Genomic DNA, 72,089 nt, shown 5'->3' on the forward strand with positions numbered 1-72,089 from the left:
AATGAACTTGGATGAGGAAGACGGGACACTTCCCACGTTTAAAGTGTCTTCGAGGGTGGTGATTGGACCTCGGGCATGGAAAGGAATTGGAATATTCCTGGCACATATTTTTAGAAAAATTTTTTTAGGGCTTTAAGGCTTATGTATGATGGGAAGGATGGACCAGGAGGGGCTAATTTCACTGAAGGATCTGTGACAGCTTTTCTCCTTGGTTTCTGGACATGATCATGTTGACCAGAGAGCCACTGGATTAATTCAATGAGCTTGTCTCTTCCCAGATTGGTGGGGATACAGCCTAAATCTGCAGAGCATCTAGGCCCTGCCCAGGCCCAGTGGCAGGGTTGGGCTGCCTTTCCGACCCTTCAGCTCAGATCTGGGCAGAATGGGGGTTAGAGCATTTGGTTAGCTTCTTCCTTGGGGCCACAAATTCAGATGTTAGAACATACCCACCCCCTCAACCACCTTGCAGACATAGTAGTGTCGGTTTCCTAGACCCCGATACATTTTGCCAAACAAGAGTGTTAATATCCCTGCCTTCCCCCACTCGGCATGAATTGGATTACTTAAAGCGTCTTTGCAGAGACGTCAGCAGTTTAATAGAGGCAATAAGTCAGGACTGCTCTTGTGTTTTATTTTTCTGCCAGTATTTAGTTAATTAAAGAATGCAAATTAAAACACCTTAATTTATATAATATCAATACCAACGCCTTAAGACATTTGGCATAACTGCTCTGGCACATCCCTTACATAAACTGTTCGGAGCCATGCTAATAAAAATGGAAAAGGTTGTAAATCAAATTTAATTTATTCATCTTCTGTTTGGTACAAAAGCATATGCCAAAATCAAGTTATTTATGAGCGCGTCATAACAATAGGCATTTTATGTTGGTTGCAAATGACAGAAAAGATTTTCCCCCATTTTTACTTTTGAAGTGTCTCTAGACGCATCTACTTTCTGGGCGTCTAGACGCTCCGGATCTCTAAAATTTATGTTTTTGCACCCATATCTCCAGAAAAATTTGATTCAGATATTGAAAAACATACTGAGCCCCCAAACATGGCAACATCTGCTCAAAAAGGCACCTGCAACCATCTCTATGTGGATGGACATATACACCATGCCTCCTATGGAATATAAATCTGCAGGTGACATAAACGATTGGTGACTTATATTTGATTTCTTATATATTCCATTAAGAGGATTATCTCTCGGGAGGCTGAGGAAGAGATTGGGTGTGCGGCTACTTCCTTGAAGCCTTGGAGATGAACTGCATGCACTGTGTGAATGAATAGCCGAACGCCTATTTTCATCTTTCCCCTCGTTCGCTGATACACCCTTGTTTGTCTGGTGCACAGGAGCCTAGAATACATTTTATCCAGTCCTGGCGGAGGGGCAGTGAGCTCTCTGCAGCGGGACTGAGGGATGGCGTGACCGCCCTGCTGCCCCCGCCCGTGTTAGACACCCGTCCTCACCCAGCGTGCAGCTCTACTCTCTGCTCAGACCGGTCTCAGGGCAGGTGGGAGAGGAGAGAGAAGTCTGGGAAAAATCTTCTCGCTCTGATTCTGTCCTGAAAAATCCAAGCAAATTCATTAAACACAATCCTCTAGCCAGTCCCTTGGCTTCCCTACTTAGGAAGAAAGCACCCAGTGCAATACTATGCCCTACTGTGTTCATTATCTTTTTAAAAAAATTATTGATTTGAGAGAGAGAGAGAGAGAGATTTACTGATGCATTCATTGGTTGAATCTTGTATGTCTCCTGACTGGGGATCAAACCCACAACCTTGGCATATCCGGATGATGCTCTAACTAATGGAACTACTGGGCTACAGTCATTGTCTTTTGACACGAGCACAGCGCACTTGGCAGAGAGGCAGACTGTTGGGATTTCCCACTTGGGAACTGATGCAGAGGTGACGAGTGGCATCTTCCTGTGGCCTCGAAAGCCGTGGGTCCTGGGCTGCCCCTGGGACTGTGGGGAGACTCCTGCCAAACCCGAAATAAAATACATCCCGGAAGTGCTTTTTCTGAGGTTAAAAACAGCCACACACCTTTACATTGGTTCCACTTGGAGCCAATGGGATACCCTCCCTTCCAGCAAGTTCATTGCAGTAGTGAGCTGGAAACTTACACTCTTTCCACTTTTTCGAGGGGGTGGACCATGCAGAGCCAGAGAAGGTCCTAGAAAAGTTAACTGCCCTACCCTCACCCTCCCAAACTCCCTTTTTACCCCATCCACCCTGTAGTGTCTCACTAGGTCATGGGCAAAGTCTGGCATGGCAGATAACTCAGCTTGAGAGGCAAGCTGAGATCTTTGCATTTTATCAGGACACCTAGCCAGCATCAGTCTTGGAGGGGGCGCTGTGGGTCATTCCTTGGAACGCCCACACAGAGTCTATACATCCCTATGCGTGATCATGAGCATATTCTCTCGCACTTTTCTTTACACTTGTCATCTTTAAAAGCTATCTATTTATACCCCTCAAAATGCAGATACAGTAAAACCTGAAGCCATTAACAGAAAAGTAACAAGATCAGAGCCAAGTACAAAGAAGGAGGGGGAGGAAGAAGCAGATTAATTATACCAGAAGAGAGACAAAAATCCCTGAGATTAAGGAAAGTTAATGTAACTGAGAACAAAACTCAGCTTCTAACTCTCTGGTAGCTTGGTAGGCACCTGCCAGTTTTTGCAATAACTAAGGATTATTGTACCTCAAAGGCAGGTTTAAATGTCTGCCTGCGGGCTCCCTGGCTCTGTGAACTTGGCCGAGCTATTTCATCTCTCCGAATCTCTGTTTCCTCATCTGTAAAACGAAGATGGACTCATTCATCGTAGGGTTTTTGTGGGAACGCAATTCAGCAACAGTGGCAGTAGCTCTTACTTAAAGGTAATGCGCTGTGTGCATCCGCTCTGCTAAGTGTTCGATGCAGATGTATTGCATCAATTTCAAGATGTACGTTTCCACATTTTTAATATCTCTGACATTGATTTAAAAAAAAGCATCATGTCACAGAGGATTTCTTCCTTTGTTGGACTTAAAATAATGGTGCATTGTAAATTAGATGAAATGTTATTAACTCATTCAGTCCTCACAATCACTTCATGAGGCTGCTACTTTTGTCCCATTTTACAGATGAGGAAACGGAGGCATAGAAAATTTAAATGACTTGTCCAAGGGCTTCGTATAGCAAGCAGTGGAGATGGTCATATGACCCCACCACTCCAGTGAACTGCCTTTCAACAAATATTTCAGCAACAATCATTTCAACAAATATTTCACTGTTGGGCATTGAAGATGTAAGATGAGCTGGGCACTGGGGTTTTGAAGATGGATGATGTGTACTCGCCCTAAAGCCCTGGATTCCAATGAGGGGAGCCACATGTACACAAACCATATTTTGTGCCATCAGCGTTAATATAGACAAGGCAGAGAGGCAGAGAAGGGAGACGAGATTAGTTTCCCCGAAGCCTCTGCCTGGGGCTTAGCTCTCTAGTAGAAATTACTCCACTACCAGGTCAAGAGAGACATCGGTTTTCTTGGCTCTGAGGGGAGTCTGTTGGGAGGGTCTTCCGATGCTGGCCAGGGAACAGCCTTAGTGGATGCATCCCGACAGCAGAGAACCCAAAGCACAGGTGCTTCACGAACAGCCGTTTCACGTGCAGACATGAGGTGAGGGCTGGGGCGGCAGGTCTTAAGGGAGTGTAATGCTCTCAGCAAAGGTTTGGATGTATCTTTTGGAACAGAGACGAAAGGAAGGGTTTGGTCTCCCAAGGCTAGGGCTCTGACCCTAGACGCCCAAACCAGGAGGGTGGGGAGCCAGGGGAGTATCTGAAAAGAAAACAAGGAAGGAAAACAGGATTGAACCACCTTTTGGAACAAGAAAATGCGGCTTCGTAAGGGATGGGCCAGCCCTGGCCAGTGTGTCTCAGTTGGGCGTGGTTCCAAAACGTGAAAGGTCGCCAGCTGGGTTCCTAATTTTGCCTCTTAGGAGCATGTTATCTTTTGAGTCTCAACTTTATCATCTGTCTAATGGGCATAATGACATCACACTTATTACCTCGCACAGTTCTTAAAAGATCAATTAAGCTCATATATGTGAAAGTAATTTCCAAACTAAACAATGCTATGCAAATATAAATTATTATTGTTGATCTAGCCCGGTACTTGATCTTTCATTACCTTCCTGGCTCTATGAGTTTGGACAAGTCACTACAGGAAGAAACATAGGGAACAGGGCTTGCCTATCATCTTGGGCAGTGACTATGGCTCCACTGGGCTGTGGGTCTCACGGACCTCTGACCTTAGTGAGGAAGCATGGGCACTCTGCCCCAGGGGCGGGGAGGGTCTGGGCCTTCATTACTCATCACCCCCACTCCTTTGACCCCAGCCCAGCCAGCAGCAAGTAAGCTGACAGCTCAAGAAAGCTTTAGGTGTATCTTCTTCCATGGATAAGGGAAGTTTAGCAGCCAGTAAGTCAGGGCTTCACAAAACAAAACAACCAAACAAAACCAAAGCAAATCCATCCTGGCACAACTTTCCCGATAAAAAATCTTTTCTAAAATTTCCAACAGACTAAACCTATATTGTTAGGGCCTCTTCTAGACCAAACAAAAAAGGGATGCAAACCCCACTGGCCTCAGTCACAGGGGTCTTATTTATTGTAGTGTGGCCTGCAGGAGGGAGGGGCCCGTGGAGGCCTGGCATCAAGTCCAAGGGTGCCCTGATCCGGAAGGCCTCACAGCTTGCAGCCTGAGTGGGGAAGGGCAGCCGTCCAGGAGGAGAAGACTGGTGTTCATAGGCCACTCCAGGGACAGCAGGAGCCGATTCCACCTTTTCTGGTCTTCCCTGAGAGGGAAGGAGGAAGTAGGAGGGGAAAGAGGAGGAGTAGGAAGAGGCCCGAGAGCTAGGAAGGGGAAAGCCAAAAGAAGGGTTTAAATAAAGTGAGAGAGGAAATGAGAAGAAGTGAGGTGGGTGAGAGCTCGACCAGCAAAGAGGCTAAGGGCCAAGTAGCCATTTGCCCACAGAAGGCCTGGACTCCCGGCCCGCGGCCCCTCCTCCGCATTGCCCACTCCTCTCCATTCCTCACCCTCTGGGAGAAGGGCCTTGCGAGCAGGGCCTGCCTTCCTTGGCAGCAGACAAAAGGCTATTTCTGAACTACACAGAAAATGTGTTACTTTGCCAGAGGGCCTGGTAGAGGCCGCCTGGTCCAATCCTGGGCCAAGGAGAGCCTTGGTGGAGGGGGGCTGTCAGTCACTGGGAACCCTCCGTGAAAGGGGCCCCTTGTCAACTTCCCCTGCCTTTGAAGTGACTGGGATGGAGGTGCTCAATTAAAAGCCCATCAGTCTGTAAGTAAATCAACGCCTATCAGGCTTGTCACATCAAACAAACGATTATTATCCCAGCCCGCCCACCCCATTAATCTGGCTGTTCCTTCTTGACGGCTCAGGGTCAGGGCACTGTAAATCCTGAACTGGATTCTAGCCACCTGGATCGGGATGAAAGTGCTGGCGCAGTGAGCAGGGGCTGCACTCAGGCCTTTCCCGGAGTCCTCGGGAGGATGCGGGAGGAGGCCCCCTGGGACAGAGACAGCAAGTGACACATGGAGACAAGGCCACGTGAAGAGGTCTGTGACCGGGCAGAGGCACAAGAGATAGAGACAGAGAAAAAAGAGGTGGAGAGAGCCTGAGAAAGAGACCAAAAGAGAAATAACCGGAAGAGGAGCCCCAAAGTGGCTGAGACAGGTGCCATAAAAAGCAGCCAGAATGTGAAGAATGAGTAGATGCTGCTAGAAGACAGCCAGGTGTCTGGGTGAAATTTCTTGGACTTTGGGTTCTGAGCCTGAGTCAGAGAGTGATCAAGGTTATGCTGCGGTTTCCTCAGCCCTCCTCACATCCCCACGGCAGCCCCCAAATGTCCCTTGACCAAGGGAATGGTGGTGGGGAGGGCCTAGAAACTCAGGACTTTGCTAAGTGATGCCCCGCGTTGGACACCGAAATGTGTGAGGGCTATACCTTCATTTTTTGCAATAAAAAAGGTTATGAACAGACAAACTGGGCTGGAATGTCAGGTTCTGATACTCTGCTGAGTGTATCCCTAATAAACACTTTGTTCCTGGTTGGTTCTCCTAGCCCTGTGGGTTGCTTTGTAGGTTCTTTCTGCTCTGGAGCTGAAGCTCTGGCTTTCATCTACTGCAGACCAGAAAGAAAGGCAGGGTAGGGAGAAAGCCATATTCTAGGCTTGAAGGAGGGCTCGGGTAGGAGGTGAAGGGTGGGGAGGAGGCAGGAAAAAGGTCCAGCATCCAGCTTGGAAGAACAAGGCATGCTTTTTGAGGGCAAGAAAGAATAGCTTTTTTCCCACATGGCTGTTCCAGAAGTGCCCCAGGGCATAGCTCATTCTGACTCATGCTGCTTCATTTTTAACAAGGGCCATCACATGTCTCCCTCATTGCTAGGGGACTAATTCTGGAAAGAAAACAAGAGACCGAAGTGGAGTAGGGGAAACTGAGGAAGGAAACTTCTCATTCTCACTTCCAGCCTGGAAGCTTGTGGTGACTTCTCACTAAATAAAGGGAGAAAATTCTAAAGAATGAAACTGGACCTTTATCTTATACCATACCCAGAAATCAACTCAAAACGGACGAAAGGCTTGAATGTGTGACTTGAAACAGTAAGTCTTCTAGGAAAAAAACATAGCTCCTTGACATCAGTCTTGGCAATGGATTTCTAGACCACACACACACACACACACACACACACACACACACACACACCAAGTGGGACTACTTCAAACTAAAAGTTTCTGCACAGCAAAGAAAAAGCACCAATAAAATGAAAAGGCAACCTGTAGAATAGGAGAAAATGTTAGCAAATCTTATATTGGACAAGGGGTTGATATCCAAATATATATGGAATTCACATAACTCAATAGCAAAAAAATCGAACTGATTAAAGAATGGGCAGAAGAACTGAATAGGCAGTTTCTCAAAGAAGACAGACGAATGACCAACAGGTTCAGGAAAAGTGCTCAACGTTACAAATCGTAAGGGAAGTGCAAATCAAAACTGCGGTGAGATATTATTACCTCACGCCCTTCGTTATAATGGTCATCATGAAAAAGACAAGAGGTAACAAGTGTTATCGACGATGTGGAGAAGGCAGAACCCTCGTACACTGTTGGTGGAAATGTAAATTGGTACAGCGACTGTGGAAAACAATATGGTTTCTCAACAATTAAAAATAGAACCACCGTATGATCCAGCAATTCCACTTCTGGGAATATGTCCAAGGGAAACGAAAACAGGATCTTGAAGAGATATCTCCGCACTGTTGTTCATTGCAGCCCTCTCCACAGCAGTCAAGATGAGAAAACAACCTAAGTGTCCACCAGCAGATGAATGGCTGAGAAGATGTTCTTTCTATCTATCTATCTATCTATCTATCTGTCTATCTATCTATCTATCTATCTACCTATCTATCCATCCATCCATCTATCTATCTATCTATCTATCTATCTATCTATCTATCTATCTATCTATCTATCTATCTATCTATCTATCTATCCTATTGAGCTGTGAGAAGGAGGGACATCCTGCCTCTTGTGAGAACATGAATGGAACTTGAGGGCATCATGCTAAGTGAAATGAGCGAGACAGAGAGAGATAAATATTTTACATTATCACTTATATGTGGAATCTAAAAAAGCTGAACTCAGAATGGTGGTTACCAGAAGTTGAGGAGAAGGGGGAAAGTGGGAGACATTGGTCAGAATATAAGCTTCTAGTTATAAGATGAATCAGTTCTGGGGTCATAATGTATAATAGGGTGATTATAGGTATCAATACTGTATTATATAGGAGTAGGGACTCTCTCAAAACCCAGAATTATCTTCTGGAGAGCATGTTCCTTGTAGTACAGGCTTTCCTGACTGGGTGAAAGTTCTAGGAACCCATCAGCAACTGTACCAGCTGGTGGTATTGTGAGAGGCTGTGTTCGGCTTCTGTGAATTTTTTTGAAGACTTAAGGCATTTGCCAGTTTCATGATGGGTGATTTACGAGCACACCTGCCCACACAACACTAGGTGTTCAGCAGATTTTGACCAAAGATGGCATGACCCTTGTACCCCACCCTCTCTGTTCACCTGATCTCACCCTTAGCAGCTTTTTTTGTTACCTTAGATGAGAAAAGCTCTCAAAGGAAAACATTCAGTTGATGTGGAAGAGGTGAAACAAAAACAGCCTAAGCACTAAAAGGCACCCAAATCAGCAAGTTCAAAAACTGTTTTGAGCAATGAAAAAATGGAGAGTACTTTGGAGGTGACTGAAGTTTAACCATGTAAGAATAAATACACAATTTTTTATAAATAAATTCGAGTTTTTTCTGGGCTCCCCCTTATATTTGAAAGTTGCTAAGATAGTAGATCTTAAAGTTTCTCACCACAAACACACACAAAGTGGTAATTATGTGACGAGGTAGAGGCTTTGGCTAACACTATCATGATACTCATTTTGCAATATATAAATGTATCACATTAACATATGCCTTATATTGTACAAGGTCAATGATATCTAAATAAAGCTGGACTAAAAAGAAAATTTTGAAGGTACGTGAGGCCTCCTCTACTGTGCGATAAGAACTGCTTGCTGCGACCTGGACACAGGCCACACCAGCACTGCCACCTGCACAGCCACCGCAGGGCATTTCCTCTGGCCAGCGGTCCCTTGCTCTGTTGTCCACTGCTCCACTCCATCTTCAAGAGCCAGAGTGCAGCAGGAGTCTCTCACTCCTCTGCTGGACGGACGTGTTGACTCAGCCCGTGCAGTGAGGCCGTGCACAGGGATGAATGGTACACAGACACTTCACACGGTAGGAGAATTATCTGTCTTCATACTTTCATTCATTCAACCAAATTTGGTGTTTAGGATGCACCGACTTACAGGTGTTTAGTGTTTACAACTTACAGGCCTTTTCTTAAGGCCTGGGGACACAGCAATGAATGTGATGGGCAAGGGTAAGGGGTATGTGGAAGCTTTTATGAAGAACTGGGGTGTTTGACCTCATCTGTGTTTTATGTGTCTTGTACGCACTCATCACCCAGATATTTGCTAAGTACCTACTATGTTCAAGTAATGTGCACCAGAGGGAGGCAAGGAAGAATCAGAAACAAAGCCTGTTCTCCTGGAGGGGAGGTGAGGTGAAGGTCATGGTAAATTGAATGCATCGTGTAAAGCAGTCAGTGCCATATACCAGGAAAGGACTGGGGACCGTGTAGAGAGAACAGATAATTTATTTATCCAGGTCGCTTCTTTCTTAGTGAATGTCTGGAATGAAGAAATGTGTTAACTGTTCAATCATGGCAACTTTTTAATCTTCTCTGTAATATAGCACAGTGTGGGCTTAATGTTTCTTGTTATTGTTACTGGCAGTAATGACAATGTGATTCATTGTCATTGTAATTACAGACACATCACGACATTCCTCTCTATGAGGCAGGTATTAGAAAACTCTGGAACTCCATTTCAGGCCTTGTCAGGAGTCTGGGATGGTTGAGAACTTCCAGAAATCATAGATGTGTCTCTTACCAGAGACAGAGTGGTGCAGAGGTTAAGTGAGTAGGCTCTGAAACCAGACTGTAATTCAAAACCAGCCTCAAATACTGCCTCTGCTGCTTGCCTGCTGGGAGGCCATGAAATCACTTTGGCTCCCTGCGTGCGCTTCCCCAGCTGTTAAATTGGGGCGATAACGGCACTAGCCTCATAGGGTTGTATGGCAATTAAATGCATGTAAGGTATGCACAACAGTGCCCCAAACACAGCATATCTGCCACAATGTCTGTCATTATTGTTGTTCTACCTCGTCTGAAGTGGCCTCTTGAAGGTACAATCAGCAGAATGCTAGGACACATTCAATTAGTGCGGTTGTCTTCCTGTATTTAAATATCACTGAAAGTCTTTTAAGTTAGTTTTACTTTAAAAATTCTTTCCAAGTTCAGCACATGGGTTTTAAGTATTTGAATAATTTGTTTTTATGAAAGTATTGTTTATCATCATTTATGGTTATAATGTAATATTTGATACATATAAGAGTGTAGGTACTCCACGGATCATGTATCAAATTTACAGCACCCCTGGGCTCTTTTCCCTTCTTCTGGCCTTCACTCCAGAAGTGACCACTATGCTGAATTTTGTATTTGTTACTCTTTTGCTTTCAAAAAACTTTTTTTAAAATTAAAGCGTACCATGCAAACCAGTAAAATGCACAAATTTTAAGTGTGCAACTTAACTGATTTTTACAAAGTATACATTTATGCAACCACACCTAAATCAAGATATGGAATACCATTTGTCCTCCAGAAGCTTCCCTCAGACCCCTGTCCAGCACATTCCTCCCCCACCCCCACTGCAGGGTAGCCACCGTTCTGACTTGGATCACCATCGGTCGCTTTGGGAGTTATTAAGTATGTATTCTCGTGTCTGCCTTCTTTCACTCAGCATTATATCTGCGAGGTTCATCTATGTTGTCATGTACATTAGCAGCCCTTTCTTCATGGTTGAGTGGTATTCCATTGTGTGCATCAGTCACACCATTTATTCATTCCTTCTACTGTCAATGGACATTTGTGTTGTGTCTGTATTTGGCTGTTGTAAGTAAAGCGTGAACTTGCCCGTACATGGTTTTTTGTGCACATACGCACTCTTATCCGTTGGGTGTAACGGGTGTAATTGTGTTACAGTGCATGCACGTGTTATGTGGACAATTCCCAATGATTTTCCAAAGCAGTTGTACTAACTGACTTACAGGTCCAGCAGTAGTGTGCGGAAGTTCTAGCTGCTCCACAGTCATACCAACACTTGATATTGTTTGTGTGTGTGTGTGTGTGTGTGTGTGTTTTCTTCTTCTTTTATTGTTGTTCAATGACAGGTGTCCCCATTTTCCTCCATTAGTCTCCCCTTTCCTACTCACCTCCATTTCCCACATTCAATCCTCCTTGCCATTGTCTTTGTCCACGGCAATATTGTCAATTAACTTCTTTTTAGGCATCCTAGCTATTTCTTTTTGTCTCTATTTTAGTTGCATACAGTAATTTTTCACATCATTCTCATTGCCATTCTATTCAAAACATTTCCTTATGTGTTGCAAATCCCTTCTTCCATTTTGTGACTTGTTTTTGTCTTTATTAACAGGGTTCGTGTTGTTGTCGGCTAGAAGCTTGATATTTACTCATTTTTTAATTCTCACCTGAGAATATGTTTATTGACTTTAGAGAGAGAAGGAGAGTGAGTGAGAGAGACAGGCAGAGAGAGAGACGGATGTGAGAGAGAAACACTGGTCAGTTGCCTCCTGCATGGTCCCCAACTGGCCACTGGACATGCAACCCTGGCATGTGCTCTGACAGTGAGTTGAACCCACAACCTTTCGGGGCACAGGACTAGGCTCCAGTCAATGGAGCCACCTGACCAAGGCTAGCAGGTTGATATTTCATGTAATTTTCTTTTTACTTTGATTTATGGGTGATTTAGAAAAGTATATTTCTTAATTTTCTGATTGTTTGGGGATTTCTCTCTTGCTCAATTTCACTATCTTCAGAGAATATACTCTGAATGATTACAGATTTAAAAAATATGCTCAGGGAGATAAGTTAAAAATCTCCAACTGTAATTATAGATCTGTGTTTTTCTCCCTTAGTTCTGTCAGCTTTTGCTTTATATATTTTGAAGCTATGTTATTGTGTGCATACAAATTTAGAATTGTTATATTTTTCGATTGAATCTACCCCTTTATCATTAGAAAATACCATTCAGTAAAACTGCTCACTTTAAAGTTTACTTTGTTTGATATTTGTCTAGATACATCACCTTTCTTTTGATTAATGTTTGCTTAGTATGCCTTTTTCCATTCATCCTCGTAGTCCCAACCTTTTCCAGTTATCTATTGCTTATACCAAACCAGCCTAAAACATAGTGGCATAAACCAAAAGCCATTTTGTCCCACTTATGTTTTGTGGGTCAGGAATTTGGACAGAGCATAAAAAGGATGGCTTCTCTCTGTTTGGTGTCTTGGCTGAAAATGTTTGAATGGTTGGGGTCTGGAATCATCTGACGACTTTTTCACTCGCATGCCTGGTACCTGGACCATGAGGTTGAGACTGGGCTCAGCCAGGACTCTTGGTTGGAGTGCGTGCCCATGGCTTTTCCAGGAAGCCTGGGCCTCCTCCCAGCATGGCTACCTCAAGGCCGTCACACTTCTTACAAAGTGGCTTAAACACCCAAGGTTGAATGTTTCACTGAACAAGGTAGTACCATCGTTTTATGCAGTAAGCATTAATTTATGCTTATCCATATAGTTTACTTTCGTGACAGTTTTTCTTCCTTTGCGTTACTGTGTTTCCATCTCAGATTATTTATTTTCTGCCTGAAAAATTCCTTTCAATGTTTCTTTTAGTGCAAATACACTGGTGATAAATTTGCTCAGTCTTTATTTGCTTGACAATGCCTTTATTATATTTTCAATTTTTAAGGATATTTTCACTGAGTATAAAATTTTAGGTTGACAATTATTTTCTTTCAGCACCTAAAAGTTACCTTTAACTGTCTTCTGGTTTCCATTTTTTCTACTGCTTAGCTGTCAGTTTTACTCTTGCTCTTTTGAAAACCATGTGGGTTCTCCCCTCTGGCTGCTTTTAATATTTTTTTCCTTGTCTTTGGTTTTCAGCAGGGTTTTTTTAATGGGATTAACTAGCTGTGGTCTTTTTGGTATTTATCTTGGACGAGGTTTGTAGAAATTCTGTATTCTGTGCCTCGTTGTCTTTCATAATGTTTGGAAAATTCTCAAGTAATATATTTCTTCAAAAATTACTTCTATCTGATTATCACTCTTTTCTCTATCAGGGACTCAAACTACAAGTATGTTGGGTGTTTTTACCATGTTTCTGAATCTCCTGTGCTCTTTTCCCTGCTGTTTTTTATTCTTTTGTGCTTTACTATCCTCTCTTTGGCTACTACTAATCTGTTTTTTTAACTTCTCTGTCTCATTCTTAACTTCAGTAATTTTGTGTTTTAGTTCTAAGATTTTCATTTGACTATTTTATTAACAGGTTCCAGTTCTTTGATAAAATCCTCTGTCATTTTCTTTATTTTCTTGAGCACAGTAATAATAGTTATTTGAAAGTCCCTGCTTGATATTTTCAATATTTGCATTACTTCTTTTTCTGTCATGGGTTTTTTCCTCTTAAGTTTGAATCATTTGATTCTATTTCTTGGCACGCCAGGTAATTATATTTCTAAGATTCATCTACATTATTGTAAGTTGCTGTAATTCATCTATTTTCATTAATTTATAATATTTCACAATGTCTTGTTGATGGTCAGGTGGTTTGTTCAATCTTGAAAAAAAATCACTTATTTTAAACTTCTTAAAATCATTTAAAGTAATTAATTCTGTGGTTATTCCGAGCCCGGAGGGCAAGCCAGTACAATGTGTTTGGACCACACTGACAAAGGGCCATTTAATGATGTAAGAACTAGAATGTGCTCTGAATACTATTAGAATTCAAAGTTATTTATTTGCAGTTGCTTCGGCCATGTGTGTGGGTAGGTGGCTTTCCACTGGGGACATAAAACTCGGGAGCTGGACTGAAACAGCTCATTCTCTGTGGAGTGAGAGATGGAGGCAGCATGTTTTATTTAGTCATTTTCTTGAAGAAGCCATGAATGAGATTAGAATAAAAACTCAGGAAGCTGGTGCTCATGCACGCTTCCGGTCTCCCGGGAAACAGTTCCACCTCCAAAACCTGTGCGCATCATCTGAAGTCCATGAGATGATGATTCAAAGTGGCTGAGCGTCCCTGGCTGTGGTGGGGGCACATGCAGGGGGAGTGTGTGGAGAAGTGAAGACAACACAAACGGCAGTCAGACCCACCTGGGTTTGAATCCTGGCTTTGACATCTACTAGATTTTTTCCAGGGATGACTTATTTAGTTTCTTTCTTCTTCAATTTTCTCACATGTAAAATGGGTGTGGTAAGACTTTTCTTACCAAATTCTGTGCCAAATTATATTAAAGTTGCCTAGCTTAATGCCTGGCAGTATTCAATGTTCAGTAACAGATATCATTATGTCACTGTCATCATTGTCATTATCATTACCATCATCATGTGGGAAGGCTATGGAGACGTGCATGGCTCTGGGCCTATCCAGTGGTCCCCAAATCTCTCTTCCATGCTATGTGGTGTGTCAAGTTTGTTTCCCTATGAAAATTCGTAAGTTACTGCTGTTTTTCAGGGCTTGGTCATTACACTTGGGTTTTTTCCTCCAAGAAGGAAGGGAAGGGTTCTAACTATGAGTGGGCTCGTCAGATTTAAGACTTGGCCTGCTCTAACATGCAGTCAAATGTCAATGAACTCACAATGAGGGTGAAGAGGAGGGCAGGGTACCTAGCAATCTACACCAGGGAAATCCACACAGAGCAAAGGTTTTCATCAGTGCTACAGGACTCAAAACTGCCACTGGATTCTGCTTACTTGTAAATGCATTGACAGGCGATGTACATGTGGACTAAGAAGAAGAGAACCAGATTAGGGTGCCCATCAGGTCCCAGGGAGATGCACTAACGACAGGCTGTCAGCTTGGTCAGCTGGGCGCTGTGCTCCCGTTCAAGTCGGAGGCCCACGGAGCAATGCTCTGGTCAGTTTCTTATATTGCTCTCGTTCCTTTGTTTGATTGCTTACGTATGAAACATCTATGGAGCCTCTCCCACGTGCCCAGCATGCTGTGGGGAGACAGAAAGAAGCATATGTGTACATATGTTGCTGACAGGAGCCCGGAAGTCAGCAAGTTCTTTCACATGCTTCCTATGTATGAAAGTAGCTATAAAACATGGAGTGACGTGGTGAGGTTGCAAGTCACAAGACATGTGCCAGTTAAATTTTGGGGGACTTCAGAGGAGGGGGAGAGCACTACCTGTAGGTACAGAGCATGAATGTGAAGCCTCTTAGGTATTCTTTGGCCTCCAATCTCTCCTTCTTCATTAAATTCTGCGTGTCATTGACATGCAGTCAATGCAGGCATTGCCATGCTATTCTATAACACCAGTTTCTGTCCAGCTTTTTCTTAAAATCCTAAAATGATTTTCTAGTTCCAACTGAACCAGTTTCGCAGTCCCTTTTGGATTTTTTATTATCTCTCGCTTTTCAGATTGGGTTGGGTCTTTTCTTTTTGGGTTGGGACTTGGTGGTGTGGTGTTTGTAGATTGTTTGCTATCATTTTGCCTTTCTTGCATTTCTTACAGTTTTTGGCCTGAGTGTTTCTTCCCTTGAGGATGTTGTCTCTGGGCATTGTTTTACTGTCGCATGTTAGGTTGTAGGGGCTTGGTCATGGGACAATTTCATGTTTGCCTCTGTCTGGGGCTTAAGAATATCTGTACTGATAGGTACCAAATTAGGGTTTTTACCTCAAGAGGCAAAGGACATCTACACATGACCTTTGAGCTGTATCCTGCACTGATGAATAGGCATCCTGATTTCTGCCTGGGGATAGTCTAAGCTCTACCAGTGCTTAGTGTTGTGTAAGGAGCCTGCTCATGCTTGTGAGGCCATGGGACCTCCGACCTTGACTTGGCATTAAAACCCTAGACCCTGGGGCTTGTACTTTTTTGAAGTTCTAGAGTCTTTATGCAGATAATTCCCTAAATCTGTACCTCTAGCCTTAACCTGACCCCTGACCAAATCCCAGAGCTGCAGGCTCCTATATCCAACTGCCCGTGTGTCATCTTTATTAGGCTATTTTATGGCCATCGTAGACTTAATATGGTTAAAACAGGACTACTGATTTGTTAGTATATATATATATGTGCGTGTGTGTATGTATATACATGTACACACATATATATATTTAACACACCACAATGGCACACATATGAATAAACACCTCCTGAGTGCCTATCACAGGCTGTCATTTTAATGGCTGTTATCTCAGTTATGCTGTTATCTATGTGTACATTATAGCTCTGTAGATCGATTTGCTGCTACACAGCACGAGTGTGTGGAGCCCAGTTATCTCAGTGAGTTCAGATATGCTTTGCTTTAGGTCGTCCAACAATCTCAAGATTTACAAAAAAGTGCTTTTTAGATAACAGCAGTCCTAACACTAAGTGTTCTTCCACAGTTCTGCTTTACTTACCACAAGAGGTAAGTAAACAGCTTTACAGCTTTCTCCCGGTGCCAGAGATTTTACAAAATGTGCCCCACTGATTCCCTGCATCAGGGTCACTCAGGGTTCGTGTTAAACAGACTGCTTTTTGGGACTCTCCCAAGCTGGACTCTCTGGGGATAGGACTCAGAACAGCAGATTTTTGAAAAAGTTCTTCAGGTTTTTCATAAGTACACTGTGGTTTGAGAACCACTGCCCAAACCCCTGTTCTCCTTTGGCAATTCATCTAAAATATTTATGGAAGAGACAGTTCTGGGGAGCTCAGAAAGGAGAGGGCCGACTCATAGACATCCTTTTCTACACTGAATGGCCGTGAAAGCCAGGGAGACCTGGTTTGGACACTCAGATACCCACGGACATCTTGCTGGGCTGTAGCATTGGACCGTACCTGAACTTTCCAGAACTACAACTGCTACTTAAATTTTTTTTAGTGCTTTTCATCTTGTTGCTATAGACACATAAATGTTAGCAGAGAGTGATGAAGCTCAGACATCATCAGAGTTTGACTAACTGTCCTGGTTTGCCTGAGAAGGGGGTTTTCAGGAAGCATGAGTTTCAGTGCCTAAGTCACACAAGTTCTGGGCAAACTAGGATGAGATGGTCACCCTAGCAAATGTGTCTCACAGATCAGTTTATGAGTTGAAATGAAATGCATCAGGAAAGACTATTTGAAATCTACATGGGCTGTAAAATAAGGAAGACCAGTGTGGGATGAAATATATTTGGGGGTGAGTCAGATGTGTGGTGCAGGACTGAACAGTTCATGGCATTGATGAGTGGGCAGTTTCTCTCCCCCTTTAATAAAGGCTTTGCATCCAGCACTTTATATGGGGTGGCGGCTCGATCTCTAGTTCATGTTGTGTTTGACAACAGTGGTGGAAACACAATTGGAGTGAGGAAGAGGCTGCCCTTTCTGACCAACTATGAGTTGTTTGGTGCCTTGTGGCACGTTCCCAGTTGTAGTGACAGCAGAGTGCAGTCTATTAGAGGGTGGGGAGATGTGAGGAGACATGGTGGAGGTACTTATTCTCAGAAGTCTGTGGTCAGAGCTGGTGACTGGGTGCTCTCTCTGCTGCCCCTTTCAGCATCCTCTCCAGCAGAGGCAAGTTACCATTAAACATGGAGGACAGTGCCTAATATCTATGGTACTTTTAAGGATGCATGAAAATGTTTTAATTTCTTTAAAATGATGAGAGAAAAATCTTTTAGGTTGAAGAAAATATTTTTTATATAATGTTAATGCATTCATCTTTATACCAAGGCAGTCATAAAATAGACTTTTTAATATGAACAGTTAAATTAAAATTTTAATAACTTTTAATAGAGAAAACGGGCCATGAAAGACAAAGTGTCCAGGCTCCAGAAAAGTCATATGTGGCCCTGCTCCCCAGGGTGGCAGCTGTCAGCCACTGGGAGCTGGGGCGGAAGGACTAGCGTTTGGGAGGAGCCACTTCCTGAAACTGTCAGAGCGTGGAGCGTGGGGGGCTTCCCCAGGTGCGGATCTGTGGCAGCAGGACAAATGGGACCTGCCTGGGAGATGAAGCGTCTGCAGAGGGGGAGTGTTGGCTGGGTTCACCCCTCCGCGGACTGGAGCAGGGGTGTGGGTTCTAGGGTAACAGTGTGTGCTCCCTGACACACTGTCCTGCCGTCCTGGGGCAGGGGTGCTATAGTTCACCAATATCCATTCTCCTCTTCTTCTGTGAGCCATAATCGAACCCCCTGTGGCAGGTTGAGTTGTGTCCTCCCAAGAAATATGTTCAGCTCTTAACCCCTCATACCTGTGAATGTGGTCCTAGTTCTTGGCAGTGCAATCTCAAGTTAAGATGACTGGTGTCTTTAACAGAGAAAATGATTGGATACAGGGACACACAGGCCACACGATAATGGCGTCAGAGATTGGAAAGAGGCAGTCATGAGCCCAAGGCACCAAGGATTGCCAACAACCATCAGAAGCTAGGACAGAGGCATGGATGGTTTGTCCCTCAGCCACCAGAAGGAACCAACTCTGCCAACACCTTGATTTCGGACTTCGGCTTCTTGAACTTGAGAACATAAATCTGTGTTGTTTTAAGTCACCAAGTTTGTGGTACTTTGTTATGGCAGTCCTGGAAAATCAATATCCCCTTCCTCCCACTGTTCTAGGCGCGCAGCCACTCCGCATAAGACTGCATTGCCCAGTTTCCCTTGCCACTGGGCATCTCGGTGCCCTGTTACTAGGCTCTGGGCATTGGGATGTGAACTCGAGTGACGTGCACAACTTTCTAGTTGTGCCTTTTAACAGAAGCGTAGGATGCCTTCCCTTGGCTCTCTCCTCTCTCTTCAGGCTGGAACGTGGACAGAATGGTGGAGTCACAGGCTCCATCTTGGGTCACAATGGGGGAGCCACACATGGAGGCTGTTGGAGCCATATTTGGAAGGAATCTGGGTTCCTGATATTGTGGAACTGCCTTATTGCCCTGGATTATTTCTGCTACAATTCTTATGTATGAGAGGAAGCAACTACTCTAGTTAAGTCACTAGTATTTTGACTTCTGTTATAGCAGCTGAATGTTTTATGGAAGTAATGTGGTTCTCTATATGCCAGAGCTCTGCTGGTTTGCCATGCCCCTCAGGTACTGATATTTGAAAAGAACCCATATACTCACTCTTAAAAAGATCAATATTTTGAGTTTTTTTGGCATTAAAAAATTTTAATCATTGTTTGTTTTATAATTACAGTTCACATACAGTATTATACTAGTTTCATTTGTATGTCTCAGTGATTAGACAGTATATAACTTACTAAGTGATCTTCCCGATAAATCTCATAACTATCTGACAGCATACATAGTTACTAGAATATTTTTGACTATATTCTCTATGCTATACTTTACATCCTTGTACCTATTCTGTAACTACCAATTTGTACCTCTTAATCCCTTCACCTTTCTCACTCATCCTCCCAAACCCCCCTCCTCCCATCTAGCAACCGTCAAAATGTTCTCTGTATCTACGAATCAGTTTTTGTTCTGCTTGTTTGCTTATTTCATTCTTTTGAGATTCAGTTGTTGACGGATATGTATTTATTGCTATTTTATTGTTTATATTTCTTCTTCTCTTCCTCTTCCTCCTCCTCCTCCTCCTTCTTCTTCTTCTTCCTTCTTTCTTCTTCTCCCTTTAACATTTCATATAATACTGACTTGATGGTGATGAACTCATTTAGCTTTTTCTTGTCTGGGAAGTTCATTATCTGCCCTTCAATTCTAAATGATAGTTTTGCTGGGCAGAGTGATCTTGACATAGGTCCTTGTTTTTCATCACTTTGAATATTTCTTGCCAATCCCTTCTGGCCTGCAAAGTTTCTATTGAGAAATCAGCTGACAGTCTTATTATGGGAGTTCCTGTGTAGGTAACTAATTTCTTTTTTCCTGCTTCTTTTATGTATCTCTCTTTGTCTTTAACCTTTGACATTTTCATTATGATGTGTTTGGTATGGGCCTCTTTGGGCTCATCTTGTTTGACACTCTCCGTGCTTCCTGAACTTTCATGTCTATTTCCCTTACCAGGTTAGGGAAGAATACTGTCATTATTTTTTCAAATAAGTTTTCAGTGTCTTGCTCTCTTTCTTCTTGTGGTATGCTTGAAGTTGTCCCAGAGGGTTCTTACATTATCCTCATATTTTTGGATTATTTTTTCTTTTTTGCTGTTCTGTATTTTTATTTTTTGCTTTCTTATATTCCAAATTGCTGATTTGATTCTTGGTTTCACCTACTGCACTCTTGATTCCCTGTAAATTGTTATTTATTTTAGTTAGTGTACCCTTCATTTCTGTTTTTAGATTTCCATGTGTTTTTTTTTTGTGAGTTCTCACTAGGTTCATTCCACATTCTTATAACCAGTGTATTGAATGCTGTATCTAGTACATTGCTTGTCTCCATTTTGCTCAGTTCCTTTTCTGAAGTTTTGTTCTGTTCTTTCATCTGAGACCTGTTTGTCCCCAATTTTGGCAGCTTCCCTGTGCTTGTTTCTATGTATTGGGTAGAGCTCTATGTCTCTCAGGCTTAGTGGTCTTATATTGTAGTAGCTGAATGATTCATCTAAGTAATGTGGTTCTCTATATACTCCAGAGCTCTGTTTGTTTGCAGCGCCCCTCAGGTATTGATATTTGAATAGGACCTACTGTGTATCTTCACTGTTAATAAGACCAATGTTTTTGGAATTTTTTCCTGATGATAGGAAAAGATTGCATTTAACCTTTACTCCTCCTAAACCCCAGACATAGCTCCTCCATCCAATGAGAAACACCCATGGGGGCGGGGGTCAGGGCCAGGAGGGAGATTGTTGCCAGGATAAATCTCCTTACGGGGCTTGAATATGCAACCTTGACCTCATAATCAGCCAAGTTCACCAGGCTCTGCCTTTCACTCAGCAGATTCCTAGCCACATTTGGGTGCTCTGGCATCCTCTAATCCTATTCCTGTCCGATCAGGGGAAGGGCAGGGGAATAAGGTGTCTCTTGGCTGCTTCTAGTAACCAGCTCTTCTTCCCTGGGAGCAGAACTGCCCTTTACATTCTTAATCTTATGTGCAGTGGGCTTTTTCTTCCTGAAAATGGTTCCTAAATTTTTTTCATGGGAATTGTCAGCAAAGCCTCTTAGCATAAGCCTTACGAACTGTGTGCCTGTGTGTGTTTGGGCAGGGGCTGGACAGTGGGCGAGATGTGGATTGGAGGGGAAAACGATCCACCATTTACCGGGTGGCCTCTTTGCCACCAGTGCTTGATCAGACATGACACTGTTTACTTACCGTGACAATCCTGAGAGGTAGGAATCATCCTCCATATCGTAAACGTGCGAGAACAGGCACCCACATGGGCTGACAGCCTGCGAGTGGCAGTGTCTTCCATGAACTTTTCCACACCAACTAATCACACCATTTGTTATGTCCTTAAAGTACAAGGGGAAAGGAGAAATTCTATAAATATTTGGCTAATCTGACTATGGAACTGGCCATTCTGGAAATACAAGCAAAAGAGTTGTCTGTGGGGACCCGTGTTATTTAGCAGTTCCCCCTGCACAGAGTTGACTTCTGCCTTCTTGGTCTTCCTCATCTTGAGTACCGACAACAAAGACGACAACAGCTGTGCCACTCTGGTCACGTTAAAGGGCACCGATTCCCGCACCGACGATGCTCCTCAAAGCTTTTGTTTTAACCCAATACAAGTGTTTTAAATCTGTTTCCTTATTTTCTAATGTCAGTTCTTTCCATAATAGTGTAAAATTTGAAATGTATATTCTAAACTGTTTTTATCCTTTAAAAACCTTATTTATATTAGAATTAATCTTATTATACAAAACTTAAATTAAGCATTTGTCTTTACAGATAAGGGGAATTTCTCTGTACAGGTTCAGGCTGCCAAGTTGCATGTGAGAAAACCCATGGAAAAAGAGAAATTTCTTTTTTCTTTTTTTCAGTGACATGTCCTGGTTAAAAATGAACACTAAAGCAAAAATAGCATTTGAGTATATTGACTTCTTCTCATTTCCCTGTACTTAAAAATATGTAATATAATTGAGATGGAACTTCATATGTCATGTTACACATACATGGGTTACACGAACGGGTCTTTTCTGCATATGGGTTTGACTGTGTGCACGCACACACACTCTCATCCACACACACTCACACACGTACACGTTCAGCTCTCCTCCTTTCTAACCACTGGGTGAAAGTGACGCCTCCCTCCTTTCTTCTTTAGGTTGCAAATTGGCACTGGGAGAGGGAGGAGAAACACTGTCCCCCCCCCCCCCCGGGCTGACTTCACTTTTCACTGAGTTCTGATGTCCCCAGGTGAGGTTGAGAAACTGCATCCGGGAGTTTCGCACTATGCTGCTGGGCGATTTTCTCACCGCTCCACCCTGGCGCTGCCTTTTCTTGGATTGTGACAGAGCAACCCCCGAAGCCCACAGTTCTCTCTTCAGTGGACAGTTTGGTCTTTTTCATTTTGTCTGCTTTATTCATGCCACCCCTTCCTCCTCGTGATCAGGATTTCTGAACAAAGCTCTTCGGGTAATACAGTAAGTGTTGGGAATAATAACCACCACCACTTTTTAGATAAACAGATTTATTAAGGTATAATTTTCATACCATAAAATTCACCAACTTTAAATGTACAATTTGACTAATTTAATGAATGTATACAGTTGTGCAACCATCACTACGATCCAGTTTTAGAACATTTCCATCACCCCAAAGTGAATGTTGATCTTGACCCCTACCCCTAGTTCTAGGCAGTCACGCGCACACTTCCTGCTTCTATAGCTTTGCCCTCTTCAGAAATATCTTATAAATGAGACCACATAATATTTACTCTTTGAGTGGCACTGACATCTTACCAACATTGTCTTCTAATCCATTAACAGGGCATGTTTCTCCATTTCAGTGAACAAGTCTTTTGCTTTCTTTGTTAAGTTTATATCTAAATATTTTATTCTTCTTTGTTATTATAAGTGAAATTGATTTCTTAATTTCCTTTTTGGATTGTCAATATATGAAAATGCAACTGATTTTTTTGTGTTTCCCTCATAACTTTTAAGACACTGACCCACCATCATTTGACATCTAGGACATCTTTTGAGACACTTGACCCATTCTGAGTCCCACTTCTCTGTATGTACTAGCTCATTCCACCATCCTCTTTGACCTATGGAATAGTTATGGATCATCTCTTTATCTTTGATGTTTGAAATTTTCACATTGATATCCCTTCATGTGGGTTTCTTTTGTTTGCTTACTATACTAGCCATTTGGAGTATTCTCATGTTCTTTAGTTCTGGGAAGTTTGATTTAATTTTCCCATTAATAATTTCCTTTCCATGAATTTTTCCCTTCTGTCTTTATAAAATTCTTGTGATTTGGATTTTGGCCCTTTGAGTTCACACCAGATTTTCATATATTTTCCACTTCTGTTTTCTAATTTATGGAGATTTCTTTGACTTTAATTTTTCGAGTAATGTTATTTTAGTTATCAATTTTAATTTCTAACAGTTTTTTGGTATTTTCACATTGAGCCTTTATAATAGCATTTCGCTTTGGCCTTATGTTCGAAACTCAAGTTATCTCTTGAGGATATTATTGCTTCATCTATTTTCCTTACAGCTTTTTTCCTCATGTTTGTTTTCTATTGTATCTTCTATGAGAAGGATTTCCTCAAGGGCCTTATGATCCTTGGCTCTCTGCCCACACTTCATGGAGGCTGTTCGTGTGGAGGGGAGGAACTTCACTGGGAGGGGGGCAGATCAGGGGCCAGCCACCCTCTTCCCTCCATCCCTCCAGTGTCAGGATATATGTCTTGTTCCCCTACCAGGGAAGCATCACTCAGTCTCCTGCTTCGGAATTCTGGTGATGGGTGTCAGGGTGTAGCAGGCTGCTTGCATTCTGGAAACGGAGCGGGGAAATGTGGAGGGTCTTATGCTTCACCATGTAAAGAGTAGACTTTCACCAAATTCCCTTGTGTTTACTCTTTGTCTAATTCCTGTCCTTTGATGAACCCATCTATCTTCCTGAATCTGGTTCTTCTTCGGTTAATTTTTGTTTCAGAGATAAGACTACCAGCTTTCTTGAATAGCAGAGAAGCTAGATGCTTGCCTGCTTGTGCTGGTGAGGACTCAGGAAGTCCATGTGCTCTGAAGAAAGACTTTCAATCTCTTCTCTACTTTTCACCCCAAACCTCACATCTACAGTTGTGTTGGCTGAAAGTTTGTATACAAGCTTGCCAACAGCGCACTGTTTTGCACATGTCGGCTTTGTATTTAGTATTTGGTGAGGTGAGGTCCTCCTCACTATTCTGAATTTTCTTAGTTATTCTCAGACATTTTTATATGAATTCAAAAGATTACAAAGCATTTCTGTAGTATCATACACATACTATAATAATAATTTAATTTAGTTCCCCAAATAACCCTGTTGGGATTCTAATTGAATTCTTAACCATTCTTGCATCTCCATTGTCTTATGTAGGATCTAAATCATGATCAGCTTTTGAAAAACTCCTGTTAAATAGAAATAAACCTTTGATCCCAATGCCTGTGCTCTTTCTGTTACCTTGACCTTTCTCTTTTGTGCTCCGGTCACAGAGCCTGCTGGGAAAAGAACCAGAAGAACTCAGGTGTCGTAACTCACCATCCAGTACTTTTTATACTGCACTCGTACCTGTAACACTGTTCTTAGCCATTACAGTCCAGCACAAGGGCTGTGCCAGTGCAAATGGAAGGTTGCAAAGCCACAGGAGCCAACATGCCAAGGCACTGTCTCTGCCGGGGCCAGCTTGTCTCAATCCCATGACTAGTGTCTGTGCAGGGGAGCAGGACATTCAGGGGACCTGTCCTCTAGCCTGGATGGGTATGTTTAAGGTGGGGTAGAGGGAGTGGTACCAAGTTTATTAGTTTTCCCATAGGAGGAGCCATATTTCAACGACATGAATGTGAGTGCAAAAGTATCGTAGGATGGTTTATCTGCCACATCTGATCCAAGTGGAGTTTAAGTAATAAAGTTTATTAGTGCCCCTGATTTAATACGACACATTTCCAGTGCAAATTACTCTGAGATCATCGTGTTCACAAAATATGGCAGAAATCTTTTAAGTGTGAGCATAAGTTCTGAATTAATTTAATAACTTGGTCTGGAAAAAGGCATGTGGTTTAAAACATAACATTATGCATGGGGCTCTTACATGTCTCTTCCGCCCGCCCCCCACTTCCCTCAACACTTTTCAAAAGCCCTACTTCCTGTCTCAAGTCATCTGGCCTCATCTCAGAGCTCAGGGTTTTGCCTTCTCAAGGAGTTTTGGAAGAGGATGTATCAGCGTGGCCAAAGCGAGAGGGTCCCTCCTTCTGTGCCTCGGGGGCCCTTGAGCACAGCTGGTTTTGGTTCTTAATGGTGCCCACCCTGAAGGAATGGACAGGGACTGATTAGCACCTGTGATTTACCGCCCTTTAGTGGGCCGGGAGGTGGGGGGGAGTGAGCACGACATAACACAACAAAGTGTTGGAGGGCCGTGGCTGCAGTGCGTGCACGCAACCCCTCCCTCCTTCCAGATGGGGAAACAGTGACAACCATGGGGCACTCTCAAATGCACACGAAATAAATCACTGTGTAAATTGTGAAATACGGGCCATGGTTCTGTTTATCTTCTGGCAGTGTAAAGCAAAACAGAAAAAAATGTTCATCAAGATAGAAAATAGAAGGAAAGAAAAACTATGATCCCTTTGGTATAACCCAACCAACATGCCTGTTGGCATTCCATCTTGCGGACAGAAGTGTGACTGTCGTGTCACAGACAGAAGGAACCCACGCTCCCCACTCCTGTTCAGATATTACAGGGCCTGGGTTTGGCTTCTCACTCACTCGCTAATTCACTTCCTGGGAAACCCTGTTGTTTTTTTCTGGACCTTAGGGTCCCTCTTTGTTCTGTTCGAGGAGGCTGGGACTGTGGGCCAGAGGAACCCTGAGCCCTCCTAAGACAAACTCTGGGTGGTCCTCTGGTTTCTTTCCAAGCAGAGACAGGAAGGCCACCTAAGTGCCCAGGGATCAAGACGTCTTTCCTGACCGTGGTGCTTCCCACACTACAATGGGGGAGTGTGCTCCAAGTGGATAAGCTCCGCAGAGGTGGTTTCCGGCAGCTCAGATCGAGGCTCTTCCACAATCCTGATTTAACCCTGGGGCACCAAGTGGAGAGTGAATCTCATTTCTATTTCAGGAACCCCCACCATGTCTAGAAACTGCCAACTGCAGGACCTCCAAGTGACTTTTAGCAAGAGGCCCACACCACTCCCTCTCAGGAGAAGTGGTAGTGCCACCTCGTCAACAAGGGGGAGCTGTTGGAGGGAATTTTTGCTGGGCCAAGGAAACCACACTCCATCCGCCCCACACCCAAAGGGTCTCTGGTGCTGGGTCTTTTTCTCGTCTGTGCCTTGGTCCATGGGGACCTCCTGTCTGGTTGACTTTCTCCCATTTCCGAAGCTTTTTTCTCCTTCAGGGTGCTGCTCCGGTCCCACCTCCTCCATAAAAGTTTCCCCCGGATAAAACAACAGCTGGCCAACAATGATGCATTTCTTCATGGGCCTCCCATTGCATTTACTACTTAAAATATACCCTTGGCACTCAATGATATTGCCGTTAGCGCTTATATGGTGTTCTGTCTTCTTTTATTCTCTAGTGATTTCCTGTGGGTAAGTTTTGTCTGACCAGCCAGGTTATAAATAAATGCCAGCCCGGCCAGGAGCTCACAGCATTGGGGAGGGAGGCTCCTGGTGAATTTGCACTTATATAAATCAGGGAGAAGATCAGAGACTGTGGGATGAGGGTCAGGGCCAGGGACGGGCCAGCTTTCCTGAGGAGTGGGCTGTGCCCTCAACCGGGCAGGGTCTGAGGAGCCGGGGCACAAGACATGTTCCCCTCTGGTTTCCTACACCTCCCCTTGTGCCCTCCACACTGGGGAGAATAGGACCAGTCTCCATCTGCCCTCAGGACCTCTGGCCTCTGTGATTTTCTTCTTGCTTCTCTCTCCAGTGACAACACTTGACTCCCCCATTGCCTTGTGTCTAAAACCTAAAGCCTTTAAAAATCAGCTGTGATGTCACCTTTTCCAGAAAGAGTAGCCCAATTCCTCAGCCAAAAGTTCCCTTTCCCTTCACTGAAGTCCACTGACACATATTTGCATCTCTTTGATGATGCTGGTCTCTTTTTCTTTTTAGTTAATGGTATTTGTTCATGAATTGTCTCTTTTTTTGTAGTAACTTTTCTATTGCTTCTGTAACACGTGACCACAAACCTAGTGGCTTAGAAGATACCCATTTACAAAAAACTGTAAATGGAACCACCTCTTGACCTGCCAATTCCATTGCTGGAATTCCACTGCTAAGAATCCAGAAACACCACATCAAAAGAACCCACACACCCCAATGTTCATAGCAGCACGATTTACAATAGCCAAGTGTTGGAAGCAACCTAGGTGTTCATCAGTAAATGAGTGGATCAAAAAACTGTGGTACCTCTGCACAATGGAATACTATGCTGCAGAGAGAAAGAAGGAGCTCCTCCCCCTTGCTCCTCCAGATCCAGGGTGGATCTGTAGAGCATTGTGCTAAGTGAAATAAGCCAGGTATTTGTGGAAGAAAAATACCATACGATCTCACCTATAAGTGGAACCTAATCAACAAAACAAATAAGTGAGCAAAATAGAACCATAGACATGGAAATAAAGAACAAAACAGACAGTGACTAGAGGAGAAAGGAGAGGGGAATCACAGGGGAGAGAAGGGAAGGAAAATGTGTAAAGGACACATGGACAAAGACAATGGAGAGGACTGAATGTGGGAGGTGTGTGTCGGGTAGGGCAGGGTAGAGTATTGGTGGGGGGGAAATGGGGACAACTGTAATTGAACAACAATAAAAAATTTTTTAAAAGGATACACATTTACTATCTTACAGTTCTGTAGGTCAGAAGCCCAACACGGATCTCACTGGGCAAAAATGGAAGGGTCAGCAGGTCTACATTCCTTCTGGAGACCCAAGCGGGGAATCCATTTCCTTTCTCTTCCCAGCTTCTACAGGGCACCCACATTCCTTGGTTTATGGCCTCGTATCTTCTTCAAAGCCAGCATGGCATTTCTCTGCCCTGCTTCCATTGTTATGTCTCTGTTCCTCACTTTTGAGGATTCACATGATAGACTGGGCCCACCTGGACAAACCAGGGTAATTTCCCTGTCTTAAAGTCCTTAACTTTGATTGTATTTGCAAACTTAATTCCCTTTTGCCATGAAAAGTAACATATCCACGGGTTCCAGAGATTAGGGTGGGGATGCCTTTGGGGGAGGGCGTTGTTCTGTGTACCACTTTCCCCTTATCTGAAAAGCTCCATAAGGTTGTTCAATAAGTATTTTTCAAATTCAACTAAGTGCCAGGCACCACGCAAGCAACTAGATATTCAGAGAAGGGTGAGACATCACCTCTACCCTCAAGAAGTTTAGATCCTGATGGGTAAGACAGACCCAGAAGCAATGGCAATACAATGTGAACAGTGTGTTGTGGAAAAGGGTTTGGGGAGCAAAGGTGGTTCAGAGGAGGGGTAGGTGACTCTTTCTGGAGTAAGTAGAGTGGAGACTGGCAGGGGAAGACCTCACCCAGGACATGGCAATTGCCTAGGTTCTGAAGAACAGTTTCTGCTCACCAGGTGGGATGGAGACAGCTGATGGAGGGCAGGGGCATGCATGCAGGAGGCAGCAGGAGGCAGCATGTTGTTTGGAGGGATTTCGTACATGGGTTGGGTTGCTGTAGTGTTAGGTGTGGGGAGAGGGTGGGGAGATGAGTCTGGGCAGCAGCTGGGTCACAAGAGGTGCTTTAGGCCAAGAAGCTTGGATCTGTAGTTCTTGGAGATGGGGAGGGCTTTGAAGGCTTTAAGGAAATCATATGTCAGGAAGTTTGGTGGAAAACCTAAGGGAGTAGTGACACACAGGAGGGGAAGAAAAAATTTCTCAAAAGAGTGATGCATCAACAGATGAGCATTGGAAGGAGGCTGGGTAAGCAGAGGAATGAGTCTCATCCTTGGGTTTGACGGCAAGGAGGTTTCTGGTGTCCTGGGTGGGAGCAGCTTCCAGGGAGAGGTGGGGGCAGAGGCAGCCCACAGTGGACTGAGTGGTAGTTGGGACATGGGGAAGGAAAGGCACGTGGTAACAGTGACTTGGCCAGCACAACAAGGAGAGCTATGGGGTAGTGGCTAGAGATCACAATGGGCTTGGGAAGATTCTGTAGGCTGGATCTGTCTCTGCTCTACCTCTGGAAGTTTCCTGCTGCTCTCCAGTACCTACCAGTGTCAGGCACGTAGTAGACATGTGGTAACGGTGTGAAGGGCGACAGACACATCACACACATTTCCTGGAAGAGGCTGAAGCAACCTCACGGATTTGCTCACCAAGGATTCTTTGCTGTCCAGCGGTGTTCTGGGAAGCAGCTGAAGTCATGAGCTCTGTTCCCAATCACGTGCTTTCCCGAAGCTCGGAAGGCAGACGGCCAGGGTGTCAACACCTCAGGTCACACCACATAATGCAGAGCCTAATTTGACTTTCAGGCTGATGTCAACATTTCGTTACCTTGCTGAGAAGCCCAACCTGAAGACTACATTAATTTACATTTGCCTGTGTTCAGATAATGCGTTCCAGATCAGAGCCGGCAACCAGGACACTGAGGTAGAGGCTGGCATTTCCTGGATGAAGTAACCCCTTCCTTGTGTGCAGAAGACTGTGTGTTTTGGGAGCGCTGGTTCCCTGGGAGAAGTTCCACCAGCTCACCAGGTAGGGCAATCCCACTGGAAACAGCATCCTTTTTGACTATGAGGTGATGGAATTCTGTCACAGATGGCCTGCATGTGGGCTCCCCAATCTTCTCGAGGTTAAAATAATTTCCCCGATAAAGTTGGACACACATTCCCAGCCCAGCATGTGGGGAAATGGGACTCCTGCTGAGTTGGGCATCGAGGCCCAAGACAATGGTCACAGGGAGAGTTCTCTGGACTCTGTGACAGGGACACCAACCCAGGTACAGGTGCATGATGAGCCATCCTGACAGGGTGTGCATGTTCCTAGTGCTGTAGCTCCCCACCTGAACTATGTGTGGAGGTGGGTGATGGGAAAAAAGAGGAGCTATCTGGCAGCCCGAGTGGGCTGTCTCCCACGCCCGCCTCTCTCCCCAGCACTCCAGCCTTGGTTTTGATCTCTGTCCTTTCCCCCTTTCCCTCTCTCACTGTCCTGGAGGCCCTGTCCCTCCTCTGACTCTCCTCCTGCCCTCCAGCACCAGCAGGGTGAATAGCCTCTTCCTTTGTGCTCCCTATTCTAGTTTTATTATTTTATTTCCATCATTTTTTTTCACTTCCACCTCTGTCCCTAGGCAGTGAACCTCTGTGTCTTATTTAACTCAGTATCCTTAGTTTCCGGCACAGTACTCAGGACCTGGCAGGTCCACTGAACAGATGAATGAATTTATAAATACGCCACTGCTGTCCTGGCTGGTATAGCTCAGTGGATTGAGCTCGAGCTTGCAAACCAAACAACCTCGGTTCGATTCCCAGTCAGGGCACATGCGTAGGTTGCAGGCCAGTTCCCAGCAGGGGACGCATGAGAGGTGGCCATACATTGATATTCCCCTCTCTCCTTCCCTTCCCCTCTAAAGATAAATAAATAAAATCAGAAAAAATATGCCACTGCTATCTCTCCTTCAAGGCTCAGCCCTCACTCTCTCTTGCCCAATCCAATGTCTTCTAGATCAATGGATGATCTCTCAATTCTTACCCTTCATTCAACAAAGACTTATCCAGTGCCTATTGCAGCATTTGACTATGGATAAATTTGACTAGATTTCCGTCCTCAAGAAATTTTACGTATAGTTGAAAATATAGGTAGGTTAACCAACAATTAAGTGAGATAGACGCTATTATAGTGAAACAGCAGCAGAATAATAAAGGCCATTTTTAATAACCTTTGAAGATTTATTTTAGTGAAGGTTTTATCACTTTGGTGCTACAATGAAATTTTAATGGAGCTGAGTGTAGAACCCTGAATTTGCTGTTCTATTGTATCACAGATTAAAGATTTTTCTAAATTAGAATATAATGTGTTTATTATAGAAATTCAGAAAAATATAGAAGTATAAAGGAGAAATAAAATTATTAACCCATGTTCAGAGGTAACTACTGTTAACTTCTTGATGTATACCCTTTTAGCCTATTTATCATCTACTCATAACTGTCTGTTTTTCTTTTTTTGGAGGGAAACAAAACATAAAACCAGAACACTGAAAGTTTTCACTTCTTCTTCCTTTTTATTATAAACACTTTATTTTTAAGTATTATGAAAAATATTATTATTAATGACTATGTAATATGACTGTATGATTAAAATGAAACTATTCTTATTGCTTTGGATTTAGATGGTTTTCAATTTTTCTGTACTATAATTAGTGGGAAAAATCTTTGTATACAATTCTGTATTATTTACCTATTTTTTTCCTTTTGGGTGATTTATCTTTTTCCTATTGATTTTTAAAAGTCCTTTTACATATTAAGAGCATCCATCTCTGACATATTTATTAAAAATATATTTCCTGGTCTGCCTTTTAATTTTGCTTAGTGTCAGATTTTTTAAAGCTAGAAAGGATCTTTGAGGACTTTAAATCTCACTGTCTCAGCTTAAAAACAAGGAAACTAAAGCCGAAATATGTAGGTGACTCCCAGATGGCTCAGGACCGGCCACAGAGCGAGCCCAGAACCCCGGACCCTGGGCCCTCAGCGTTTGGAGCCCACAGGGTTCCAGCCGGCCAAGTGCACCTCAGTGCTGACCGTACACCGGGTCCTCTACTTTCCAGTGCTTTCCTTTGTGCTGGTTTTGCCTCCCTGTATGGAGGCCAGGGACTGTCTCTGAAACCTGTTCTTTGCTTCCCATCTGTTCCCAGTTCCCCTTTTCTGCTTCCTGCACATCACTCAGCACACTATTAGGAATTTAATAAATACTCGTAGGTCGATGCACTGGTTTTTAAAGAGTGTCCAATAATGACAATGCAAAATATCTCCTTTGATGCTGACAACCAATCCACGAAGAAGACCAGGCCAACCCTACTGTCCCTGCTTTACAGATGAGGAAATTGAGGAAAAGAGAATTTCGGGGACTTACACAAAATCTCACGGCTAGACCATGGCAGGGCCAGGAGTGCAGTGAGCTCCTTTTGACCTCAGACTCTTGGTTCTTTCTGCTCTCGCTCCCACGTCTCCTTAGCTTCTTCCCCACGACCGCCAGTGGGGGCAAAAGCTGGCCTTTGTTTCTGACTCTTAGGTGGGCCGGAGAGGCGAAGCCAGAGGCGAACTGGCTGCCCCTTATTGTACAGGGAGCTGGGATCATAAGTGACGGGGTTTCCCACTGAAAAATCGGAGGCACTTTCATGGATGTGGAGGGTCATGCCAACCTGAAGCTGGGTTTTTATTTTTGTCATTGTTTTTATTAAGGTAAAATTCATATAACATCAGATTAATCTTTTTAAAGTGAACAATGCTGTAGCATTTGGTAATTTACAATGTTGTGCAGCTACCACTTCTATCTAGCTCCAAAACATTTTTATCACCCTCCTGCAATAAAACTTGTACACATTACACAGTCACTGCTCATGCTCCCCCACCCTGGCCCCTGGCAACCACTAATCTACTTTTCATCTGTATGGATTTACCTAGTCTGGGCCTTTTTTAAAGTTATAATTTATTGTTTGTGCTATTACAGTTGTCCTGATTATTCTGGACAGTTCGTATACATGGAACCATACACTGTGTGACCTTTGTGCCTGCCTTTTCTCACTGTGCATAATGTTCTCAAGAATTGTCCATATTGCCTTGGCTGGCGTGGCTCAGTGAATTGAGCACCGGACTGCGAAGTAAAGGGTCGCTAGTTCGATTTCCAGTCAGGGCACATGCCTGGGTTGCAGGCCTGGTCCCCAGTAGGGGGTGCATGAGAGGCAACTACACATTGATCTTTCTCTCTGTCTCTTTCTCCCACCCTTCCTCTCTCTGTAAAAATAAATAAATAAAATCTTAGAAAAAAGAATTGTCCACGTTGTAGCATATCAGTACTTATTTCTACTTTATGCCTGCACGATATTCCATTGTGTGGATTGGCCACATTTGTTCATCTGTCCATCTGTTGATGGACATTTGGGCTGTTTCCACTCAGCCTGGGTACTGAGGGCAAGTGCTCCTGAAAGCGGGAGTGTCTCTGGCTCTAAAATCAATCCTCTCTAGAACCTACCCCATGCCCTGTTTGAAAATGCTTTCCTCTAGGGAAGGACGAGGCTCTTAAAGTGGGCTCCGGCGGTGGGGCTCTGGGAGCTCAGCCGAGGAGCAGGGCTGTGTATGTGGTGAAGGAGCTCCCTTTTCGGGAATTTCTAGGTCCCTGGAGTAGGTGCCTGCAGTGACCTGGCGGAGTGTGTGGACTCCACCTCCGCCCAGGGCTGCTGTTCTGATCCCCGCAGGCAGGACAAAAGCCTTCCCCAAACCCCTCTCTCCTCTGCTTCGTTAACAACTTCAATTAGCCCATGGGCCAGAGATGCTTCATCAGCTGGCTGGATCAGCAGCAAAATTAAGCCGTCACGTTTATGAACTGCCCTGCGAGTTCTGGGAGGAACTCTGCATATTTTACATTTAATAACTTGCCTCTCGTTTTTATTTATAATGTTAATAATGATTGGGGGGTGCTCTGGGTGAGCTCATGGCGAGAGGGGGAAAGACAGTGACTTCGACACAGAAAGATGGGAGGACATGTGGCAGGGACGACTGCTCGTACGCCTGTTATCGCCTGCCCCTGCCCTGCCTTCCCCCACAGGTGGGAGGGGCAGCCCCACTGACAGAGCGCTTTTTCTCTGGGGGCCCACGACCAGGAGCCGGGGAGGAGTCCTGCTGTGTTACCGTCCGCGTGCTCTGACGTGGGTGTGGGCTGCAGGACACTCAGCAGGCTTCGGCAAGGCCAGTCCACAAAGTGCAGCCTTCTTCCTGCTCTTTCCTGGCCCCAGGCCCACCTCGCTAGCTTCTCAGATGGCCTCTTTGTGGGGAAATGGGTGCCACACTGGGTGAGAGAAACAGGGCTTTTGCCCCGGAAATGTTTCACAGGGTGCCCGTGAGATGGGAGAGTGCCTCAGCATCTTTCAGAATGAGAGTTTTATTGACTCATCATTTTGGATACTAAGGTTGAGAGGGGCCAAGTGACCTTCCTGGTGACTAGCTGGCGAACCGTAGTACTGGAGGGGCATTGGTGGGGACTGGGGGTTTCCATTTCAGGATGGGGGTGTGGGGAAGCTGGGCCTCCCAGCACACCATACACGCTCAGGACCCAGCCCTGCCCCCGACTCCCTGGGCATCTTCGGGCCTCGGTTTGCTCTTCTGTAACAGCAACCACCGAGATCTCCATCCCATAGGGCTGCTGGGCCGTGTACTCACATCATGTTGTCGAACGCTCTTGTAAACTAGACATTGCCGTATGTATAATAATTATTGATTGCCGTCTACTGGGATGCCGCCTCTGGCGTGTGGCATTGCTGGGGACGCTCTGGAGAAGGGGTTTCGGAGAGGGCTTGGTTGGTGAGGATTGGGGGTCTGGCAGGCCTCCCAGTCTCTCTGGGCTCACCTCTGTGGTGGCAGCTCCGACCGGCCCCTGATGACACCTAATCAAGTGGGCACGGCTGTGTGAAAATGAAACTTGATTCACATACACTGGCCATGGCCAGATCTGTCCTGCAGCACGTAGGTTTTTTCGACACCTGCTCCGAAGGAGCGTGCTCCGAGGATACAACCACTGATGTCTGGGAATACAGGCCTGTCTGGAAGAAGAGTCCCCTGAGGCACATCCACTGCACCACAGTCTGGTGGCTTCACAGGAACATTTTTTTCCTGCAAATTTTTCCTACCAAGAGTATAGCGTTAAAACCTCCATTACCCATGGCCTCCTGTCCTTGGGTACCTTCACAGGGGACTGCACAGACCTCGTCTCTATGCCCCAGGAGTTTGGCTCAGCTCATGCTCAGAGAGGGAGAAATAATTGTGTTCACCTCAGCTGCTCTCATCTGGGACAATCAAGGAAATACTGCTGTACCAGAGGTGTGGTGGTTGGAAAGATTCTCCTACTTTCCTCCATAGCTGACTCTTCCCTGAACATTTCATCACCATTGTGCTGGAGGGTGGGGGGTGGGGCAGGACAGAAGCCACTTTCTTTTACTGTTCACCTGCCACATGCCAGGCTTTGTGCTCCGTGTCTCGTGGACACCAGATCTAATTAGTCTTCTCTACCCCCTTACGAGGTAGATCAGGATTGCCAGGGGACAGGCAGAGCAGCAGAGATCCAGGTAGGTCAGTTACTGCCCGGAGGAGTGGGAGGCAGGGTCCAGATTTAGCCTGCTTCTATCTGATTCCCAAGCTCATCGTCTTCCCACTACACCCCATTGCCAGCAGGCTCTGCAAAGCCCATCACAACGGGTTTCCCAGCTCCATGCACCCCCTCTTCCTCCAGGGCACACATGAGACGTGGAGTAGTAGAGTTGGGAAAGGATGGACTGAAAACCAGGAATCTGAAGTTCGAGTTCTGCTCCTAAATTGACGCTTGACCTTGGGCAAGACACAGGTGCTTGCTGGGCCTCAGTTTCCTCATCTGTGCACTGAGATTGTCTTGACAGCACCTTCCAGCTCTGTGATTCTCAGAGCTTTTCTGCAAATAACCTGTGGTGGCCAATGCGTTCTCCCCATCTGGCTGCTCAGCAGGAGGAAGGGAGGGAGGAGGCAGCAGGAAAGCAAGGTCAATCAATTCCAGCCAAGACCAAAGCCTAAGAGATGGGGCGTGGCATGCTGAAAGATGATGGCTGGCAAAAATCATTAGAAGCATCTTTCAACAATCTATATGCCGTTATCGATCTTGTTATAGATCATCTTCCATTCCTCTCCCTACCTTTTTTCCCCCCAAGATCTTCTAGATCAATACAGCAAGTGCATTGAGACTGTTGCAACACATTTAAAACCTTATAAAAGGTTATTTAGTTGCTAACAGTGCAGTGGTTTCTGCAAAGCCTGCCAAAAGGTTACAGCTTTTTGGGGATCATAAATTACAGACGACAGGAAAAAAGTAAGTGCGGTTTTCTTTATTGTCTCGATGATGGATGGACTCCTGAACAGGGCAGAAAATACATCATATCACCTTTAATGGGCGTGCATTTCTGCAGCCATAACTCACAATTTTAAAATAGAAAATGGTGAAATATGGCATTGTATATTCCACTTGTGACATATTTATGAGTCCTTGCCTTCTTATAAATACAGTGATTGCTATTTCAAAGCACCATGTCAGGTATGAGCCGAGCACAAACAGCTGGCGCGGCTGAAAAATTATAGCCAGAGTGGACGTTTTCAAAAACTCTCTCTCGCAGCAGTAAATTTACAGTGTTTGCACTAACTGTTATTAAAACCAAATCCATATCTTGGCAACAGGAACCCATTGCTCAGGAACAGCTGGAGTGACAGTGCACCCTGACAGCTGGGGTGAGCTCTAACCTTGGCCATGGTTCATATCCAGGAGGGAAGGCCGTGGGCCTCAGGCGAAGACCGGGGGCCGCAGCTCCCAGATCTGGAGCCTGGCCGGCCCCCTCTGGGCCGGCCTCAGTCTCCTGTCTGACCGCTGAGTCTAGGCATTGCTGCTTCCAGCTCTTCTCCTGGGCTGGCCAGCAGTCCTCTCCTTACAGTTCTCTGTCTAGGCCTTGCAGCTGCTCAACCCCATGCCCTCCCAGCTCCCTTCTCTCCTGGTGAGTCATTCTGGTGTCTGGAGAGGGAAGCAACAGAGTTGCAGACAGGGAGAGACCCTGTGCACGGGCCACAGAGGAAAGACAAAAGACAGAGCCCAGGAGGACTGGCTGGTGTTGGAGGGGTGGCAGGGGTGGGGGGGGGGCGATTAGGCTGCAGGTAAAGAAAAGATGGGATATAAAAGGCCAGGTGGTCTATGCAGTCATAACAATTTTCAATTCAACCATGGAAATATAAAAAGTGAGTAAGACATCGTTTTGACTCTCAAGAAGCTCGTAGCCTACAGACTACCTAAGACACAGCTAATATTTTTGTTTTGTGCCTTCTAAATTCTTTCCTTCTCTGATATTTTATTTGGCTGTTTCAACAATTAAAGAAAATATACAGTAGCTTAGTGAAACTCCAGCTATTATGTGGAATGGAAGGAGACAAAAGAATACATAGGTTGCAACTTACATGGAGTTTAAAAGCCGGCAACACTGAACTATGGGCAAAGAGGTCAGAGCAGTGTTAACATTCTCGAGGGCGGATGGTGTTGTATAAGTGAAGAGGGGCATGAGGGAGTCCTGGAAGGTGCTGGAAAGGACTGGTTTGGATCCTGAGTTGAGCAGAGGTTGCACAGGGTATGTAGAGTTAAAACCCATTGCTCTGTGAACTCAAGACTATTCCACTTTACAAACTTTATGTTTGTTATACCTCAACTCCCCTCTCTCCCCCACCCCCAGGCAGGCACTGGTGACTCTGCTTTATAGGTAGGTGGGGAGAGTGGGCACCTCCCAGGGACGCAGGGGTGGTCTCAGAGGAAGCTGCAGTTCTACCCTCAGGCCAACACCGTTTATTTCAATGACATTCTTGCATTATAGGTGAATTTCTCAGTTTGGGCCTGCTCATCAAACCATGGCCCCTGGGGCTAAGACAGCTGTTTTCAGCCTCTTCCTCACTTCTGAAGTGAGGCAAGAGGGGGGCAACAACTTCCCCCACTTCTGCCCTGCAAACACACCATCCCTGGAAACCTGGGTGTAAAGAGCAGAGAGGATCTGCTCCGTACCTGCAGGTGGGTAGGGAGGGTCCCACAGGGGCCCTCCATCCCTACTGTGAACTTGGGGTCCCTGGAGAATGAGATTTGAAAACAGACGGCCCAGTGACTTCTAACTCTGGCTTGGCAATCTATCCAGAACACTTCCTATAGTATCAAGGGATAGGTATAAAATTCACACAAAAATTTGGGACTAATATATACTTATTCGCTCATTCCTTGTTTCAATGTTTGCAGAAATCCTATTCTGGAAGGAGGTATTGGCTACCTTTGTGCAGAGGGATAATAAAGATAATAATGATGTGGTCCTTGGTTTTAGGAATTTGCATATTTGTGAGGAGGCGCTTCCTGTCTGTACTGGCAGCCAAGACAGAAGAATAATGCTGGGTCATGGTGGGAGAGGACTTTATGGAGCTGGTGATCATGATGCTGGATCTTGAAGGGTGAGCACAAGTTCACCAGGAAGAGCTTGAAGGAAGTGAGGTGACGGGAACAGGAGCAACAGAATCTGGGGTACCAGGGGCATCGTTCGGCAGAGGAGGGTGGCCTGTGATGAGATGGAAAAGCTAAGGTGAGGCCATCTTTTGGGAGATGCTAAATGCCACCCTCGAGGAGTTAGGCTTTACTCTGTGAAAGAAGTCCTAGACGGCTTTGCCCAGGGGATGGATGTAGTCTGACCTGTGACCGAGCCAGCAGCCTCTGCAGCATGTGGAACTGTGTTGTGGAGTGGGAGACGCTGATGCTGAGGAAAGAGCTGAGTCCACCGGGAACTTCCGAGTGGGAGGCACAGTGGGTCCCGTTGACCTCTGAGAAGACTGCAAACTCTGAGATTGTATAATCTGCAACAACCACATTTGAAAAGGTTGGGAACTATTTATAGGTCCAATCTAATATGGTTTTTTTTTGGTGGGATGGGGAGAGGAGGTGCTGGTACTTTTGTGTAGAATTTTAATAGAAATATCTGTTCAATCATAAAATATGTCCTTGTAAAAAAATATCAAACAGCGTGACAAGGGTCAGTGAGAAACGCACTGCAGGTCCACTTCGGCCTTGGTCCCCTGCCCGAGTCTGGTATTTGGCCTCAGCTTTGGGCTTGGCTTCTGGAAACCCAGATGGTTGATGCCAACTCCAGTGTCACTTCTGGCATCCCTGAACCTGCGTGTGATCCGTGACTGTGTGAGTGCTTCATGTCTAATCCCAGTACGGTGGTGACGTGAAGGAGGCCTGGCATTCAGGTTCGGTAATAGTTAAACATTAGTTTTGAAGTAGAGGCAAGACCCCCAGGTGTAACTTGGAGTGGTAATCTCATTTGTGTTTATATGTTGAAATCCTATCAATCAGATAAAGAGAAATGTGTATTTGTTATCGCAAGAGCTAAGTGGTATGAGTGTGAAAGTTGTTAATTTTACGTATAAAGATTATGGACTTTCACACAGTTGATCAAATGGGAATAACCGACCGTTACTATGAATGGTAGGAGAGAATATGCTAGGTAGACCACTTTGGGAAAAAATTATGTCTTCACATCCTTTTGGGGAACCAAAAATATGATAAAAACCTAAGAAATAACAAGATAAAAACATGGATTAGTGCTATGGACTAAATGTTTGCATTTCCCCCCAAATTCATGTTGAAACCCTAACCCACAGTTTGATGCCAGTCGGAGGTCAGGAATTTGGGAACTAATAAGAACAGGTGAGGTCATGAGTGTGGGGCTCCATGATGGGATTAGTAGACCCTTGTGAAAGACCAGAGACCCCGCTCTCTTGTTCCGCTCTGTGGACTCTGCAAGATGACCTCATCTGCGAACCAGGAAGAGGGTCTTCACCAGACAGCGCATCTGTTGGTACCTTGATCTCGCACTTCCAGCCACCAGAACTGTGAGAAATAACTGTTTGTTGCTTATATCCATGGCAATTTGTTATAAGGGTCTTAGTTGACTAAGACAATTAGATTATGTCTGTAAGTCTCATTTTATAGAATTATTTGTTGTAATAACATTCATGACATTGAGCAAAACAACCTTTCAAAACTGTTTTTAATTTTTAAATGTTTAATTCTACTTAGGCTGTGAATCTTTCAAGAAAAAGCCACATCTGAGGATCCTTCACATTTGTGAGGATGAATAAAGACAAAATGTCAAGTTTATTACCTGAACATTTTAGAAGGAGAAAACATTCAAAAATTGCACACAACATCTGTGATACATGGTGTGGACTCAGACATAAGAGAGAACAGGAAAAGAATGGGGAAAAAAGACACTATTAGAGAAAAACAAGACTCTCCTCAAAATATGTTGCTTCTTACCCACCTTGGCTGTGACCATCTCTTCAGTGACACAGATGTGCAGTGGAGAGGCCAGGGAACATCCCTTTAAGTGGACAATCCAGAAAAACCGTGTTAGACTCTCTGTCAGCCGCCCCCCCAATTTCAATTAGTTTTAATACAAAGTTGCAATAATAAGGTTGTAATGTAAATTATGCATACACCTTGGTTTTTTCTCTGGCTTAATTTTAACCCTTGACCATTTGGCCTTCTGTAGAATGTACCTTTAGCTACACCAGGTCTGTCCAGAAAGTATTCAGCCACGTAACATGAAAACTAGAGACACCTATTGAAGAAGATACAAGACACATTGTACCCAGGACGATGATGCCTCAGTCCCCTTCAAAGTAGGCACCTTGGGACCTCACACAGTTCTCCCAATCTTCATCAGCTGCCCCATCGGATTTTCCTGAGTCTCATTGATGATCTGAAATTTCTTTCCTTTCAAAGGTGATTTTAGTTTTGGGAAAAGCCAGAAGTCACAGGGTGCCAAATATAGTCTATAGGGAGCACGAGTCACCTGGGTGATTTGATGTTTTGCCAAAAATCTCTGTATGAGATGTGATGCATGAGCAGGCACGTGGTCGTGATGAAGCTGCCAGTCACCAGTTGCCCACAGCTGTGGCCTTCTGAATCATCTGAGTAGTTTCCACAGAGGAATGTTCAAGCTTAATGTGAAGTTTGATGCAAATCTGTTGCTCTACTCACTCAGTCATTTTGAATGCGGTGGCCACACAGTACACATGCTCCCTCAACAGCATCTACCACCCCCACTGTCTAGTACAGTGAAGTCATCCTTGTTCACAAATGTGCACCCCAGTCCACTCTCCTTGGCTGCCAGGTTACATCGATTTCATGCAAGCCGTTTTTGTTGTATTAACAATGGCTGGACTTTTTCTGGACAGACCTCATAAATTGAAAACCATTTCTCTCATTCTGTTCTTGTATGTAACCACTGAGTCTACTATATGTTTTTTAGACTTTTGAAATGTAGCTACAAAATACTTGTGTTTTTTTTTGCAATAATTGAATTGTACCATAGTACTTTCCAATAATTTCCTATTTGTCACTCAATATTTTAATACAAACATCTCTCCACCAGACTACATATCGCTGTAGTTTGTAATGACTGCTTATATTCCAAAATGTGAATGTGACATTATTTATTTAATCAATCATTAGTTGAAGAACGTATAAAGAACTATTTTCAATCTTTATCCATTGTAAGGAAAGCTGCAATAAACACATTTGTACATTTTTTTGTGAGTAGTAATGATTTCCTTTATATATATATGTATGCATATATATAATTTTTGGTATGTCTCTCCATATTGTCTTCTAGAAATATTGTACCAATTAATATTCCCACCCACAGTGTTTATATATAAGAAGCCTGTTCACCAACACTGAACATCATCTGCCTTTTGAATCTTTGCCAACGTGTTATGTGAAAAATGGTCTCTTGATATTTTAATATGCATCTTTTATTATTAGTGAGGGGGAACATCTTCCTATATGTTATTGCACTGATTGCTTTAAATCACAGAGGAAATGATGTCATCCTAAGTGAAGGCGGGAACACCAACATGTGGGTGGAATATTCTAACTTTGGATGAGTCTACGTCGACGCAGTGTGTGACAGATACTTGGTATTTGTTCCACCCTTTGCAGCGGTCAAATCACTCTCACTTCCTAATTTCGGTTAATCCTCACAATCGCCCTGTGAGGATTTATTGTTCTGGTTAATGTTTCCAAGTGTGGAAAGATGGAGCTCTGGGAGGTTGATTGGTCTAAGGCCTCCTGGGTAAAAGTGTGGACCTGGAGTCTGAAGCTCAATTTTCTGCCTCCCTGTCAGTCTTTATTACCCCAGTTGTGTCTGCACCCGAAACATTTACATCCAGATTCCTGGGCTACAAGTTCTCTAATAGTAAAAATGCTAGATTTATTGAGCACGGCCCCGTAAATACTTGATCTCATTGAATCCTCAGAACAATTCTATGAGGGAGGAGCAAATTATTCTCCACGTGTACAGAGAAGAAGCTGACCATGGTCACACAAGTGGGCTTTAACCTTGTAAAGCTCATGGGAGCCCCTGCTTTTGAGACTATACTGCACAGCTTCCCGTGCCAGTGGGTATGAGGTCCACACAAACAGCCTGCTCATGTAAACTTGTGAGTTCCTCAAAGTGCAGGGCATTGCAGGAGACTGCAACATGAGTTCAAGGAAGACAAAACAAAATCAGGCTGAGGATAAAGGAGGGCGGGTATTGTGTTTTCTCAACAAGGACACTACGGCATTTTGGGTAGGACAGTTCTTAGTGTAGGATTGTCTTCTGCATTGCCAGAGACTCTGCATCCTTAGTGCTTACTCTCTAAAGGCCAATAGTATCTCCCAGATACTATGAGCATCCCAAATCCAAATCCTGAGTTTTTGAATGGCCCACGGCGCGGGGGGGGGGGTTACTACTGCGCTGGTTGAGAACCACTGATTATGGTGCATGTCGACTTCAGCTGCTGAGTTTATATTGTGCCTGGTATGATTGTACAGTCTCGGCCAGCCCTCCAGCACAGGGCCCCGGTGTGCAGAGTGTTCTGCACAGGTAATGAGGTATTTCTGGGCCTTCTCTTGAGGCTGATCCTCAGTAACCCCGGAGCTCTCGATGCAGCCTCTGTCTGCAGACAGTCAATAAACATCAATACTTGCTCTTGACAGATGTCTGGGTGTCTGCCGTGCTGTGCTGGGCTCTAGCCCACGGCAACCACTTTTCCAGGCCCAGGATTTTCTTCCTTTTGATGGCAGAGACAGCAGCAGGAAGGGGGGAAACCAGCTCCCAGTCTTGTTGCTACAGGGAAGGGCTTTTAAAGGGCCGGGGCCTGAACTCTGTGGGTTGGCTCTTCTAAAAGCGAGCCTGGCCCACTCCTTCTGGCCACGGGAGCAGGCCCGCTGGCTCGGCTGGGTTCCTTCTGCCGAGCCCGTGCGTGCCCAGAGCTGCTGTGTGAGCTCATGCTACATTCAGAAAGAGCCGGGGCCTCTGGGGCACAATCAGCAGAACTTCAGGAACCTTGGGGAGGAAAAGGCAGTGAGCAGCTACTTGGGGCTCGGCTCTGGGCCTGCAACCCCACCAGCCAGCCGGCTATGCCCACCAAAGTGTCTCTGTGGGCATACTTTCAGAGAAGTGACGGCGACGCAGCAATATTTAAACTGTTGCCCATCTCCAGTTTGCCCAGCAAAGAGAGGTTGTTACAGGGCAGTCAGAACACGTGTGCAAAGAATGGTCCTTCCCCAAACAGGAAGTTCTTTACATCTGCCGGGTCTCCCACACAAGGGAGTTTTTTCTTTCTGAGTCCTCCTTCCTCACTTGTGTGGACAGCAGTCTCTTTCACCCTTGTTGTTGTTTAGGGCTAGACTGTGAGCAAGAAAGCTCACTGTTAAAAAAAAGCTATTGATTTTTAGATCGATCCATTACACCATTTATTATAAATAGCGCGTAGGTTTCCCTTGTCGTATGTATGGCAGGCTTCTGCCCTGGGAGGGTGATGCTAACAGGAGGTGAGGGGTCTTTTAATGGTCTCCTGTGGTGTTACTTCTGCTGCTGGGAGAAACCTGGCCAGAGAATTTTCTAGTCTGAAGCTCTACTTAAAGGGCTCCTCCTTGGGAAGCGTGTGGCAGGGCTCTAAGGTCCTCTGGGGAGACATGGGTGATCCATGGGACCTTCCCATCTCTTTCTTGGGCAGGTCTTCATCGCGGACCTGCTGGTTGTGTATGTTCCCTGTCCATCCTCCAGGACATGCTTTCAAATTGATTTGCTTTGTGGCTTTGCAGGAGTCAGCGCGGCAGCACGGTGGGTTCTTTGACAACCGCAGGTTTCGGCACTATGAGGGCAGCGTTTCATCTATGGCGGGAAATAACACGGGAGGTGAGGGCTGCATCCCCTAAGCTGATTTTGCTCTCTCTTCATTAACTTTGAAATGCTGTTAATGCAAACTGGCCAAGCCTTCTGCAGTGGTTAAGCCTCTCACTAGACGGCTGACTGCAGGATGCTCTGTACCAGGGGTGTCAAACTCATTTTCACCGAGAGACACGCCAACCTCGTGGTGGCCTTCAAAGGGCTGAAATAATTTTAGGACTGTATAAATGTAACTACTCCTTAACTGTTAAGGGTATCAAGGAACCCTATTGGTCTCTGGCTCCAGAGCTTCTTGAGAAGTAGCGATGACACATTTCAGGTGTCCCCATAGAGCTGGGTGTGGTTTATAGTGTGGCAGGTGGGAAGAGCTTGGAATTTGGACTCAACCAATCTGATACCAGTAACAGGAGGCTGCCACTTAGTAACTCCGCAAATGGCCCGAGTTTTGATCTCCTTGTCTCTAACTAAGAGAGGGTAATAACATTATCGTACCTGAAATGATTGCTGGGGAGGCTCCACTGAGAAATGTGAACAGGCTTTGGCACCTGTGAAATGCTCCCCAAGTATTGCCTTCATTATCCTCTGCTCTTAGACGTTCACCTTTCAGGTCTCTTTGAACTGTGATGAATCCGGTGATGTTAAACTTTTCCCGGGACAAAGCGCTCTATTCTTCCTTCCCACGAGACACCCACAATCACAAGAGGCACATAAAATCCAGGTGCAACCCAGCGAGTTGACACTGTCTTTTCTCAATTTAGTTCAATTTTACATTTTCTCTGTCTTTTTTCCTTAATTTTTGTTTTAAGTTGACTCAAACAGACCCTTAAGGCAACAACGGGTCTGGGAAGAGCAAGACAGCGTCTTTGCCAAAGCCGCAGTATCAGACATGAGGTCAGCAGCTCAGCAGCTGTCTAGGAAGGCTGGCGGAAGGGGGGCTGCCTCGGTTTGGTGCCTTCTTGATGAGGTGTTTGCGCAGGAATGACTTATATATGCTAGGCAAAAGAACTGAGTGTTGAGTTGAGCTAATACTCACTGCAGAGCTGTCTTTGCATCAAGGTTAGCTTATGGCCCAAAAAAATGTCTTGAATATCAATTGTTTCTTCTTCACATGAATTGGGGGCAAATTTGACCGGTCTTGCCAAGAGTGGGGTTTATGGGTGAAGCTTTGATATATAGGTGGAAGCAATAGAATATAGTAGAAAGGGTACTGGCCTTGGAATCTTGAAACCTAGATAGAGTTGGCTTACCACTCACTGCCTGTGTGACTTTGGGGAAATCACTTAAGCTCTCTGGTCCACAGGAGTCATATATGTACATGAAATATAATCATGTTTGGGGATAGTTACATGTATCACATTGTATGGTAATTACTTTTGTAGAAATTAAATACTTAAAAATTAATGTATAATATACATTCAGAAAACTGCCTGAGTCACAGCGGACACTTACAAGAGTGTCCAGCCTGAGGTCTGCGGGCGACATGCAGCTCAGAATGGCTATGAATGTGGCCCAACACGAAGTTATAAATTTACTTAAAACCTTTATTTTCTTATCAGTTTTTGTTAGTGTTTGTGTATTTAATATGTGGCCCAAGACAACTCTTCTTCTTCCAGCGCGGCCCAGAGACTCCAGTAGGTAAACAACCCCATGGTGAGCCCAGTCCCGTAACCATCACTCAGACGGAGACCCAGGACATTACCAGAGCCCCAGGAACTCCTCCCCGCCCTCTCCCCACCGCTCCCTGCCTCCTTTCCCGAATGACCACTGTCTTGCTTCTAACACCACAGATTAGTTTTGCCTATTTGTGAATTATTTATAAAAATCAAATCATACAATATGTACTTTTTTTGTGCTTGACTGGATCTGCTTGTGGGGCTCACCCGTGCTGTTGCAGGCCGCAGTGTTGATTTGTGTGCACTGCTGTATAATATTCCACGGGATGGTTACATGTCTCCAGTCTCTGTTGATGGAGATTTGTGTCGTTTCTCGTTTTGGGCACTTTCGCATAATGTCAGTTTGCCTGCATTTCTTGTTGGCATATACCTAAGAGGAGAGCTGCAGACGGATGTGGCTCAGATTTAAGAGAAACTGTCAAAGAGAGTTATGGAGTGTATCAGTTTCTACCACCACCCGGCAGTGCGTGAGAGTTTCTGTTTTTCCCCATTTCCCCCAAACTTGGTATTAGCAACTGTTTCATTTTGCCATTCTGATGAGGTAAAGTGGTGTCTTGTTTTGTCTTTTATTTGCATTTTTCCAATGGCTACTGAGGTTAAGCACATTTTTATATATGAAGGGGAACCCAAGCCCCCTGGAATTATCTTCTGGAGGATGGGCCCCTTGTCATACAGACTTTCCTTGCTAGGTGAGTGTTCTAGGAACCCATCTATACCATTGTACAGACTAGTGTTGTTGTGAGAGGCTGCATTCGGCCTCGGGGAATTTTTTTTAAAAGACTCAGTGTGTTTGCCCATTTCATGATGGGTGATTTATGAGTGCACCTGTCCATACCGCACTGAGTGTTCAGCAGTTTTTGACCAAAAATGGATTGACCCCCAGGCCCCAGCCCCCTATTCACCTGATCTTGCCCTAAATGATTTTTCTTTTGTTTCCCTGGATGAAAAAACCCTCAAAAGGAAACATTTTGCTAATGTGGAAGAAGTGAAACAAAAATCAGCAGAAGCACTGAAAGTCATCAAAACCGAAGAGTTCAAAAGCTGTTTTGAGCAGTGGGTACATGTATTGCATCAAATGGAGAGCACTTTGAAGGTGACTGTATAAACATGTAAGAATAAACACACTATTTTTATAGATAAATTCCAGGTTTTTCTGGGGTCCCCCCTTGTATTTATAAGCCATTTAAATATCCTCCTTTATGAACTGCTTAAGTCTTTTGGTCGTTTTTCTATTACATCTTTTTTTTAATTTGTAGGAATTCTCACTATATATATTTTTTATTTTATTGCTTATGCCATTACAGTTGTTCTATTCCCCCCCTTCATTCCCTTCCACCCTGCACACCCCTCCCCCACCATTCCCCCCTTTAGTTCATGAACATGTGTCTCAAGTTCTTTAGATTCTATATTTCCCCTACTATTCTTACCCTCCCCCATCTATTTTCTTTTTTTAAATTAATTTTATTTACCCCCATCTATTTTCTATCTACTGTCTATGCTACTTATTTCTGTACCTTCTCGCCCCTTCTCCTTTTCCCACTCCCCTGTTGTTAATCCTCCACGTGATCTTCATTTCTATGGTTCACTGCTGATCTAGCTGTTCTCTTAATTTGCTTTTGTTTTAGGTGTGGTTGTTACTAACGGTGAGTTTGCTGTCCTTTCACTGTCCATCTTTTTATCTAAGCAATGAATAAATAGCCAAACTTTCAGATGCACAGTTCAAAACACTGGTGATCAGGATCCTCACAGAACTGGTTGATTTTAGTCACAAATTAGAGGAACATATGAAGGCTAAACTAACTGAAATGAATGTAAATGCACAGGAAACCAATAGTAATGGAAAGGAAACTGGGACTCAAATCAAGGGATCGGACCAGAAGGAAGAAAAAATCACTATATTTTAATTGCAAAATATTCTTGGGTGTCTGTATTGTACATGTCTTCTCCTGCTCTGTGGCTTGCCTTTCCACTTTCTTCATGATACATTGTAATGAGTAGGCCAGAAGCTTTGGGTAGCAGCACGCCTGTCAGGACGCCAGCACTCCAATCCCATGATGCTCACGGAGCATCCCTAGCTTGCTGGGACACCGGGGCCTGGCTGGTCAGAAGAGGAGGCTCGAGGGTTGACTGGAATCCGAGGCTTCATAAAGAGAACACAGGGCTGATGGTTTCCAGGAACCATGTTGCTTGTTCACCTGATTGTGGGAAGAGAGGGCATTTGTTAACACTTCCTGAGGATTGTATTTTTAGAACCTTCATGGAGATAAAATCTCTTACTCAGTTTACAACCCTTCACCTAGGAATCAGACACAGAGGGCTCCTGGCTGGCCCAAACTCCATGTCAGGGACCCTTCTGTTCTCCTGTGGCCTGGCTGTGTGGGCAAGGCCGAGTGGCCCTGCTTCTCCTGTCACAGTCGATTGGACCGGTGTTGACATGGTAGCCAGGGGTGGCTTGAGTATGGGCTGGCCAGAGAACAGTCGAGGGATTCTGTGGACTGGGACTGAACTTTCTCCGAGGCTAATGAGTCCCTTCTTGGGGAACCCAAACCAGGAACCAGAAGGGTATTTCTGGGTGGTGTTGGGCACGTATGCTGAAAAGCTATGTAAACTTCGGGCAAGGGGAGCCATTTGGGGACTGTGTCCTTCCTGAATGTACAAGGGACTGAGGTGCAGAGAAGTCAGGCAGGAAGGAGGGGGCGGCTGGGGGCCCACAGAAGAGCAGAGAAATCATTGTGCGTAAAGAGAGTGAGAGAGCAAGTCCCTGTTTTCTGCGCTTCTTGAGGCCTGATCCGACCCTTCCTCATTTCCTTTGGGACCTCTGTGTATCCTTGTGATAATACGTTTTATTCGAGCTCGTTAGAATGGGCTTCTGATCTTTGCAATCAAAAGAATTTGGACTAAGATAGTCTAGATCAAAGGTAAGAAAAAAGAGGAAAGATTTATGACTTGTATTTCGCTCAATAAACTTTATAGAATTCAAGTAAAAAATGATTCCTCTGCAATGTAGATCACCTACCTTATCGATTAAAGTCATGTCTGTGAGAATAACAGTGCGCTGCTCCTGAGCCATTAAAACGTTAATTCTGGGCATGTGTGCAAAGAGGCAGCTTTCTGATCTTCCTCCTGTGATTACAGCATGGCCTTGACGTGAGGCTGGGGAGGGGACAGAGACACCTGTGGCCTGTGGCTGCAGAGCCTCACCTCTGGTCTTGACCGATGTGCTTCATGCTGCTTCACAGTCCTTGGGTTAAAGGGTGGTTACAACCTCAAGGGCCAAGAGTAGGGGGATGGTTAAGTAAATTAGTGATCTTAAATGAGGAAGTACTTACGGAGTCATTAAAGGTGATGTCATTAGAGAGGTTTGTAATGATATGGGAAATTAATTATGTAATAACTTCTAACACTAAGTGGAAAACAGATGTGAATGTTTTACACAGGTTGACCTCAACTATGTGAAAGTAAACATGTGAAACCGTTAACAATAGTTATACATATATGTCATATAAACAAGTTACATATGTCTGTGCCTTTCTGTATTTTCTAGTATTATTTTTGTAATCAGAAAAAACATTTAAAATTAAAATACAACTGAATAGGCCCGGCTAGTGTGGCTCAGTGGGTTGAGTGCCAGCTTGCTAACAAAAGTCTCCGGTTCGATTCCCGGTCAGGGCACGTTGCCTGGGTTGCAGGCCAAGGTCCCCAGTGGGGGGTGTGAGAGGCAACTGACGGATGCATCTCTCACTCATCAATGTCTCTCTCCCTCTCTTTCTCCCTCCCTTCCCGTCTCTCTAAAAATAAATAAATAAAATCTCTAAAAATACAAATGAATAAGCTGTTTACTCAGATTCTCAAAGTGTGTCATGCATCTGTTCTGGAATTTTCCTCCAACATCCATTCTTGGTCCTCAAAGAATTTTTCCAGGTTGTGAGAGACAGTGATACCCGAGCTCCGTGACTACAGAGACAAGCTGGGATCTGGTTTGTGAAAAGTGTGGGAGAAGTAAGAGGCCACAGACTCTAAAAGTGCTTCGAGATCTTGGAGAGGAAGCTTGTCTCCAGCAACCCTGGCCAGGGAGGGCGCTTCTGAGGTTTTTGTCCTGGAAGGGCCTGGCTGACGTTTAGGTGGGACTTGGGGCAGGGTAAGGACAACAGGGACAGAGCCAGGAAAAGCCGGTGGGGACTTTAGAAGCCACCTAGGCGGACCCCACCACTGTACAGATAAGGACGATTACTACCTGGACTCCAACGCTTCCTGCGTACCAGGTGTGCACACAGGTGAGAAGCACCAGGGCCTGCACCGCTCACATGTCATTTAACCTTCACAACGGTCCAGTGAGGCAGGTTTTATGACCTCCATTCTGCTAATGAGAAAACTAACCAACCCCAAAACAGAGCAAGGAAACTGGCTTAGACGGGTAAAGTGAAATTCACAGGCAAGTGGTGGCAGTTCCAGGACTCCAAACCATCCTTCCTTTTTTTTCTTTTGACCCCTGGTGATAATACTCAGATAATGACCATGTATTGGGCCTTCACTGTGTGGCAGAACGTGTGCCAAATGCTTGTCCTGCTTTCTCGCCTCCGATGCTCTCCTTTAATGCTGGGCAGCGTGTAGCACCTCTCACCTGTGTGCACACCTCTCACCTGTGTGCACACCTAGCACTTTGGGCCAGGAAACTGGATCTCCTTTCTTCCCCCTCTGTCCCACCCACCCACGGGTGCTGTATCCATAACATCTGCCATTGTCGGCAAAATACAAGTTCCCGGGCCTTGCGTCAGCCCTGTTTTCTTTCCTGCACACATGCAAAGACCTTTGAGTCGGCAGCTCGGGTTTATAAGGTTGCTACTTCCTGCCCTTGCTTTATTACATCTGTTCTTTGGGGCATGGTGTTATAAATTGGGTATGTGATGATGTGTAATCACTAACTGAAAAGCCAATACATTTTCACTGTACCGGCAGCAAGACAAATAAAAGGCAAAATGAAAGGCTTGTGCTCTTTCGACAAAGGGAAAAGCAGGCAACGCACATATTGAAGGAAAAAAATTAGACTGCAAATGGAAAATGTTGTCATCTTCGGGGAGTTGTTTCCTTGGGGCCATCTGGCTTGGGTTTCCCTCCTGGGGGTGGGGTGCCTGGTGGCTGGGAGGTAGGGAGAGTGGAGGGGGATCCTTGTGTCCTCTTGGGAACCGCATTATCACTAGGTTTTGTAAACCTCGGGCTGTCGCCCCAGGTGCAATAAGATATGATTCCAGCAGCCTTTGAATGAGAGCGATGTGCCTGTGGTCAGAAGGTACAGGGAAGAGAGCGGCAGTGGGGGAGGAGGGGGTGGCAGGGAGGAGAGAGAGAGAGAGAAGTGGACATGCTCCTGTTCAGGTGGGTGTTTACCGTAGAGTGATTTTCCCTCAGTGGAAGTTCTGCAAGCCATCCTGGCACGCAGTACATTGCGATCCATATAACAAGGGCTTAAGAAGGGACGATGCTCTGTCTGTCTGTCCTGATTTGCTGCTGTCACACAGCAGGGACGGAACAGGGCGAGGGTGTGTCTGCAAAGTTTGTTTTGAGAGATTTTAGGGAAGAAGTCCTTCTGCTCATTCACATCCAACTCTGAGACCGTGCAGAAACAGAGTCTGCAGGGCCATGGAGTTTTGTCTTGCTTTGCCTTTTTTCTTCTCCAAAGTCCCGAGGAAAATGCAATAGATGTAGGGCTTGAGGGATAGTTTTTTGAAACTGATTTAATCAGTTTTTTGAAACTGCTTTAAGCAAAAGATAATAAGAATAATATATACTGTTAGTCTATAAAGGGCAAACCAGAAAAAATAAAAGAGGAAAAGTCTTTAGGCTTGATGACTAATTATGTTCATGAAGAGAAGATGAATGTGTATAGAGATAAGGGCCTCTCCCTTGTGAAGAGGATTTGGCTACATGAGCAGCCTTGAATTTGCACTTCAGTTCATCCAACCCACTGATAGAGTAATAGTAACAATACTAAAAAAGTAATGGTACATTTATAAGTCAAATTTATTGATCACCTGTACACAGGGCAAAGGTGAGACCCCAGTGCGAATGACCAGGGCCCAGTGGGCTGGAGGGGCCTGGGGCTATGTTACATATCAGGGCAAATCTGCCTTCTCTGGGGCCCCCCCAGTTCTTTTCTGGGAACAAACCAGCTCTCAGCTGGTTCATTTTCAAAATTCTTTCATAATTTTTCTTATTTGGATTTCTTCAGAGTTCTGCGAGGGAGACAGGAAAGGCGTTCCTGTCATCCCAGAATTCAAGAATTCAGTGTGGGGAAGGCCGACTCATCCACCGTTGCCATGGTGAAGCCGGGACGGACCAAGGCCTTCCAAGGCCAGCTTCGGTCTTCTCTGAGCCATCCTGGAAGGGGCTGCGAAGGGGCTGAGACCACCTAAAGCACAGAAACAGCGTATCCAAGGATTGCTGCCCATTTCGGCTCTGGAACATGGGTGATTTGACTACATCGGCATCCAAGCAGCCTCAGATGGGATAGCACAGGGTTCCTGATGGGCTCGTGAGCAGCCTGGCTCCTGCGAGGGTGACCTGTCCGCGAGGCAAAACAAGATAAACATTCCCTGTCCGAGGTCCTTCAATTCCTGCACAGGGCAAAACCATCTCCCTTCTCCTTGGGATGGTACTTCACAATTGGGGGTCATTTTCTGAGATTTAGAGGCTGGTTTCTTAAGTTAGTTAATATAGGCCTTCACTTGATTTCATTAAAACCACACGCTGTATGTATCAATGCACTATTTTTTTTTTATTGACTCGCTCTACTGCTCACTCCCCAATCTGAACATAAGACCTGTGAAGGCAAGACTTTTGGTCTATTTTTTTGCTTAAGATCTCAAGTGCTCAAGACGGTGCCTGACGTTTATAGTGCTCAGTAATTGTCTTTGTGCTTGAATGACTAAATGCTAAAATAAAGAGAAAATAGCAGAGGCTGACAGTCTTAAAGAATATGTTTGTGCCCAATGAAGGTAAAAAAGTGTCACTTTTTGGTGTCCAACTGGTCATTCAAATAGAGAAAGGAAATGACAGCACTGAGCTGTCATTTTCAGTTGGTCCAGGGGACTCGAAACACACAGAACCCAGAGGTGCCCATTCCCGCCTGAGAGGGTGTATCGCTCAGATCCTGCCTTTGTAAAAAATATCCATTCTTTAGCGGTGATAGGAAATAAGCAAGAAAACTTTTGTTAATTTTTTCTGAGTTTTGGAGTGAATTATTGATTGACTGGTCCATAAAAATAATAAATCCATAGTTGAGAGTGAAAGTTGTTGTTAAAAGGCAAGAGGTCAAATGATGACATAATAAAGATGATGGATGAAATCAGGAGTCATCACACTATGGCCCTGGGGCCAAATTCTGCCTGGCACCTGTTTTCATAAATAAAGTTTTATTGGAACACAGCCAGGCCCATCCATTACTGTTGTCTATGGCTGATTTCATGGTACAACAATAGAGTTGAGTAGTGTGTGACAGAGCCCGTAAGGTCCACTGAGGCGAAAACATTTACAATCTGGCCTTTTACAGAAAATGTTTGCTGACCTCTGGATGAAATGATGGTCTATCATGTTAAAGCCCAAAGAATCAAGCTGACAATGAAGTGAAAGCTGAAACAATGATATGTTTCTTGCTGATAAGCCCAACATGGGAGACTTAGCTTATGCAAAGCATTATTGTTCATTGCAGAAAATTAATGTTGTTCATTTGAAATGTATTGGTTTGGTTATTTTAATTACATTTATCCTAGAAATTTGTTCTTGTTTTATGTTTGCATAAGAGCCAGAAGCATAAAGATTTATACCCAGGTTGGTGTTTGTTATGTATTAAAACACCTTAAATCAAACACCCATAGGGATTGCTGAGCTGTTTCTTCTTTTAAACATATTCTCCTCCATTACCACTTAAGCTTGAAAATTAGTCGTTTAAAGGCATCTGTTAGGAGTGTGTGTCTAGTTCTTTTGCTAAGTTATAACTATGTCACTGTTAATGGTCTTCCTCACGTTTGGGCACGAGAACAACACTACTAAAATTTCTCTTCTTTCCAGTTTGATTCATTAAGTGTTTGCCTTACTACTTGGAGAATTCAAGAGAGAAGAAACTTATTGGGAGGTAATTACTTGAGTCCTACTTCTTTGTCCTGTTACAGTTTGGGGATGACAGTTTTGTACCATTACACCTCATCTTCTCAAAAATGGGAGGCATGTTTTCATGGCTGTGGCTTTGAAATCCTGTCCTCTCTCCTGAGTCAGACTCCTTGAGCCCAGCGGGCCTGTGCCTGGGGGTCTGGGGGTCTGAAGCCATTTCTTGTTACATGTTCTTTGGAGTAGGACTGACTGTAAATCCCCAGAGACTGAATTTGACAAGCATTTGCTGTCTGATATAAATGTGCATGTGGCTAATAGAATCTCTGTATGTCACAGGATCATAATACTTTAGAGCCAGAGGAAAGACTGAAGTTCACAGAAGTCAAGGCTTTTGCCCAAGATCACAGAGTAAGAGGCAGAACCAGCACTGTGTTAGCTGCATTAAGGAAACAAAAGACAACAAAATGAACCAAAGCAAACCAGAAAAAACCCAGGACAAAACAAAACAGCTCAAGTTTTCTTAGCTCTGAAGTTAGAAGTGTAAAAACACCAGCACTGTAGAGCTAAAGATTTTGTGTATGGTATTAACTCAGAAACGCTATCTATTTTTATTTTCAGCAACACTCTTTGATTTTGTCTTGAGTTGAGTTTTATGGCTGATTTTATAGGACATGTTGTATCTGCTCTTTGTTCTCTAGCCTTACAGCAGCCTTTGACGGTGAACAATATAATTTTGACCTCCAGTTGGTAGAATGCAAATATTCTCATAAGGATACAAGGCCTTATGCCTTCTGGGCCCCCAGTCTGAAAGCAAGTTCAGCTTCTGTTCAACCGGACTAAGCTTGGCGTGGTTCCTGAACCAGCACAGCAGTGAGTTTTCGAAACACAAATCTGATCATGTTTCTCCCGCTTGAGCCTTGCAGTAGCTTTGTGATGGAAAAAAGCTCCTTGACGTGCAGAGCCTCCCACCTTTGGCTTCTTCTGACAGTGGCTTCCCTACCCCACCCCCACCCCTTCCTCTCCAGCCCCAATGGCTGCCTTTAGGCCCTGGTCCCCATTCTGCAGCTGTCCTTTGGCCTGGTGACATCATCTCATCTTCGAGCTGTCAGTTCAGTTGTCACTTCCTCAGGGGAAGCTCATCTGCCCTCCCTGACGCAGGCAGCTCCCCCTTCATGTGGGGACAGCACCATGCATGTCCCTCGGAACACTGATCACTATTGTAATTTTTCATTCATTTGTGTCAGGCCCCAAGCTTGATGGCAAGCTCTGTGAGGCAGAATTAGTGTCTTATTCTCTATTGTATTCTCAACCCAGTACCTGGCACCTGACAGATACTCCATAAACATTTGCTGACCCCTGAATGAATGAACGAGTGATTGGATGAAGTTCTGGCCCAGCATTGAGGGAAGAATCTTAGCACAAATGCCAGCAGAATGTGTTGTGAAGAGAATCCAAATTGGAGTCACTAAGACCTTGCTTCAACTTTCAAGGTGGCCTCTTGGAGCCCCAATGAATTCATTTGAAAACAGGCCTAAATAAGGACCTGAAGCGCACAGGTGTTTGCGAAGGTAAAGCAGACAACCATGGAAACCCCAGGTGTCAGACAGAGACACAAACACAGCCAGCAAGGCCCCTTTCCATGTGAGATAGTAGCTCAGTCAACGTCAGACCCCCAGTGCCCCAGGTGAGCCAGCTAAGCGGGACACACGGGGTGGGGCCAGGCGTTGGCTCCTGGAGGCAGGCTTTCCGTGCCAGGGCTCAGAGAGCAGCAGGGGGACCCAGACCCTGCGAGGAAGTGAGCTGGACCTGGGAGGCAGGGGTTAAGCAGCAGCTACTTAAGATGGGCCCATCCAGGGGTGTACCCGTTCATCATGATAAATGTCATAGTAAAATCAATTCTCTGTGTACTTTTGGGAATTACAGCTATCATTTTGGTGTGATTTATTTGGTGTATAACATGAACATGGCCATTTGTTTCATCATTCTGAAAGTTCATCTAAAATTGCTTCGAGTTTCTGGTTTTCGGGAGTGACATGTCCAATTGTTATCGTCTCCCCTATGAAATATGGATCGAGCGAGACACGGCTGCCGGCCTTGTTTTCTCCCTGGTTACCTGCGTTAGGTGGCAGGGGAAGTTTTATTGCTTTGATTTCCCTTCTCCTCTCACTGCCCTCCCCAATCCGAATCCATCTTTAGACCAATATAGGGTTGAACCCCAGGGCATTCCTCCCTGCCAGCCTTTGGGAACTTGTCTCTCCTGCAAAGAAGAAAAATGATCTCTGAAGTGTACAGGGCTCTCCACCCATTCCTGCAATCCTCAAGGGGGCGGGGGGCTGCTCAGGTCCCTCCCACCCAGCTGCAGTCCCAATCCTGGCCTTGAAGCCCATTGGCACCTCGCCATGGCAGTTAAAGACTACCCTTAGGGTCTTGGGTCAAAATGGAGTCTTTTGGGAATTGTCCCACCTCTTAACTTTGGCCAATTGCCTCAATTTCTCTGAGTTTTCTCATCTACAACACAGAGGTGACAATAAGGCGAGGGTTACGTGAGCTCATGGCCTCAGCGTGTGTCTAGCACTTGGCTCGGATGCAGTAAATACTGCCTGTTTCCAGCATCATCACCTTGGTTTCTACTCTGAGATGAGCTGTGTAACTGGGGCCTCACTTTGCACCAATTGGACAATGGCCTCATGAGGTGAGTTGGAGGCCTGTGGGAACATGGGAAATGTAGTATGCAGGGGGGGCAAGTGATGAAGGGGTCCTGTGGGACACAAGGCGTGCTATTCAAGGTCTCGGTGTTACTGCATCTCCTGTCCCTGCTTTGCTGATGGGCACACTTGTCTAGGCTCTTTGGGGCAGACTCCGTGAGCACCCTGGGACACAGGGTGCAAGCGAGGCCAAGAGACCGCCAGTCCTCCCATCTGGCAGTGCCGTCTTTGGGGAAGCCTGTGGTTTATTCCTGACATCTTTTTATAATAACACCACCCACATGTATCACATGCACAGACCCCCAAAAAATCAGTGTCGGATGTTTTTCCCTCCTAGGACACACGTTCCACTTTCTCGAAATGGAGCAGCTATCTTTGCATACATTCCTCCCACATTTTAGGTCAATGCCTGGTGCATTCAGGGCCATGATGCATGTTGTCATCAGGAATAGTCTGTCACAACTCCCTTTCTACAGAGTCTTGCATTCACTGGTCTTTCATTGGGAAATGTTGGTTTCCTCATTGCTTCACATCACACTTTCTAATTCTTCAGAGTTCAAATGCCACCTCCTCCAAGAAGCCCTCCCTCATTCTCCCATGAGTTATGGGCTCTCCCCTCCTCTTGCTCTCATCACTCTTTATCAGCACCCCTGTTTTGGCATTTATCACTTTCCCCTTTGTAGCAAGGATCCTTATCTACCCAGGTATATTTCAGTTCCTTTATTTGGGGCTCTGTCTTTTTCCTCTGGTCTCTAGCTCAGTGTGTGGCACAAAATAGACACTTCATGCATCTCTCTTGACTGTTCAATGACTAGAAGGAAAGATATCAGGCACTGTTTTTTCTGAAGAACCTGTGTGGGACGTGGCATCTACAACCTTACCTGCCACTCTCTCCCACTTAGAAATCTTTGGTTTGTCTTTGGGTGATCATTTCTGCTTGGGGAAGTCTTTGGTTCAAATCTCTCTTATTCTCACTGAGAGGCGCCATCTCTGAGTTCCACAGTGGAGACTTGTGCCCTCTCTGTGGGTGGCAAGGGAAGGATGCCGCAGTGAAGACTGAAAGACCCGGAAACTGAACAGGGAGAGGCCAAGGGGAGAAGGTGTGCCCGAGGGAAGAAGGTGCAGGGAAAAGCTGGCCCTGGGGGCCCAACAGCGAGGACAGCAGATTTGCCCTCCTACACTGATTCTGGGCTTTGTTCATGGTAATAGGGAGCAGGAGGACATTTCTAGGAGCTACGGCACTAACATCAACAGCTGACCACCCCTCCCCAAGCTCAGAGAGAGCCCACCTTCCCAACAGCAAGGTAGCAGGGCCTTCTTAAGATAAGCGTGTCTTCCCCTCTCCCCTCTTCTTCTTGCTCCAGAGTGAGGGACAGGAAAGTCCTCCCAGTTACTCCAATTACATGGATGACTGGGGAGGGTTTTAGCACAAGTAATAGAGCCACCTGCTTGGGCCAAAGGGAGGCCAGTCCCCCCTCCTTCCTACCCGTCCCTCAAGTTACTTAAATGGGCACCATTGACCTTCCGAAGGCACGCCACTAATGCAGGTGTTAACCTTAATGCAACTCACTCGGGCCTGTCATTAGCACTCATGCCTGTGACAGGTGTTTGTTCTGGCCCTGGCAGGAAGGTCGGCACCTTGGAGCTGCTCAGTTCCCCAATCTAAAGTCGACACTCGGAGGTTGGCAAATGGCCGGGCTCAAGTTGGCTGCAGAGTCACCTCCGTGGAGGGCCAGGTGGGGACAGGGAAGGCTTTGGGAGTGCTCAGAGCTAGGAAAGGGGTTTCATGTCCTACTCCTTTCCTAGTTGCCAGGAGACTCTTTTCTCTCCCTTCTCCTCCACCTTGGCCCTGTCCTGGATGGTCACAGTGGTGACCTGGCTAGGGGACAGCACTCGGACAAGCCCAGGACACTCTTGCTGCCTGCCTCAGCCCAGGAACTCCAGAAGGCCACTGGACTCCTGTCTGGCAGTTCTGCTCTTTGGAGGCGGGCCTTGGCTAGGCAGGAAGGTCCCCAGGGGCAGCGAGGCTTTGATTTTAGCTCCAATAGAGGCCAGGTCTCATAGGTGCCACTCTGGGTTTGGGCCTTCCCAGCCTGGGGACCTTGACTAGACAACAGGGGTAAAGCCCAGAGAGCACTGTGGATCTTCGAGTTGACCAGCGGCAGAGGGTAAACCAGGGGAGGTCTGGAAAGGGCGTGTAGCTCACTCCATTGACACTAGTATTAGGGAGAAAGGAAACTCTGGGGTTCATTTAATTCATTATTTCTCAAGTTTTTACTCCCCATTCTGTCATAAGCAGTTACCCTAAGTCATTTCTGTCATAGCAGTTGTGGCTTGGATTCCTCGAACCTTATTTGTCTTTTCCTCTCAGGGTTAATAATAATGATAGTAATCAAAGTGACAACAACTTCTAGCATCAGTGGCATTTATTGCATGTTCATTGCATGCCAGGGATTTTGCATACATTCTGCCACTTAATTATTATAACAGTACTATGACACCGGTGCTGTCACCCACACTTTATTGACTAGGAAACTAGAATGTCAGAGAGGATGTGTGCCGACCTGCTCACGGTGCAGCCCCGGTTCAAACCCAGGTTTGAAGTGCTCCTGGTGCACTTGGCCACACCCCTTTGCTATTCCTGTTGAGTTTGTCAGTCACTCTGTGCCTTGGGTCGGGCGAGGCTGCCCAGCTCCACCAGTTCAGAGAACTGAGGCCCAGAAAGGTGAAGCATTTCACCCTGAGGCCCACAGCTAGCCTGGGACTGAGCTGGGACTCATCTTTACCCAGCTGACGAATGACTGGGTTGTGCCCGGCATTGTGCTAGGCCCTTTGGGGGGTTCCAGAAAGAATACCGTCAGCCCTCCGTATCCATGGATTTTTGCGTCTGTGGCAAAATAGTATCTTTTTTTGGATGGCAAACAGTATCTTTGATGCACGGTTGGGGATCTGTGGGTTTGGAGGGCTCACTGTATGCATTGGTTTATGCCAATTTTATATGAAGAATTCGAGCAACCTCAGATTTGGGTATCTGCCGGGTATACTGGGACCAGTCTCCTATGAATACAAAAGAATGACGGTATGTCCAATACTCTATGAGCTGCCATTTGCTGGAAAAATCGAACTCTATTCATAGGTAGCTTTGGTCTTTTACTCTGTGTCAGGCACGTGTCTTACATTTAACTTTCATAACTGTGACGCATGTACTGTGATTATCCCCCTTTTACAGCAAAGAGAGCAAAGCTCAGAGATGTAAAGCAACTTTCCCAGGGCCAGGCAGCTAGCGAAGGGGAGGTGGGACTCACGCCCACGTCTGGCTGACTACAGAGCCCCCGCACTCATATTTCCAAAACGGAGACCCGTGCACGCTGAGCTTGGGCTGCCTGACTGTGACGGGCCCGTCAGAGGAGGAAGGAGAAAGGTGTGTGGGTGGGGGTGGGCAGCTCCGCAGCAGGGCTATGACTTGAGCTGGGCTTTCGTTTCAAATGGAGAGAGTCCGGGGGTGGTGGCCTGGGTGGGAAGAACATCCCAAATAAAGTAGGGGGATTAAAAAGGGTAAAATGGGTGGCGTGCGCCTGCTGGACGATGGAGGGGCCCTTCTCTATCTGACTGTAGCTGCTTGATTCTTAGCTCTGCTCCCCTCAGGCGTGGGACCAAGCGCTTTTTGGAGCAGCTAAGAAACTTTGCCGATGAGGAGATACGAGAGCTTATATGTTGTGGGAGTGTGTGGTGGAGTGGAAAAGCATTCGGTTTGGAACTGGGTTTGAGTCTAGCACTGTCTTTGGGAGACTTTTAGGCGCACTGAGCCTAACAGTTTTATCATCTGTAGAAACTGGATAATAATACTAATAAGAAGAAGCATATCCACCTGGTGATGTTATTTTTAATATTCAAATGAGATGAGGTACAAGTAAAAAGCACTAAGTTCAAATTTGTCCTATGTTATGATTATTAATTAAATGTAAATGTTTGCAAGTAAGCAGGCTGTGTGGCTATATGTGTATTTGAATGGTTATGATTAGGTTTTTGTCTGTAAGCACAAACGTGGCTATTGACAGCTACACATATGGTGTGTGCACGTGTGTCCCTTGATCTCAGGGGCACTGTTACCTATTGACAGGCCCCAGGAGAGACAACCCTTCGTTGTGTGACTCTGCATGCCAGGCACAGTGGGTCCCGCTCACTGTCCTGGGGCTCCCCAGGAACCCTGTGTGTCCACTGCCGTGGGAACCATTTGAACCTGCAGCACAACCTGGAGCTGACCTGAGGTGCGGTGACTCTGCAGCTGCTGCTGCTCCTTCCAGAAAGCAGGAGGGGTCCCTTGAAATGTAGCAGAGGCAGCTGGTGCCCTGGGGAAGCCCCTGCCAGGCAGACGCCTTCTCCCTGGGGTCATCCCAAACTACTATCTCCTAGCACTTTCCACCAGCCAGTTTTCTCACTCTGCTTTCCCGGATGCTGTGGGCACCTCCCAGCTCGCACCTGAGGCTGAAACCACTCGGGCTCTTGACTGCTCAGCCAGGTCTCCTGGTCGTTTGGAGTCTCTTTTGTCGACTCTGTCCTCTGAACCCCAACCCTGTTCTCAAGACATCTCCTCTGGGGCTCACCCTCTGGCTTACTCCCAGGTGACAGGGAAGCTACCTGTCACGTGGTGGAACCCCTCCAGGCCTGGCGCTCCACCAGGGGAGGAAGGCAGTGGGGGGGGGGTGGCAGGATACTTAGAAGCCACTGGAGGAGTCGTTCCTCCATCAGCCACCGTGCAGTTGGCACTGGGTCCTGCTGGACTTGTGTTACACACTTCTCTGCGGAAAGCCAAGATGTCTGCGAGGTGCAATGACAGGCACTGAGGAGCCCAGGGTGAGCCACGAGCCTGAGAAGCTTAAAGAAGGCTGAGTGTCACCTCCTACCTGATATTGCCATCCTGAGGGCCACACACTCCACACTGACAAATGCCTCCTTATCTCCCAATAAGGCCCAATGGGACACCCGTGGCCCCAAGATAGCACTGCATATATATTGGTGTATAACTTGGAAGTGCACTATAGCTAACTTTACTTAATTTTAAAATAATGTATAACTATTATAAGAAATCACAAAATGTGCATATGTGTGAAGAAGAAATAAAAATAGCCCATCAGCTTACTACTGAAAGAGATTCACTTATTATTTCTTTTCCTGGTCCCTCTCTCTCTCTGACTATTATGGACATATGGCCCACATGGCTGTGTGTGCATAATGTGTCTGTGACGCATGCGCCGACCAGCAGTGCCCGCGTAGTTGTGGATGATCAAGACAAGTTCACACGACTACCGAGTCCTATGGAGAAAAAGGGCAGGACGCTCTCTCTAGGGGACAGTGCCGCATACCTTTTGCCTAGACAGGCTTTTATTTTTTGTGTGTGTGTGCAGGCATTCAGGTACAAGCTTATTAATCATGGATAGACAGTAAACAGCAGATAGTATACAAAAAACTATTAGGGCTTCTCCTTAAATCAAGGTCTATCAACTAAAAGGCTATAAAACTGTGGGAAAATAAAAACATTGAACTAAAAGCATTCTTAGCAGAGCAGATCTCACAGGTTTGTTAAGAATTCTTTATCTTGCTAGATTAGCTGGGCCCTGTGCTAGTTGGTGAAAGGTTGCACCGTTTTTCCCATCACAGGTCTTCAGGCTTAAGTGGATTAGAGCCAGAAAGCACCTCTCCCAGAGGACATGGGGACTGGGCTATGTTAGAGTAGCCAGGGGCTGGCGGTGAGGGCCCATCACTCCCTCTTGGTCGCAGCCCCCGAGTCCTTCCATGATGGCCTCCCAGGTGATTGTGTCTGGCTTAGGTTGCTCCTCAGGGGGTCTGACCCGTCATAGATCTTCGATCAAGCCTTGGGGGTAGGGGGTGAAGCAGGGGCAGCATCTGCTGCCAGAGACAAGCCTTGACTCCTCAGTGGTTCGCATTCTGGAGGTGGCATACTCAGCCTTAAATGGCTGCGATTCCTGAAACCAGGCAGAGCAGTTCCCAACGTGTATGTACCTGTATTGAACACACTTTTGTTTTCCCCAAGTCAGAGGAGGGCAAACCAGAGGCCTTGGAGCTACTCTTGCCGGTCTTCTCCCCCTGCCCCACCCCACCCACCTCTTATCACCTTCTCCTGTCACTGAGTCCTACAAAGTATGCCTCTCTCATTGTCTCCTGGTCCACTTTTCTCTAAGTTCCATCCCGTCCCACCTGAGATATGGCCTTGACTCCTAACTGGTCCCAACTTCCTCTCCCTTCAATTTCTGCACGGCCACCAAGTTCTCTGGTGTGGGCTGCTGGCCTCCGCCTCTTACTGGCTGCGAAAACCGGGGCGGGTCACTTCACTTCCTCAGTCTCGGTTTCCCTATGTCATGTCGCTGTCAACCAGAACATGTTTCCTGTTCACCTCTTCTACCCACCAACTTTATGCCTTTTCTATCGGAACTAAACACTCACCGCACTCTGTGGTTGTTCGTCTGTGGTTTGAAGCGCAACCGCAAAACCAGCACACATTTCTTTCTTCTTCGTCGTCATAATTTCACAAATAAAAGGTCGGCTCTTACCATAGATTTTTAGCAATCTCAGCAAGTTATTTCTTTTCTTTCCTTACCAACTGGAGAACTTCCACCTTTTCACTGGATAGCTTCTCTGGGGTATGTCCGAGTGGCCAGCGTCACGCTTGTGCTGGGGGGCCCCTGTGGAGTGAACTGAGAGCGACTTGAACACAAGCACTGACTGCACTACGGTGGCTGTGGGTCTGGTACCAGGATGGCTGCTAGGGGACAAAGAGGCACGGACAGTGTACGGTCTAGAGAGGCTGCAGAGCGGGCTGAGGCGCGTCTCTGGTGGGACAGAGAGGAGTGGAGTGAGATTTCATCACATTGCTGAGAGCAGCCTGCAATTTAACATTTAAATTGTTTGTTTCTGGGATTTCCCACTTAATGTTCCCGACCACAGTTAGACCGCAGGTGCCTGAACCAGCAGAAAGCGACACTGTGAGTGAGGGCACTGCCATATCGTCTCCACTCTGCTGCGACTACCTGTCCTGCAGGTCCTCTCACTTGTAACGTGCTGATTGTCCATGCGCTTTGTCCCTGTGTTTTCTATTATAAATAACAGAAAGATCTCTTTGCACATAGATCTTCCGATCTTACATCGCCAGAAGTGAAATTTCTAGGTCAAAGATGATGAGCATTTTTAAGGCTTTTGATGAATGTCACCAGCTCACTTTCTAGAAAGGAAACACTCTCCTTAGTCTTCTTGCCACGTGTCCCTTTCTGGGGCTTCCACAGCGCCTTGTTCGAATCTGTCATCCAGCGCTGATCACACCTCCTTTACATCAGAGTTACTTGTTTACTCCGTCTCCTGAACTGGACCACCTGAGGGTGGGGTCTGTACAATCCATGGAAGGTGCCCATGAACGTTTGCCGGGTTGGACTGACTAGAACATAGGAGTTGCTGACAGTCCCGTGCCTCTGGGATGGAAACCAGCAATGCTGATATTTGGTAATAAACCAGTAGGTCCCCAAATGTTTGAAGAGAAGGGAAATCCAACACTCTCTATCCCGCAACACACCCAGTCTAAGAGAGGATTCCAATGGAAAAGTTGGGTTTCTTACTTTCTAAGTGGAGGAATGGCAATAGCTGCATGGACAGAGGCTCAGGCGGGCCCTGGGGATGGAGAAACCCATGTTCTTCAAGTGCTGGGTCCTTCGTGGGGGTGGGGTGGTGGGCGGAGCTCCCAGGACCTTGCTACCCCCCTGTGAAGCTAACGTGTTCCCTTTGTCTCTCTCTCATGTCCTGCCATTCAGTGACTGGCAGAGGAAGCCAGGGCAGGTGGGTCCCCTTACAGCTTTCACAGGGTGGGTCCGGTTCTCATGCACACCCCAGGGCCATCAGCCTTCCTGTTGCAAGGGACCTTCAGGGCTCATGGTGGCTGCGCCCTGCTGCACCCAGCTGGCTCCTGCTCCTCTGTGGAGATGGCTTCCTGGACACTGAACACTTAGGACCTTCAGCTCAGACTTCCTGACAAACCTGGGGAGAAGTCTCCATGTCCCTTACTGACCCTTTGGCCTCCGAGGCTGTTACGTCTTTCCCAACTCAGAAGGCACCTCTACCCCAGAGAGAAGCCCTGAAGCCTGCAGCCAGGATGCTGGGTTTGGAAAAGCCCTTGGGCTGCACCGGCCTGGCCTCTCATGGCCTATCCGGGCTCTCAGAGGCATTTGTATGTGACGCACGTTTCCTCACTGTTCTAAGCATGGTACGAAGAGTCATTTCATCATCTCCCAAACCCTATGAGCTAGGTGTTGTTGTCCTCATTTTACAGACAGGGAAGCTGAAACTCAGACAGGCCCCAAGCTAGGGAGGGGCTGCGCCGGGAACTGACTCAGGTGGCCTGCTCTCTGAGAGGGGCTGAAGGTTGCTTCAGGTACCTGGGTTCTGGGTAGGCTCTGTGAGCCTATGGGTGTGCATGTGGGTGTGTATGTGTGTGTACATGCATGTGTGTGTGTGTGAGAGAGAGAGAAAGGGAGAGAGAGAGAGAGAAAGGGAGAGAGAGAGAGAAGCTTTATTCAGCCGATGCGAGGCTCTCATGCACCACGGGGGCAGTGTGGTCTGGTCACACAGTGCACAATGGGAAGGGCTCAGCACTAAGCCAGACCTGAGTCTGCGTGACTTGAGCCACGCTGCTTGAAGTCTCTTGGTTTTGAGTTCCTTATCTACAGGTGCATCTACCTCCGAGTCTTGTTATGAGATTACATGCATTCATGCAGGTCAGGGATTTTCAACCTTCTTCATCTTGTGGCACACATAAATTAATTACTAAACTTCTGCAGCTCACCCAAATATATATTTTATTTTTGCTGATTTGACAAAAAAGGTATAATTTTAATTCATTTACACCAGATGGCTATTGTTGTGTTAGCTGTTGTCATTTTTTTATTTGACAATCTAAGGGAAAAGAGGTCAGTGCCCTGGACTCAATAGTCAGGTATTGTATGTTTTAAAAATTCTTACAGCCCATGGGATAAAAATCACTGATCTAGGTCAATGGTTAAGGACAATGTCCAGCACATGGTAGTCTCTGATAGAAATATTATCTCCATCGTCTCAATCATTCCAGGCAAGCTGAGAGGCAGAGGGAGTGTGCCCTTTGCTCCAATTTCCAGAATCTTCTTTCTCCCCAAGTACCCTGTCCAGTCACTTACTCTCCAAAAAGCATCTGTTTCATTTGCACCACAGTATCGCAGGCTTTAGGTTTTATCCCTTCCATCCATATTTACACTGAATAAAGGGACTGGGCAATGCTTAACCCCAAAGCACAAGACCTTAAAAAGGGCGAGAGACTTCCTGGTGCCCGCCCCCTGTCTATTCTGCCTGTGTTAAGGCAGATTCCGGAGAAGCCTCTCCCTTCCCTGTCTCTGGACTTGTGCTTGGAGGCTTTTCTCAGAGCCCACACTCTCTCCTTTGTCCCCGGGCACCATCCCCTTGGCTCTGGACCGTGCCCTGCCTGGCCGAGCTGCCCTCGGAGCTGTCAACACTGGGTATGCGTGCTGGTATGCCAGGCGTGGGGCTCCAGAAATGAAAGGTGCAGGGAGCAGGCAGGAATGTGCTGGGCTGGTTTGCATCACCTGCCAGCATGGAAACCACCAGTAAATCACTGTGCACAGCTGAGGGTGCCCAGAGCCGGGGTGAGAAGGGAATGTGCGGCTGGGCTGTCACGTGGAGGAGAGCAAGCCTGGGTCCCAGGACAGTAGGTGGGAGCTCCAGGCAGGCTGCTTTTAGCTCAGGGTGAAAGCAAAATAAAATACAAGTAAACATTGTTTAATGCTGGGACAGTCTGCTGGAAGGCAGTGGACGCCCCATCCTTACAGGCATTCCGGAGGCTGACACTCACCCTCTGGTGCTGTGGTTGGAAAGGCTCTTGTCCTGGAAGAGAGGTGGCTCCTGGCAACCTTGAGATTCCCCAAGCCCGGGACTGGATTCCTGGTCTGTGATTTTAAAACTAGAGGGTCTAGGCATGTACTTTTGTTTTAAAACATGTACGCTGTCCTAACCATGTGCCAGGCTCTGTTCTAATTGCTTACACACATGAACTCATTTAATTCTCATACTAACCCCACGAGGTAGGTACTCTTGTTTCCATTTTAGAGATGGGGAGCCTGAGGCATAGAGAGGGAACTTGCTCAAGAGCTTCCAGCTAGTCAGCCTGACTCCAGGCAGTTCTCCTGCGTGCGCTGCCACTGAGGTCCTATCTAGGGCATTTCCAAGGTGGCTGCAGTATCTCGGCCTGGGAATGGCTGAGGTTGGGTGAGGGTCTGGCCAAGTCCAACAGCAGGCAAGCACCCTGGAGGAGCAGGCCTTTTGAGGAGTTCTGTTCCGCAGGCGTATCAAATAACCCAAAGGATGTGGCGGCAAGGTCACAACCCAGGTGGCAGAGGGAGGAGATGGACCCTCCTGAAAGGCAGGAGGCTGCCAGGGATGCAGAATCTGGAAGATTGGAAGTCCGGGTAGCAAGGGACTTCAGGGATGTCTGTTATTCATCATGGAAGTTAGGACCTAGGGAACGAGGAGGGAACCCTGACAATCTGAAGGGACGTGGGACTTCCTGAGAAGTGGACTCAGGCCCCCGCACAAGGTGAAGATGGTGGCGTCAGAAGTGGTGAGCAATGTCAGAACATTCAGGAAGAAGGACTGGACGTGGAGCCCCAGGGCTGGGATCGGCTGCCCCAGGAAAGAAGGACCGGCTTTGGAACTCAGAGACTCCGGTTTAATCACCAGATCTGCTGCTTTTCCTCCTTATGTGGCCAGGACAGCTTGGTTAACCTCTCTGACCCTTGGTTTCCTTTTCTTAAAGGGTGGGTAATGGTAGCTATCTTGCGTGATGATTGGAGGGTGAATCAAATCAAATAACAGTTGCTTCCTTCAAGCCTTGCAAATGTCCTTGTGTGTCTTTCAGTGGCTCTTGTCTTGGAGGAGATTGATTTTAGAGGCCGAAAGTGGGACCCAAACGGAAGGTGAGTGTGCGGATGAGGGGCTGGAGAAGGTAAGGGGCAGGAGGGCTACAGAGGGAAGGGCTAGGAGGGCCAAGCCATTGGACAAAGCGCCTGTCCACTCTGGTGTCTGCAAACCCCCAGCTGGGGTCATCAAGATAGTCAGTGGCTTTGCAAGACCTTCCTATTAACCCCAAGATCAGGGGGCTATGGAAGGGGAGGCCACTAAGGAACTACCTGGGATTTCAAACTGATGCATTGAAAATCATGCCCAGGGCCAGGGAGCAGCAGGCTGGCTCCAGTCAACAGAGCTTGCCCTCAGCATTCCCTCCCCACCCCCCACCACTTCTAGCATGTTCTCTCTTGTCTTTCTCCGAGTGCCTGCAGGTACCCTCCACCCCGTCATCTGCAAAACGAGTGGATTTGGTTAAGGGGATGACTAAGGTTAATCATCTAACTGCCCAGTCTTTTTTGTTTTTAAATTATTTATTTATTTATTTTTTAGAGAGGAGAAGGGAGGGAGAGAGGGAGGAGAAACACCAATGTGTGGTTGCCTCTTGCACGCCCCCTACTGGAGACCCGGCCTGCAACCCAGGCATGCGCCCTGACTGAAGGGGTCTAGGGTGACCCTTGGCTCGCAGGCCAGCACTCGACCACTGGGCCACACCAGCCAGGACACAATAACTGCCTGGTCTTCTTAAAGAGCAAACATTTCAATTTTCCCCTAATTTGAAAACTTGGAAGGCTCCCCTCCAAGTTAGAGGTCTATGTTTAAGGCAGCTGGACTAACGCAAAGGGTCACACATTGAGAATAATGACAGTAAAAGCAGAAGCGTTAGGTGGAGAGTGCTCCAGAATTGATGGGGGTGCCCCATGTTTTGGGTTTAATATTTACAGTATTCGTATTTTGTAGATGAGGCCACTGAGGGCCAGCGGAGTTGAATGACTTGCTTGAGGGTTACGCAGGTGGTTAGTGGTCAAGGGAGGCTCTTACCCAGGGCTTTCCAGGCCTAACTCTCATACAAAGTAACTGTGGGAAGGTAGTGTCCATATCTAGGCCTCAGTCTCCCCATCTTAAAATGGGTGGATTGTCCTTCTGGCCATAAAATACTACAATCCTTTTCTTTCCCAGCCCCTGAGGGTGCAGTTTCCCCCTTGGTGCTGGCTGATACTATCTTGGTCTTAGATATAGTATAGATACTATAGTATAGTATAGTATACTATACTTCCAGGGGGTTTGGAAGTCACCCTATTTCGTCCCTTCATTGTTAATATTGACCTCTGCTAGCAAAGGCCTGGAGGTAGGTCCTGAAGGGTGGCCTCACTGGTGGCCCTGGATTCTCTTTTCCCCATGTAGGGTGTGAAATCAGCTTTTTCAGAATCACGACATTTGGACCGTGAAGAACCGTAGAGGTCACCCTGTGTCCAAAAAGTCCTAGCCAGGTGGCTCTTTAGTCCAAGGCCTGGCCTTCAGGAGGATGGACCCGATGACCTAATAAAGCTCCTAATAAAACTTCCCCGGGCAGATCACCAACCTCCTCCTTCTTTAAAGTCTCATTGAAGAAGGAATGTCCACAGCAGTCCATGGGTAACACATTACACTGTTTCACAACCCTCCTAGCCAGGAAGCTGTTCTTAATGTTTAACTTTAATCCCGCCCGCTGTAATTTAAGGCCCTTTCCTCTTGTTGAGTGCAAATGGAGAACAGCTGCTCACGCTCATCGTCTGACATCAGCTATTTCTCAAGATGACCCTGTGAGACAGGCCAGGGTCATTAGACCCAATTTGGTGCTCAGCAAATATGTATTTATTTCTGCATGCGCGGGCTGCAGCTGGTTTGTTGGGCACGGTGAAGACCTGCAAGTTTCTCAGGGCGTCTCCTTGGCAGTTTGTCTCCTGATGTCTCCATTACCCTGTCCGTTCCAGGGGGTGCCTTTCGGCTGCTTAGCGGAGGCCCTGCTTCAGGCCTGCACGACAGAGGCCATGTTTTTGGGTGGGAGCTGTTTCATCGAAGTGGCCGACACTTGAAACTGGAGGCAACCAATCTAAGGACATGTCTGGATGAACCCACCTGGCTTCTCCTTTGCCTTGGTTACAGCTGTGTTGTGGGAATATCTTTTCAGTGGGCAAAGCTGGTGAGGTGCCCTGAAGGCACGCGGCTTTCCCACTCTCCCGGCTGGGGCGTTAGGCTGAGGGCGAAAGGTGTGGCCAGGACGGTTCTGTGACTGCAGGGAGGTTGTCCTGCCTCATGGCCGTTCTGAAAGGAGGCAGGGATGAAATATAATCCAGCCTTTTACCACCCCCACCATCGCTAAGAACAACAGTATCGACAACAAGAACCTGAACAACAAAACCCCAGGGCTTGCAGGGTGACATGTGCCCCTCTCAGTCCAAACCTTATCTGGGAACTTCCCTCTGGCTTATCTATGTTTACAGAAACACGGGAACTCGTTAAGAAGAACAGGTGAGCAAATGTGAGGGAATTTCAGAGGCCTCCACCCCTTCCCAGCTTAGCTTTGGACGGGATCATCAGCTCTGTCTGAGTGGCATTGCTTGTGGTTTCAGGGGCCCTGTTCCTGCACCTGCTACACCTCTGTCCCCAAAGGGCAGGGGTGACCCAGGAGCCTCTGCTTGCTGAGAGGACTTTGAGGCCCAACCTGTCCTTTCTCAGGGAGGCTGTATTCCCATCCATAAACCTTCCCCTCTCGGGCTCAGTGTCAACTGTTCCCGATGTTTCTCAGAGGCCTGGATCAAAGCTGTCCAGGTCGTAAATCTCTCTCTGTGGCTGTCAGGCCCCAGGGCAGCTGAAGAGGGTTGACAGCCCTTTGGGCCTCAGAGAAAAAATTTGCTCTACTCCACCCACTCCCACGCCTGCCAAGAAGCTGTCCTCTCAGGAGCCACGGCCGCCGCCGTCCCATTCCTGGGAGCTGCTTCTGGAGGCTGAGACATGCTCGTTCGGGGGGTCCGGTGGGGGGGACACAGCAGGGCCTGTATAAAGGGAGAGGAGAGTGGGGGGTGCAACAGTGGCCCCTGTATATGTGTGGTGTGTGTGAGAGAGAGAGGGGGTGGTGGCGGGGATGTTGTGTGCCTTCACCTGTGTGGTTGTAAAATGCTTTATGGTGTCCTCATAGGTGGATGGATGGGGTGGAGGAGACAGAAACTCAGAGCTACGAGTTCTCTCAAGGGCCCTTGAACCCAGCCCCTCAGGAGGATGAAGAACTTTCTCACATCCCACAACTTGGGTTCATTAGGGAGGCCAGACCACACGGCCGTTCTCCCAACTCCCAATCAAGAGCAGCAGACCCAGGCTGTAGAACCATCTGTCAGGCTTCAGAACCGGAGGAAGGGCCCTCGTGCTTCAGGAAACCTCTCCTCACCGCTCTCTAGTGTCCACGGAGCAGCGCCTGCGGGTTTTTGCAGACACCTCAGGGACTGACATCCGCCAGGAATTCCAGGCTGCTGGAGAAAGTGACTCGAAGCCGGAGGGTCTCAGAAACAGTGGGGAGAAGCTGTTGTCCCCCTGGGCAGACTTTCTCATCCTGGCGCTGGCGGGCTGCAGGGGGTTCTTGTGTTGACACAGCGGAGGCCTTGAGCTTCTCCGTTTGCCTCAGGACACCTGGAGCTTTGGGGCTGAGACTGCAGCCCTCCGGAAGGGGGCAGAAGGACAGTTTGGGCAAACTCACAGCATTCTCCTTCCTGAAGACCCCGAAGTGCTAGTGAAGGAAGGGGCTGTAGAAGTAACTCAGCTTAGCCCTTTCATTCACTCAGGAGGAAAATGGAGGCCCAGAGAAGGGAAGGGACTCACACCAGAAAAGAGAAGCCTGGGCAGAGAGGGATCCTGAGCCTGGGGTGGGGGTCCCAGGAACTCAGGTCTGCGCTGAGTCATAAAACAAATTGCCATCCATAAACTACATGTGTGCTTGTATAAAACTCATAAACACTCATGGCCACTATTTCAGAAAAAAATGCCTCATAGATAAAGGTAGCTTTAAAACCTCTATAAAATGTTAGAAGTCTAACTCTTACCCCCTAGCAGCTCGGCAGGTTCGAAAAGGCACAGCGGCAGCTCGCATGTTGACAGTTCAGCAGCTACGCATGTAATAAGGAGGCTGAGGGGCAAAGGGGATGAAGACATGGGATCTGCAGTCACGGAGGCTTGGCGTCCGTGTCAGGCCGGGCCCTTGTTAGCTGTTGACCTTGGCAAACTGCCTCACAGTTTCCTCACTTATACTTCCCTCATAGGTAGTTGTCCCAATGAAGTGACACCTTGTCTCAGTGTCACTTAGCCTTGTCCCCAGTGCTGGGGACATAGTAAGTGCTCAGTAAAAGCCCACTTTTAGAGACACCTTGGGATCTTGGGCTAAGTCACACTGGAAAGAACCTCACTCTCGGAGGACCCAAGAAGAACCCTCCCGTTTGGGGTAGAATGTGGGAACGCTGGCTCTGTTGAAATCTAGGGACAACGGTTCATGCACAAGGCGAAGAAGCCCTTCGGAGACTGAGCTTCATTACTTCAGAGGAAGATTTCTCCCAAGTTCAGATGTTCCCAGTGGATCGGGTGGCTTTCCAGCCTCTGTTCTATCTGTAGGGGTGGGGTTCATCCCTGTTCTGGGCTTTAGGGCTTCTGAATTGTGTCCCCCATTTGTATATTGAAGTCCTAACCCCCCAGTACCTCAGAATGTGACTGTATTTGGACTCAGGGTCTGTAAAGAGCTAATTAAGTTAAAACGAGATAATTAGTGTGGGTCTCAATCTGATATGACTGGTGTCCTTATTAAACTGATAAGAACAGATACTACA

General features: G+C 46.2%; 1 long non-coding RNA gene and 1 pseudogene across 3 annotated transcripts; one reads left to right on the forward strand and one right to left on the reverse strand.

Moving 5' to 3' along the window:
• The first annotated feature begins 8,585 nt into the window (after positions 1-8,585).
• On the forward strand, positions 8,586-41,140 carry LOC119065059 (uncharacterized). 3 transcript variants are annotated; one of them, XR_008390584.1, is made up of 4 exons: positions 8,586-8,864; positions 29,385-29,530; positions 37,902-38,444; positions 39,650-41,140. It is a non-coding gene; the product is annotated as an uncharacterized LOC119065059 (long non-coding RNA). The 3 variants fall into 3 exon arrangements; XR_005085533.2 differs by lacking the exon at positions 8,586-8,864 and having other exon boundaries at positions 29,235-29,530; XR_008390583.1 differs by lacking the exon at positions 8,586-8,864 and having other exon boundaries at positions 29,235-29,530; positions 37,902-38,025.
• Positions 41,141-71,985: 30,845 nt separating this feature from the next.
• LOC119065067 (uncharacterized) overlaps positions 71,986-72,089 on the reverse strand; it is a 135-nt pseudogene continuing 31 nt past the window's right edge.

This window comes from Artibeus jamaicensis, unplaced genomic scaffold, assembly GCF_021234435.1.
Source record: "Artibeus jamaicensis isolate MK-2021 breed Jamaican fruit bat unplaced genomic scaffold, CSHL_Jam_final scaffold_833, whole genome shotgun sequence".
NCBI lineage: Eukaryota > Metazoa > Chordata > Mammalia > Chiroptera > Phyllostomidae > Artibeus > Artibeus jamaicensis.